The 72,089-nt window shown below is 33.5% G+C and overlaps 2 pseudogenes; both read right to left on the bottom strand.

Annotated features, from left to right (window-relative positions):
- Positions 1-35,850: 35,850 nt before the first annotated feature.
- On the bottom strand, positions 35,851-63,442 carry LOC149532475 (2-succinylbenzoate--CoA ligase, chloroplastic/peroxisomal-like; annotated as a pseudogene).
- Positions 63,443-65,791: 2,349 nt separating this feature from the next.
- On the bottom strand, positions 65,792-66,739 carry LOC149532474 (coatomer subunit beta-1 pseudogene; annotated as a pseudogene).
- Positions 66,740-72,089: the final 5,350 nt, after the last annotated feature.

The following is a 72,089-nucleotide window of genomic DNA, read 5'->3' as shown; positions in this document are numbered from 1 at the left end:
AGCATGCTTGATCTGGGGGCAATTTGTTTGCCTCAAATTTCAACTGTGTCCAAATTGGACAAATTTTATATGGAAATAGGGGTTTTTGGGTGCTACGAATCCAATAGTGAGGTCCGTTTGGGCTCAAAATGCACTAAAAAAAAATGACTTCTAGATTCAATAGAATTTATTTTTTGAAAACTAAAACTCTTTGAACAAAAAGGAAAAATCTGAAAGCCAAGACAAACTTCTCATAAATAGAATAGGGGCATGAAGATTTGAAGCTCTAATACCATGTCAAAGTTGACGAAATCTTACCTCACAGCTCCCAATAATCACCTACATGCAAACACTTGTCACAAAAAGAGAGAAGTGAAAGCTATGGAGGCTAGAATTCCCAGATCCACGAATGAGACAATCTTGTTGACCAAAAAAAAGAGATTGCTATTATCAAAAGTGAATGAATAAATTACAAAGAGACCAATCCTTATAAAAGGAGATCAAAACCCTAATAGGTAACTAACCTAGGTTGTATGATAATAATTAATAAAATAATTAATTATTATACCCCCAAAGTTTAGCTTAAGTAAACTAGAGATAATAAGTTACTTAATAATTAAATCAATATGATTTAATTAATAAGAAAATACTTTATTACTCTAACATATATATTGTAATTATTCTATCCCTAATTTTGTAAGCAACAAAATACTTATATAAAATGGCTTAGATTTAAGGATTTTAGATGTGATGGTGATTTAGTAGCTTCTTGGAACATTATTGAGATGTAAGGGATTGTACATTGTAGTCAGGTTGTAATCACTAGATAATAAGAATATTGGACTCACTATTTGGTGGATGTAACCCAAGGATTGGGTGAATCACGTTAAATCTTTGTGTTCAGTGTTTTGTTTATTGTGCTTTATTTATTTTTGATATTGGACATATTTGCATATAATTGTTATTTATGTCTCACTAATCCTAACACTACCCCCTCTCAATATTCCCTATTTCTTAAAAATTCAATTTATTACTTCTCTAAATTTAATAATATTTGTCTCATCTTAAAAAATCTCCATCCTCTGGATTCTTTCATTGTCTCAAAGTTTCTCCAACCTCATCTTTTGTTTGGGACATGTGAAATTTTCTCTCTTTTACTTTACCTCCACCTTATTTTATTTGTGAATATTCAAATGCTTTATGCTCAATTTCTCCACATTAGCAACATGCACCAATTAAATCTCTTTGTCTTCCTCTTCCAAAAATTTGATGTCATCTGAAGGACTCTCCTTTTTTTTTTGGAATTTCTTTCAGCTCTTATTTCATGAGTGTATAAAATCACCTAAGAGTTTCATCTTGTGTGGTAGAATATCCTCTTTCACCACTCTTTTTGACCTCTACCATGTGTATTTTTTCCTCTTCCTCTATATATTTTTGTTTTCTATTCAATTTCTCTACACCTTTCAAAGTGTATTGGAAGGCCTCTTTAATAATATAGAGTTTTAATAAACTTACCTCATCTTGTATTAACATACATACACCATAAATACCTTAAAACTTACTCTACATCTTATTCAACATGACTAGCTCATATTCTCATTAATACAATTCTTATTTGTACTTGTTGACACTTTTTCTCTTTATTTCAGATTCTACAATTTTTAAAACACACTCATATGGTAGTCTTTTGGCCTAAATTTTTCTTTGAACTTTGTTACCATTCCATCCCATTATTTTATATTTTGTTTTCTTATTTGAAGTTTACCGGTTTGCAAATGACCACTAAAATGATGTATGACCTTTCATCTTCATACATGCAAACTTCATCTTTTTATCTTCTTCTATACTTTTAAATCCAAATATTCCTCCATTTTGTACCCAATCCAATAATTCATTTGGATTAAAATTACCATTATATCTTGGAGGGTTCTAATAGGGTCTGGATATTACTTTGTTTATGGCTCAAACAAATCTTTTCCTCTCATTTGTCAAGCCCAAGTTCAATTTCTTCTTTTGCCACCTCAACCTGTTCATCTTTGTTGTCATTAACATCTTTCACATGAATACCTCTACACTATGATATTTCAAGGGCTTCCAACCTAGTTTTTATTCTTCTCAACACCTCCATTATGAAAGGATCTACATCTCTTTGTGCTCCTCTTCCCCTACCACGTCCTCCTTGTGTCATTTCACAAAATTTCTTTGTAATTGTAGGTATGCTCTTTTCCTCTTATTATCCATAATGAAAATTACTTTAGAAATTTCTGTTTAATACCTTCAACTCTCCTCAAATATACTTTGATACCATTTGGAGCAGTCATCTATAGGTATATGCTAGACACACAACAACAAAAATACTAAAAACTCGCAAATGAATTACAAAAACTAATTAAATTTCAGCAACACATAAGTTAGAATTATAGCCTATGAAACATGAAGAGATAATTTGTCTCAAAAAAGACCTCAATGTTTTGCCTCCAAAAATTTAAAAAAATCATTATAAATTATTCTCCAAAGCACCATTAAGAAGAAGCCCCTCTCAAATGAGTTCAAAGATATATATATATATATATATATATACATACATACATGGGGAAAAAAATGAAAAGTTAGGGGGTTTTAAGCTTAAATTAAAGAGTTAAAAATAAATTCAACAACCATAAAGAATACACACACACACACACATAATATTTAAAATATATGTATACATACATACATACATACATACATATATACATACAATTTCCTAATTTTAATACATTAGCTATGCTCCTTCTCTCTAGCATGTGATATGGATAATCAACACCAGATTATATACATGATAATTGTGCACTCAACAACTCCTAATTGGGCTATGTCACTCTCGATGACTCCTAAAGGCTTTAGATTAAGCGATAACTAAAAAATCTAAACTATAACTAGCATGGGAACTCTTGATAGATCTTGATTATTCGTGATTAGTCCTAACAAAGGATTTTATAGAAATAAAAAAAAAATTGCATGATGAGGATTGCACATAGACCTAGATAGTCACATAACACATTGTTTCTCAAATACTATCAATTGCATGGAAGGATAAAGCTACTTGCATTAAGTATCAAAGAGTGACATTCATACTAGAAGAAGAATAAGAAGAAATGAGCCAAACTTCATAACCTCTTCATGGAGATGCGGCTTAATGAAACCAAGAATCTTGCACCTAGAGTTGGTTAAGTTTTTCCTTGTTCAATAATGTGAGTAATTTAATAATAATAGTAACATAGTTTTTTCCTCTAAAAATTATCTTTTTGTTTCAAATCATTTTCTTGTTTTGTAGCAATTTCTTTCAAAGACGATTATAAAAAGAATGATTTTGAAATGCATGTATACATGTTTTTTGAGAAATAAATGGGAGATACAAAAAGGAGAAGAGGATGCTTTTTTTACTAATTTTTTTTTATGGGGTGCAAGAATATTTTATAAAGGGAAATTTTAGATGATTTTTTTAATGAATTAATTAAAAGAATAAATTAACACATTTCTTTGAAAAATTGATCTACATGAAAGAATCGTAAATTTTTTGTTTTCAATTTTTTCTAGTAGAAATAGAATGAATATATGGAACTTTTTGTTTATGGACAATTTTTGGTGCTTTTTCATTTTCTTATTTTAATTGCACTTCTAACCATACTAATTCCTCATGCATATTTGTAGTGCATGTGGTTATTGTTAGTGTAGTTTTTTATTTTTCCTATTTTGCTAGGTTTTTCCTACACTTTTAATAATCTCGCTTAGGTTAATAAAGCATGTCTTATTAGGTGAATGGTTGTGAGGTGTCACCTTCCTACATGTGAGCATCCATTAGCTATCTTGGGAAGATACTTTGCTATCTTTAGTCCGATAGATGGTTGCTCCTCATTGGTTGGTGTTGCCACCTCCTCCCTCTTCCTAGCCTATATAAGCATGCTACCTGACTTGTATTTGCATCTCTTGTTTTTGCACCCTCTTAATGTTATTTTGCTTCCAGCATTTGCATTACTCTCTTGGAGACTAACTCTATGATGCTATTTTGATTTTGTATCATTTGCATTCATAGTTTAGATAATTACTCTTTGCACTAGTTTTCTGGGTTATTAGTCTTATCAAATTCTAACATGGTATCAGAGCTTTTCTATGTGCAAGAGTAGATTTTAGTTTCGTTATTTGAGAGATTCGGGGGGGGGGGGGGGGGGGGGGTGGGGGGGAATAAAGTATGCTCTTCTCTTGCATCTTTGGATGATCCTGAGAATCAGAAAAGTTTTGACAAAAATGATTTTTCTCTGGGGTTTCAATCTCAAATCTGACAACCAACTTGCATATTTGGAGTTTTCAATCAGTATTGCAGGTTTCAGCATACCATTGATGGACTTAGGAAGCTGATCCAGCATTTGCATGTCATATTTTGGTTGCTGGGGTCGTTTTTAATTTTTTGGAGCCATTTTTTACTGTTAAAGGCATCCAATTTACACTACAACAACATCTTTTGTACATCAAAAAGAAAAATGCTTTCTGGGTTTTGTTCGCAGTCTTGAAAAACCATCTGGGTATCTTTTAGATTTTGCATGCAAGCTGTATATTTTGCAGAATCGAGCATGCAAAGCTATAGCCATACCCCTCTCCGTTGGTAGTCGCAAATTTGAACGCGGTTTTCAAATGTCTCATTCTTGCTCATACGGACTCCGATTTTGATGATTCTTGTTATGAACTTGGCTATTTTTTTGTGCTGTATCCATTAGTGGAGTTGTTTTTTGATTTTCATGCATGAATTCTTCAAAAATTGCAGATTCTCAGCCGTGATTGTGCACAGTTCTCGTTTTGGAAACTTTGGAGGATCATAACTTTCTCATACGACCTCGTATCGAGGTGATTCTTTTTTTGAAAATGCATGATTTTTCAAGTAGATTGCAGTGGTGCTATTTGTTTCCTTGATTATTGTGCCCAAGTTTCACTTTTAGCATATGCTCTTCATGAGGAGGCCCTGTCGGTTTTTCTTCCATAACTTGAGCATACAGACATATTTTTTTCGATCCGAAAAATGCATCGGAAAGCTAGTTCTGAGACGGAGATGATGGTACAGGTTTTTTTAAATTTTTGCTACAGTTTAGTTGCCTGTTTTGGCAGTCAAAGCCAGATGTTCTATTTTGCCTTCCGGGAGCCATATCTCGCTCATTCGGACTCTTTTCTGGGCTCGCCAGATATCGTTAGAAAGCTGGTTCTATGAGTTATTCAGTTGCAGAGGTATTTTATCCAGATTCTGCTCCAGGTTCTTTCTCCTTTGAGTTTTTCACTTTCGCACTCTAGCGGATTACTTGGATTCTATAGGTCCTGGAATCTCTTCTTCTGTTCTTTTGGCTCACTCTTCTTTCTGACTTCTGAGCATTGTATGCTTCTATTCTGTTGCATTCCTTTTTTTGTAAACGCACTGAGATAAAGTGCCTGCTTTTGCATATCTGGGATCTTGTACACCTTGTGTTTGTTTGTACTCGCACTCAGTTATAAAGTGCCATGGGGGGTCATGATGTTTTGCCATTTTGTGCTCATCCACCTTTGTCAAGTGAATTTTTCTTCCACGACATTAGCCCATGCAGTGTGTCGGTGACACTAACCTTTATCCTGTGCTTGTACTTCTATTGCACTATTGGTGTTCCTGATTCTTCTTCTTGCAGATGTTTTTGGCATTGCATTTTAGTGTTCCTGTCACCCCTCTCCCTGTTCAGCATTATGGGGGGGTTCACTTGTTGTTCTATGCTTCCTTGGTTGATGGTTCATGCCTTCTATTTCATGGAGGTTCTACAGATCAACATTTTGACAGAGTTTGCAGCTTCATGCTTCGGAGATGCTTCATGCTCTTTTTTTTGTTCCTCTCTTTGGGACATTTCCTAGATTGGAGGCTTAGTTTCCTTCATCTAGTTCTTTTTCTTGTATTGGGTACCTGATCAGGCCTTGTTGCCGGGACCCATTTTCCTGCTTTCATAGCTTTGCTAGGTTAGCATCCACCTAAGCTTCGCTTATGGGGGGGTGTTAGTGTAGTTTTTTATTTTTTCTATTTTGCTAGGTTTTTCCTACACTTTTAATAATCTCGCTTAGGTTAATAAAGCATGTCTTATTAGGTGAATGGTTGTGAGGTGTCACCTTCCTACATGTGAGCATCCATTAGCTATCTTGGGAAGATACTTTGCTATCTTTAGTCCGATAGATGGTTGCTCCTCATTGGTTGGTGTTGCCACCTCCTCCCTCTTCCTAGCCTATATAAGCATGCTACCTGACTTGTATTTGCATCTCTTGTTTTTGCACCCTCTTAATGTTATTTTGCTTCCAGCATTTGCATTACTCTCTTGGAGACTAACTCTATGATGCTATTTTGATTTTGTATCATTTGCATTCATAGTTTAGATAATTACTCTTTGCACTAGTTTTCTGGGTTATTAGTCTTATCAAATTCTAACAGTTATGTTATGGACTTAGAGGAACATGTAACCACCCCACTTTATAAGGTTGCTTTAGCAATTTAATTTCCCTATTAGGGATATTGAAGAAGGTGAACTTTGTGTATCTCTTTTTCTTGGAGTTTATAAATTCATGATCCTCATTTATATCATGCTTGTACCAAGATGTTTACTAACCTTTTATCCTTTTCTTGTTATATGAAAACCCCCAAAATCCCAATATTACATCATAAGAGGGAGTTTTAATTCCAAAAGTAAGAGGAAGATTGTCTATTAAAGGGATATCTCTCCAACTATTCATTAATAATTCATCTTTAGGTTTGGGTAAAGAGAGTCAATTTTAATCATTATTCTTAAAAGAAAAATTAGTCAAGTAAAATAATTTTTGTAGCTCCATTAGGAAGATGTAAAGGCTAATTCTTTCTTTCTACACATATGTATGGCCAACCTTAACCATCACACACTAAACTTTGATTGATTAGTGGGTCCTAGCTATGAGCCATCTACTTTTCATTTTTCATTACCAAGTCTGTTGGTGGATGTATCTTAAAATGGATGATGTTATACATATGTTGGAAGACATGCATTTCATATTGTACTATATTTGCACCATTTTTTAGGCTCTCTTCAATAGATTCACACTTAAAAGGTTAAAGTGTTTTTTATTTTTTCTCCTCCTGTCTACTTATTCAAACACATGACTGAATCAAAGTGGGGAAATTTGAAAGTAGACTTGCCAAGCACAAGTCTACTATAGAATTACAATTTGTATGACACTAACAATTTTTTTCTTCTGTATATGTTTGACCAAGACCTCTATGAAATAATAAGAAGATGCTGATGTAATCAATTTTCAACAAAGTAATGAACTTGGTAAATCACATCTATCAATAGTTGAGTAAGAGATATGAGTGGGGAAAGGATCTACCAAAATGATTTTTGGTTTTGAGGGCTACCAACTCCCAAATGCATCCTCCTTGCACTATTTTAAAATGGTCCATATATGATAAAAGATAATTACATTGTATGTGAAACTTACAAGTATTTCTTACAAATTAATGATAGCATATGGTATTTTTCTCTTAGAAATGTAGTATTAGATCCATTTTGAAAGGTTGTAAAATATCTAGCATTTTCATTAATATATGCTACAAGTTATTACTTTTAGTTTTATTTCCCTATTTTTACTTAGATCCACTAAAAGGAATAAAAAAATTAAAGTTAAATAAATTGTGGGATGTTTTCCCCTTATTAAGAGCTCAACTATTCTAAGTTAGCTTTTCCTTTGCGATGGATACCAATGTTAGGATGAAAACAAGCAACATGCTTGTAATTTTGGGGTTGAATCTTTGATTGATGACTCATGCTCATGTTAAATGATCCTCATAGCTTGGTTATTAAAGTAGTAATGAAGATTGTAGGGCAAGAATTTTTACTCCTTCAAGATAGGTCAATGTCTAATACTGAAATTATAGCTATGTTTGTTGCCATAATTTTTCATGTTGAAGGGGACAAGTGATCTATCTTAGAGCTATGCCAGAATCCTTTTAAACCATTATTGGTGGTCAAACTTGGGGAAATTTTGAAGAACATAGATAACAATATATGCATCCCCAAATGAAGAAAATTTGGGGTTACTAAGAGGCCAATGGAAGTGCTCCCCATTCTTATAATTAAGAATGTTGTCACTCTTAATGAATGGATACCTTGTATCTATCTTAATTGATGGTTTCTTCTCTCTGTTATGAAAATTTGCCAACCTCCTAAATGACATGACATATATTGGTTTCTCTCAGAGGATCATGTGGGGAGAAGTGACTATGAAGTCAAATCTTCCTCTGAAGAAGACTAGTTAGCTATTTTCATTTCTTTTTAAGCTTAAAACTGTTTAAAATTTTATCTTTTGATGAACCATGTCAATATTTGAATCCTTTTTAGAAATGATTTGGTAAACTTGGTTTTGTATATTTATCTATACAAAATTTGAATATCTTTGGAGTCTTCTTAAATTTATGATTTTGTATTTCGATTTACTTTGATAATGAGTTGCAAATTTTGAAATTTCCTTCCTGAATTGTGGTTCATAGAAGGACTCCTAGTTGATTGTTTGGCTATACCATTATGGAAATTAAGGGTTTCATAACTTGCTTTGTAGGGAGCTTTTAATATGTGCAGATTTATTTTCGTTGATAAATTTGGATGTTTATATTATTTAGCTTAATAAATATCTATTCTGTAATGATATGAAGCATGGTTGGTTTAACCATCTTTATGTGCATAAAAATCTTTGTTGATATGAAGTAACCTATTTCAAGTGATCAATCCTTTAGTTTTTCATTGATGAGAGCTTCATTATATGTGGGTTTATCATAATAATGGTTTTAATTTAGGAATACACTTCTCAAAGCATAATTTGTGTGGTTTAAAGATTGTCTATTAGTCTTCCCAAGTGAGATGTTGTGTTCTATTTATTTTAAAGTTTCAACTCTTCTATGAATAAGGGTCTTTGTTCCCCTTCTCCCTTCTCCATACCCATCCCTCCCTAAATTCTTCAACTCTAGAATCCATAGAACTAGTGCCCAGTGAAAATTTTAACTACCAGTTTATAAATGATAGACTGTGCTTGTTTACTTATTGGGCTATGGGCTCATTACATGGCTAAATTTGTGAATTTGTTTATCTATGTTGTCTTATCACCTAGTTCTCTCAGGAAACCTCATTTCCCCTTTTAGTGGTGACAACTATGTGAATATTAGCATGGGGCCCTTCCTCTTTTTTGTACCCTAGCCTTATGCTTATTTGGCTTAATGGAGATGTTAATTTCATATACATGTTTAAAAATTTCTTTAAATATTTATTGTTAGTTTTCCTAGTTCTTATTGATGAGTTTTAGTACAAAAATATAGAGCCCGTGTCTCCTTTTTTATGATCTCAATTGCACATGTTTATAATCCTTGGGCAATGTTGATTAGTGGTATATGGGTAATTTATATTTAGTCTAATATTAAAGCCTTAATTTTATTATTGTTACTAATTATTAGTATTCAAATTTGACATATGTATGATGAAGTCATCTCATGCTAGTTTTCATCTTGGTTTTCCATTCCAACTCATAATCTCTCATCTCTCATCTTAAGGTTTCTTTTACTTCCAATTTTCTTACGAGATGGGTGAAAAGGTACACTCGATTGGATTATGAAAAACCCAATAAGGGTCTTGAGTTTATAAGATTCTTAGTTGTAGATAATTTTACTATGTAAGCACAAAGGAATTGATTGCCTGTAGTAGGAGTATGCTTCTTAGACAATGTCTACTCATCTTTCTCAACTTGTTATTTTAAGTTTGAAGCCAATACCTCTCTAGTCTAGTGCTCAATTTTGGCTTTGTCATACTATGCTCACTTTGGTTTCCTTAGCTTCACAATACCATGCTCAATTTTGTTTTTTTGGAAAGTATATAGGTATGTGGGTCTCCTATTATCAGTTTTAGGAGCTCACACTAGTACATTTAGGCAAATATGTGGATAAAGTTTTTAGTCATGCTACTAAAAATATTTGTCACATGACTAAAATTGATCACATTCCACTATTTCTTTGCAATTCATAGTTATATGTGACTAAATAAGTGACTAATTTGGTCACAAAGTAAAATCACAAGATCAACCAAATGAAAATGAGTAAATAAACTACCAAATAAATGACTAAGTGATTGGATAATTAGTCACCTAAACACATGTGACTAAATAAACTACCAAATAAATAACTAGATGATTAGTCACTAATAATTAACATTTGTACTTTCTCTCTTCACTTTCTCTAAGGTTTATTTATAAATGGATTAGGCCAATTAATCACAAGATCAACCAAATGAAAATGAGTAAATAAACTACCAAATAAATGACTAAGTGACTAGATAATTAGTCACCTAAACAAATGTGACTAAATAAACTACCAAATAAATAATTAAATAAGTGACTAGATGATTAGTCACTAATAATTAACATTTGTACTTTCTCTCTTCAATTTCTCTAAGGTTTATTTATAAATGGATTAGGCCAATTGTATTTTTCATAACTCATTTACAACCCTTAAACCTTCTCTTTCTCATATTAATAAAGGTTTCACTTTGCATCTTCTTAGATATAAGATGATGTGTTAAATGGCTTGGGAGATTTTATTCACCATTTTGGTCTCTTCAATGAATATTGCAAATTGATTCAACTTTTCTTTAGGAGGGATATCAATAAATGGGTGGATTAATAATTTTTTCCTTTGTTAAATTCTCTTCTATTTCTATTACTATTTTTTATTCTCAATTATTTATTCTAGTATTCAAAATTAAAAGAATTATTAATTTGTAAATAATAGTTATAAACATAGTAAAAAAATAGGTAAAATTTATTACTAATAAAAAATATATTTAATAACATGAAAATGCTATTTCTTTATAAAATATGAAAAAGGTAGGTATGCATTTTCATTTGGACGAAATTTTAGACAATTGATTTTTGGTGTGAGAAAGGTTGGTGAAATTTATTCATATGTATGAATAAGTAAATGAAAGATAAGCCAAAATAGTCTATGAAACATACAAATAACGCACACTTTACAATGAGGATGGGGTGGATAGCTCTCCTTAGAATGATCTTTCTTTGGCTGAGGATTCTGCTACTATCTTTGATGATACAAATGTTGTCCCTAAGGTGGCTTTGATTCAAAATGTTATTTTCATCCCCTCTTTTACTACTCACTCTATCTAGAACACTATTACTAGTGTTGACTCAACTATTTTATCTCCTATTACTATGGGTATAGAGGCCCATTTTTCTTCTACGGGGGTTTTGAGGGTTAGTAGTGGGGCAACCCCTTTCCCCCCTAAGGATATTCTTGAAGTTTTCCATGGTTCTTTGGATTGGAAGATGGCTTCTAAGAAGGTGGACGATGGATGGACATCAACTAAAGAGAAAAAAAGGAAAATTCTCCAAACCTTCGTTTGATATGTCTTTACATTCTCAAAAGATTGGACCAATATGTAAATTTTGGTGGTCTTTGGCTTTCTAGGTTGTTTGCCCTCTTATTGGGAACTTTGGTGTGTCCCTCTAATTTTTCGGGTGGTCTTCCACAATTGTATCAAGATCCTTCATTTTTATTTCTTGTACCTTTGTACTAGGTTTTGGGTCCTTTCAAAACCTATTTTTACTTAATCAAAAGACAAACTTTATAATAGAACATCAAAAATTTAAACAATTTGTAACTTCCTTTTTCCATCAAATCAAATATGTGATTTAGAGGGTGCTAATATCGGTACCTAAAAGGTCATAGAATAATAGCACAAAGCAACATGAATTAATCCAAGATCAAATTTTCATTGATAACAATACCAAGAAAACATGCTATAGGATATCCCTCTTGATAAGCTTGATTGAAAATAATTCAACTTAATGTGAATGATATAACTTCCACTCCAAATCCTATTAACAATCTTTCTAATTAGAGTAATAAACCATTCTGTAACCACAATAGATGTCTCAAAGATGAGTGAATTATTTATTAAAAAGTAAACACCAAGAGGTCATGAGTGGCATTGAATTTTATTTGTTAATTTTTTATTAAATGAAATGGAGAAAATTATTTTGAGTCTTATTTGTGGTCATTTAGTTTCAATGGAAAAAATTAAAATTTACATTATTCCCTTTAAAATTAAAATATTTTTCCTATATTCTAATCGGTCAAAAAGATGTTATTGTAGCGGTTGATTCCATGCCTTTTATTTATTCTTTAAAAAGATGGCTTTTTGGTAAGGAAATTTTATTATTGAAATATTCACAAAAGGGGGCAATTCCTATTATGTGACATTAAAGAGTGAAATTTTTTTAAATAAGCTTTAATTTAGATAAAATAGTTTAAAAGTAAAAAATCAAAGGAAGGCCATTACTATTTTTTAATTGTTTTATTGTATTTAAGGATTACAAGGCACTATTTCCTTTCTTATTCATTTGGAGGGAACTATTAACTCAAAACTCCATTTAGTTGAGTTTAATTGGGTATGAGTTAAAGGGTGCCCTACTATACAGGGAAAGACCACACGAAAACTATAGGGGTGATTGATAGTGAGTATGTTTTTCAGCAAGGAATTCAATCATTATGAGGGACTTCTACAGATAATAATTTGAGTTCTCCTACAATTGCACCTTCACAATGCTCAAACCTAAGGCAAAAAATTGGAGAAATTCACCCCTAGATATGAGACATGAAAGTAGTCTTTAGCTAAACTAGAAAAAACATTTGCAATGTTGGGATCAAGCTGTAAAGAAGACAGGAATTGGGTGGATCCATTTGAGCATTTGAAGAAATGAAACAAACCTTTTAAGAAACCCTTTCTTTTGTAGAGGAAACACAAATAATGTCATGACTAATGATTGTTGAAACCAATAATTTTCATGGCAATACCATATTTTTCAATTTACATTCCTAACCTTGTGATGTTGCTCTAATTCTCAACTTTTGAATGTTTTGCCTCTCTACATGGAATTGAGTTAGTGGGTATATTGTCTCATAATAATTTCAGCTCCAAAATTTTCCATTGATGAAAATTATCTCATAAGGTTAGGTGAATTTTTTATTATTCATTTGGTCTTATCTGACTACCTTGTCTACGATCCATTGTATTTGGCTAGCTTTCGTAAATTCAATTGAAATTGTTAGTTTCTTCCCTTTTTGGCAGTTTTTAATGTGACTTAAGTGAATTGGTTGTACAACTTCATTGATACTCTTCAAGTAATAGGGTTTTGATATGTGTATATTGTTTGTTTGGTTCACACTTAAAATCACCATTCTCATGGTTTCCATAGTTGTCAAATTAAGATGATTATTATGCCAAGCAATATAAAAAAAGGTTGCAGTTATAATATAAATTTGTTGTCATTTACAATTTACATATGAAAATGACTTATGCACTAGATTTTTATTTCCAATCATGATGATTTATATCATTAAATAATATCCCAAAGAAAGATTCATTCTTATTTGAACCAAAAATTAATAGATCTTAGTAGTCTTCACTGTCTTCTATTTCTAGTGCAAGTGTCTTTGGAGTTTCTGCAAAGTCAATGCAATGTCCCTCCAATTCAAAGGGGAACAATGTATCCATAATTCTTTTGCTTATATTGCAGAGGTTGTATATTCAAGGAGGCTTAAAGGTTTAAACTTGTAGCTGTAAAATTTATGTGCCTTAATCTTGGATCTAATAATACATAATAACATCGATATTATTTTTGCCATGTTGAATAGTTATGTTTTTAAATTTCTTGGTGATCACATCATAGGCATAAGATATTTTCATAATAAATGCAAAGAATAAATGATGCAGGAGCATCCAGAGGTATAAGGGCAATCCTGTGTCACCCAAAAAATTAGACTTAGTTTCTGTTTCATGTGTTTTCATTTTTGGACACCCATTTGGGTCAAATAAAGGTTCCAACTCTCACAGTTCCACTATCAGTGTGCTAGAAAATCCTAAAAAAATAGGAGCATGTAATTGGGCCATCATTTTGGTAAACTAGAAGGTGTGAATTGGCCAGATGAATGTAATTGTGATTTAGAACATTCCAGAAAAAGAATCAGGTCAAAAGGCCCCACGTTTTGAAAGTTATTACAGTTTTTCGAGTTTTGGAGACCTCCTAAGAATGCTTCAAAGTCAAGTTAGGGGCATTAAATGACCTCAAAAAGGGCCAAAAAATGGGGGACGAGTGAATTTGGTCCACAAGGCTATAGAGCGCTTTGAGAGCTTTCCAAAAATGTAAACGGTTTGTCAATCGGAGCTACGGTTCAAAAGTTATGCCTCCCGGAAGTTTGGTTACCGTTTCTGGATTCTTCTAGATTTGCGCCGACTTCTAACGTAGCTTCTGGAGCCTTTTATTTGGTTGGTGGATGCCTACTAGCACCTTCTAGAATGTATTCCTAGTCCTTAACCCTTCAGGGTCTATTTAAGGAGATTCCTGGCATTGTAAAGGGCAGTTCAGAGTGGAGTTTGAGAGGAGGTACTGAAAGAAGAAATTATCTCCACATTTATGCTATTGTAATCCCTTAGGGCATGTTTTGAAGTTTATTTTCTCTATACTAAATGTACTAGCTTATTTTTTAGTTAATACAATTTTCCTTTTCTGTTGTGTCCATTCTATTCTTGGGTTGTGTCTCCATCAAGTGGTATCAGAGTTGGTTTTCCTGAGTGTGTAGACAGAGCACCGACTGTGAGGCAATTTGCACTAGGACTGTGTGGTTGTGGGTTTGAGTTAAGAAGATGCCTCCATGAAGAGAGCGTGGTAGAAGGGCCAAAGCTATTAATCCTGAGGAGGTTAGAGCCCTCCAAAAGCAGGTACAAGCATTGCAGGAGGAGCTCCATAGAGGAGTAACTGTGGCCGCAGGTGATGAAAGTGAAGATGACAACGAAGAAGATGAAATTGGACCAGAAGGGGAATTTGATGGGGAAGTTCTGAATCATGTAGAGGAAAGGCTTTTTAGGGCCATTACTAAGTTTGGGAAAAGAACTACAATTGAAGTGGGTGTATTTTCAGGAAGTCTGAAACCAGATGAGTTGATCGATTGGATCAATGAACTGGAAGAATACTTTGAGTATGAGGATATCAGGGACCCAAATAGGGTTAAGTTTGCAAAGGCCAAACTGAAAGGCCATGCCAAAATCTGGTGGCAAGAAGTCCAATTGGAAAGAAACAGAAGAGGAAAGGAGAAGATCACAAGATGAGATCGCATGGTGGACAAATTGAAGAAGCAGTTCATTCTTGTGGACTACGAGCTTGATTTGTTTAAGAAGATGCATGGGTTAAAGCAAGCAGGAAGATCAGTCCAAGAATATACAAAGGAATTTTATCGACTCTTGATTAGAGCAGGGCATGCAGAAGCAAATAAGGAGAAGGTTGCTAGTTATATCAGTGGGTTGCGACCTAGCATCCAGGAGGAATTAAGTCTAGTAAGAATGACCAGCGTTGAAGAGGCATACCAGTTTGCCCTATGAGTTGAAGAGAAGCTGAATAAAAGGTTTGAAGGAAGACAAAGAGGGTGTGGTCAAGGAGGAAGGGGAAGTGGTAGATCATCTGGAGGCCGCAATGAAACCCAAAAGAAAAATGAAGATGTGGGTACTAGCAGGAACTAGAGGAATGAGGGTTTCAACCGCTCCCATGATCAAGACTTTGTAAATTAGAGAGGAAGAGGTAGAGGACGTGGAAAAGGAAGAGGAGGCTTTCGTGTTACCTATTTCCATTGCAATGAAGAAGGTCATCGTGCCTTTGAATGCCTTCAATGACAAGGAAGGATAGATAGGAGAGCTGAGGGCCACGCTAGGGTTACTCATGTGGATGAAGATGCACAATCATCACATTCAAAGGATGTAGAAAGAGGAGAGACCTTGGTAAATGAAAGAGTCCTACTTAGTGGTGAGATTGAACCAGGACAATAGAGGAGTTTTTTTTGTACTAGATGCAAGTGTGAGGATAAATGTTGTGATGTGATCATTGATGGTGGTAGCACTGATAACTTGGTATCAGAAGAGATGGTCTCTAAGATGAAGCTCAAGAGGGAGAAACATCCCCAACCCTATCAGATTGCTTGGGTAAAAGATGATCATAAGGTCCTGGTAAGTGAACAATGTTTAGTAAAATTCAAAATTGGGAGTTACCATGATGAAGTTCTCTATGATGTTATTCCGATGGATGTTTTCCATCTATTGTTGGGTAGACCATGGCAATTTGATAGACATGCAATACATGATGGACATGCAAACACATACTCTCTGACAAAGGATGGAGTTCGCCACAAATTGAAGCCCATGAAAAAGGAAGGTGAAAAGGTATGTAGCAGTGCTAGGATTTGTCTTGTTGATGAAAGGAAGTTTTTAGATGGCATGAAACATCAGCATATGTGCTATGCTTTGATTCCTAGGAAAGATAAAGAAGGTAGTAGAGAAATACCACTTGAAGTTTTAGATTTACTAGGGGAGTTTGGAGATATTATCTCTGATAATGTTCTAGATGGATTGCCACTAGTAAGGCAAATTAGTCATTAGATAGATCTGATTCTAGGAGCTAGTTTTCCTAACAGGGCTTCTCATAGGATGACTCCTACTAAAACAGAAGAGCTAAATAGATAGGTTCAGGAGCTGTTGAGGAAGGGCTTGATTCGAGAGAGCCTGAGTCCATGTGCAGTACCTGCAGTACTCACACCAAAGAAGGATGCAGAGTGGAGGATGTGTACAGATTCTCGAGCTATAAATAGGATAAGCATCAAGTACCGATTTCCTTTGCCAAGGATGGATGATCTTATGGACTGCTTGAGTGGAGCTCAGTACTTCACAAAGATAGATATTAAGAGTGGCTATCATTAGATACAGATTCATGAAGGAGATGAGTGGAAAATAGCCTTCAAGACCAAGGAGGGTCTTTATGAGTGGTTAGTCATGCCCTTTGGATTGAAAAATGCCCCAAGTACCTTCATGCGGCTCATGAATGAGGTACTTAAGAAGTTCTTGGGAAAATTTGTTATTGTCTATTTGGATGATATTTTAATTTTCAGCAAGACTTTGGAAGAACATTTACTACATATTCATAGTGTCCTTGAAAGGCTAAGGGAAGAGAAACTGTTAATTAATATGAAGAAGTGTATCTTTTCAAAAAGGGAGTTAGTCTATTTGGGGTTTGTTATATCACTCGAAGGTCTCAAAATGGATCCAGAGAAGGTAAAAGCCATCTTGGAATGGCCTACTCCAAGGTCTGCTACTAAGGTAAGATCATTTCATGGTCTTGTTAGTTTTTACAGGAAGTTTATTAAGAATTTCAATGGCATATGTGCACCCCTAACTGATACAATAAGAGGGGATAGAAAAGAGTTCAAATGGACTGCAACAGCTATGAGAAGTTTTGAATTGCTGAAGAAGAAGGTAACATAACAACCCGTGTTGGCACTTCTAGATTTTAGAAAGGTTTTCTAGGTGGATTGTGATGCCAATGGCAGCACTATTGGGGCTGTATTAAGCCAAGAAGGTAAGCCTATTGCATATTTTAGTGAAAAATTGAATGATGCAAAGAAGAAGTATTCTGTTTATGATCAAGAGTTCTATGCAATAGTGCAGGCCTTAAAGAAATGGAGGCATTATTTATTGCCAAAAGAATTTGTTTTGTATACTGATCATCAGGCATTACAGTACCTAAATAGCCAAGGTAAATTGAATCAGAGGCATATGAAGTGGGTAGAATTCTTGCAGAGCTATACATTTGTGTTGAAGCATGGAAGTGGAAAATCTAACAGGGTTACAGATGCACTAAGTAGGAGACAGTTGTTGCTTACAATAATGTAGGTTGAAGTAGTTTGGTTTGATGAACTCAAGAATTTGTACCCCGAGGATCCTAATTTTGCTGAAGCATGGAAAGCTTGTAAAGAACCTGTTGCTGTAGATAGAACCAAGTGGTTAGACTATTTGATTCAGGATGGCATGTTGTTCAAAGGTAGTCAATTGTGCATTCCAAGGAGTTCCATGAGGGAAAATCTGATTAAGGTGAAACACAGTGGAGGGATGGTAGGACATTTTGGTCGAGATAAGACCATTTCCATTCTTAGAGAACATTATTTTTGGCCTCAAATTTCATAGGATGTGAAGAAGTTTGTACAGAGTTGCCAGGTTTGTCAAGTTGCCAAGGGGTTTAGTCACAATACTGGCCTATATCAGCCATTGCCTGTTCCATCAAGGCCATGGGAGGACATAAGTATGGATTTTGTTCTTGAATTTCCAAGGACACAAAGGGGTAATGACTCAATATTCATGGTGGTTGATAGGTTCTCCAAAATGGCACATTTCATTCCATGCCACAAAACTCATGATGCTGTCCATATTGCAGACTTGTTTTTCAAAGAGGTGGTAAGACTACATGGTCTTCCAAGGAGCATAGTTTTTGAGAGAGATACTAAATTTGAGGGGTATTTCTGGAGGACATTATGGAAAAAGTTGAGAATAGACTTGAAATTTAGTTCCACGCATCACCCACAAACTGATGGCCAAACAGAAGTAGTAAATAGGGCAATTTGCTGAGATGTTTAGTTGGGGATAAGCCCAAGGGATGGGATTTGATTCTACCACAAGTAGAGTTTTCTTATAATAACTCTATAAATAGGAGTACTAGAAAATCACTATTCCAAATTGTATATGGGAATAGCCCAAGGACTGCACCAGAATTAAGGAAGATCGAGCAAGGGGAGAGGACAAGTGTTGAAGCAGAAGAATTTGCTGAACATATCAAGCATCTACATGAGGAGGTTCAGGCACACATTACCAAGATGAATCAAGAGTATAAAGCTAGGGCGGGTCAAAGGAGAAGACATAAGGAATTCCAAGTAGGGGATCTAGTCATGGTGCACTTACGAAAAGAAAGATTTCCAGCCGGTACTTACAACAAGCTGAAAATGAAGAAATTTGGCCCCTGCAAAGTTCTGAAGAAACATGACTTAGGAAATGCATATGAGGTGGAGCTGCCAGATGGTATTCACATTTCTCCCATTTTCAACATTACAGATTTAATAGAGTATCATGATGATGGTGCAGATGAGGAGCTGGTGCTAGAGCCATGTCCGATTCTTGCTTCTAAGAAGGAGGAGATAGAAGACATTCTAGATCGTCGTGTGGGTAGGAGTATCAGAAACAGGCAGTATGAAGAGTATTTGGTCAAATGGAAAGGACGACTGATCGAGGACTCAACTTGGATTTCAGCAGCTGAGGTTTCCCATTTGGGATTTCCTCTACCATTCATAAAGTGACAGGGTCACTTTTCAATCTACCCTGGGTGTCTGATGCAAGAGCATCCAGAGGTATAAGGGCAATCCTGTGTCACCCAAAAAATGTACTTAAACTTAGTTTCTATTTCATGTGTTTTCATTTTTGGACACCCATTTGGGTCAAATAAAGGTTCCAACTCTCACAGTTCCACTATCAGTGTGCTAAAAAATCCTTAAAAAATAGGAGCATGTAATTGGGCCATCATTTTGGTAAACTAGAAGGTGTGAATTGGCCAGATGAATGTAATTGTGATTTAGAACATTCCAGAAAAAGAATCAGGTCAAAAGGCCCCACGGTTTGAAAGTTATTGCAATTTTTGGGGTTTTGGAGACCTCCTAAGAATGCTTCAAAGTCAAGTTAGGGGCATTAAATGACCTCGAAAAGGGCGAAAAATGGGGGACGAGTGAAGCTAGTCCATAGGGCTATAGATCACTTTGAGAGCTTTTCAAAAATGTAAACGATTCATCAATCAGAGCTACGGTTCAAAAGTTATGCCTCCCAAAAGTTCGGTTACCATTTTTAGATTCTTCTAGATTTGTGCCGACTTCTAACACAGCTTCTGGAGCCTTCTATTTGGTCGGTGGATGCCTACTAGCACCTTCTAGAATGTATTCCTAGTCCTTAACCCTCCGGGGTCTGTTTAAGGAGATTCCTAGCATTGTAAAGGGCAGTTCAGAGTGGAGTTTGAGAGGAGGTACTGAAAGGAGAAATTATCTCCACATTTATGCTATTGTAAGCCCTTAGGGCATGTTTTGAAGTTTATTTTCTCTATACTGAATGTACTAGCTTATTTTTTAGTTAATACAATTTCCCTTTTCTGTTGTGTCCATTCTGTTCTTGGGTTGTGTCTCCATCAATAAACAAGAGGAGCATGTGAGAAACCAATTAAACAAAGGGATTATGCCACATGATATTTATCTTCATTTCTTAGAAGGTTTGATAAAGGTATGCCTATCTCATTTTAGATTTAGTGGACTCTATACTTTGTGTAATTGATTGCTTTAAATAATTTTATTTAAAAATGAAGTCTATAGTTCACTAAAAGGTACTAATTTTTCACTTACCTACAATGTGTAATATAAGGAGTATTGTACAATAGAAAATGAAACATCTTTTTAATAAATTATGCATGAGAACTCCATGTAGCTAATGCATGATCACCACCACCTAATTTATGAACTCAATATAGTGGATATTATTGATTGAAATTCCTTTAGCAATTCCTCATTATTTTTTAACTCTATAATTTCTAACCCTAAATTAATTGTACTTGAGTGCCTTGTTCTAAAATATTTTCAGTGTTGCATCAAAATACCCTAACTAAACTCATATTTGTTCTTAGGAATAGTGTTCAAGCAACAAACAAGTTGTATGGATAGTGGATAAATGTATGTGTATAGTTCTCATATGGTTCATATATATTTATGAAGCTCAGGTAGGAACTAAGTGGGATGCAATATTGTAGAACACATATGAAAAATATGCCATGTAACATATAAACTAAAAACTAACATTGAAAAATAAATTAAGTCTTTTTACTTTAAAATTAATCAAAATAACAAAAATTGAGTTTTAATGATCAACACATCTTCATTAAAGTTTGTGTTTGCATTGTTTATATGCTAAAGCTATCTCCAACTTTCATATTTTCCATACCGCTAAGAACATATATTTGTTCTTAACTATTTAGTGAGGATAGTTCTTGATAAATAGATATACCTTTAGTATACACCTTCAAATTCATGTATTTTCCATTGACTTTTTGTATACAATTGGATATAAAGCATCATGAAATGACTACTAGAGATTAGATGGTAGTGTATAATGCATATAATTAAGCATCCTAGTAAATGGAAATGTCCATAAACATACAAGCCATCTATATCTTTCATATTGAAATCCTTCCTTTGAGCCTTTAAGACAATCCTAGACTTTCTTTCCAGCATGTAGTTATCAATTCTGGTTTTGATACTAATGTAGGTGCAGGGTGTTGATGTGTGGATTTTCTTTTTTGGGGATTTTGGATGCATTTGGGTGTGGTCTATACATAAATAAATAAATAAATATATATATATATATATATATATATATATATATATATATATACATATACATATATATATACATATACATATTTATATATACATATACATTTACATATATATATATATATGTATATACATATGTATATATACATATATACGTATATATATACATATGTATATGTATATATATATATATATGTATATATATATATATACATATATATACATATACATATATATGTATATATACATATGTATATATACATATGTATATATATATGTATATATATACATATCTATATATATATATATATGTATATGTATATATATACATATATATATACATATGTATATATATATATGTATATACATATATACATATATATTTATGTAAAGTTGTCAACTGTAATTTATGACAATGTATGCAAGGAAATATAAGAAATATCAAAACAAAAAAAAAAACCATTCATTAAATCATTATCATAACCAAATTGAAATAACAATAATCAAAACATTAAGATTCCAATGCAATTTGAATTACAAAATCAAAACATAGTTCATGGTTCAATGTTGAACAATCAAGAGTCAAGGCTCAAGATTCACAAATCACATTTAGTCATTCAGAATCATAAGGATTCTCAAAAAAATCCACATTCTCATCGTTTCCTCCTACTACAACAATTGAAAATTCATTTGAACCATGCATGGTTCCAATTGTGCTAGATGCACATGCTATGATGTTATCAACACCATCACTTATCATCACAGTAAGATCCTGAAGTGTTGCATCCAAGTCTGCAAATTTAGGGGCTACATCCCAAAGATTGGTTGATCCTTCCTTGTATACATCCTCCTTACATGAAAAAAGATGCAAGTTGGTATGTATATAAACCAAGTCCTCAGCTTTCTTTGAGTCCAACTGGTTGCACTTCACTGAATGGATATAGGAGTATGTACTCCAATTATGCTCAATAGAAGAACTTGCAACTTGAATAGTGTTCATAAAATTTTGAAATTTTAAAACTAAACATACAAATGAAAAGAAAATTAGAGAATTAAGTGTAGAATATAATTGCTAAATAAATAAATAAATGAAAACTTACTTGTGGGAGGATCTTGAGTCTAAGAGGTTGTAGTTTCTTGAATAGTTGACCATACATGTACCACCATGTGATAACTCTCATGTCATTTTGGTCATTTATTGCATATGGAGTAAGTTTTGATCTTGAACAAATAATCCAAATTCTTGCCTCACCTTTTTGTGTATTTCATCATTTGGGAAGAGCCTTGCAAATTTAGTGTAGCACCCATAACAACTTCTTCATCCGTATATGGTTCAATTCTATTTGAAATAGAAAATATTTCTTGGCTATAGTACCTTGGAGACAAGGCATATGCAAGGAGGCACAATGAGGTAGTCATCCTCTCCCAATGACGATGAATCATATCCTCCACCTTTTTGCACAAGGTTTCAGATTCTGTGGGGTTAGTCTCATGTGCTTGTATGGAAAGCTTTACTTTTTCTACCATGGTGTCCATGCCATTGTACACATCCCCCAAGTAAGGTGCATTTGTATTGGAAAAGCATAACATAGTCATGATAGTCTCAGTGAAATCTAATAAAAATTACACATGATCCCACCAATCCTCATCCAAGATCATACCCTTGATCTTCAAGGCTCTCTCTAAATTTGAAGCCTTCCATATAGCCCATTGGTTACAAATAACCATTTGTCCCAATGCTGATTTCACCTTGAGGAGTTGTTTCATAACAACAATATGAGATGGAAATCTAGTCTTAGCGAATTATAAGCAAGTTGACAATATGACATCAAACATGAAATGAAGTTATAAACAAGAAATTTGATATTAAGCATGAATATAAAAATTATTCAAAATAAATAAATAAATGAAACTAAATAATTACAATTTTAAATTTACCTTCAACAACTCCAACTTGGAGAATGATCTAAATATAGATTATGACATTTGGTGGTTTGTCACAAACATTTCTATCTCCTCTCCCTCTTGGTATAGGTGCTTCACCCAATCTATTTGGGCTCCAATTTTTTGCATGACCAACTTGAGAGAGTGTATGGTACATGGTGTCCAAAAAATATGGTTGTATTGAGACTCAACCAAAGCACCTACATGCCTACAATTCATGGCATTATCTGTGACCACTTGGACCGCATTATTTGTGACCACTTTGACCACATTCTCACTACCCACCATCCCTAGTGCCTTAATGAGAATTCTAGAAATGAATTGTGAATCCTTAACTTATCCTTCACAATCAATAGCCCTCAAAAAAATTGCCTCTTTGGGGGACATTGCAATCACATTTATTAATAGTCAGTTTCTTGTGTCTTTCCATCCATTAGATATAATAGTTATGCCAAAAAATTTCCAAGATGTCCTAATTGGTTGAAGAGATTTTTCTATAGAAATATTTTCTATTTGCAAAAGAGTAGTATGCACCCTTTCATACCTAGGGCTAATGTAATAAGTTGGTGCTCTAAGGATGGCTGCAACCATTTCCCTCCAATATGGAAATCTTACCAAATTGAAAGGAAGACCATTGGCATAAAGGCAATGTGCAATTGCTTCGTCAACAATCTCGCTTGCCTCCATTTTGAATGCTTGATCCAACAGACCTCTTTTGCAAGTAATAACTTCTACTTCATCCTCCTCCTCTCCCACTTCCAAGAATGAATGTTTGGAGGATGTAACATGATCAGTGGGCACATTCACTTTTCTCTTTGTAGATGAAGGTTTTTACAAACTTGTTTTTTATTTTCTCACTAAATGATCAACAACCTCTTGTTCTTTTATGAATCCAACTAACTATGCATCAATCAACCTTTTTCCATCTGTACTTCCCTTGCCCAATTCTAGTCCTTTACCAGTAGGGCTCATAAAATGAGCTTTGACTTGATAATACAAACTATTGAATGGTTTACTATGACATATATTGTATCTTCAAATGTATGACCCACCTTCGAAAACCTGTGATGATCTTCTTGTTGAAATCATATTGAAAAGAACATTATTGAGGGAGATTGTTAAAGTTTAGTTCAAAGAAGGATATTTTTAAAGAAGACTATGTGTTTCAATCATTGTTTTGTCACTAATGTCAAACCTACTATTTTCTAGTAAGATAATTGCTTATATGATTTAAGTACTATCACTTATTTGATTGATGAAGATGATTTGATCAAAAGATGTAACAATAGAACCTAGAGGAAAGGTTGAGTTATGATTATGTAATGAAGTACAAGGATTAGTTAAGACAATGATGACATGATGCATTGATAATATACTTAAGGTTACAAAAAATAGTTACTGTAAGAAAATTTAGAAGAACAAGTTACACAAAGATTGTCTGCCAAGCTTGACCGAGTGGATAGAAGGTGCTGAGAAAAGTTAGTGCAAGTTGAGCAGAAAGTCAGTTGAAGCCAAACAAAAGTTCATTCTAGTGTATGCTGAGAAAAATTGTGGATGCCGAGTAAAGTTTAGTTGATGCTGAGCACCAATAAAATTTAGTTAGTATTGAGTAATTTCATAATAGATGTCGAGAAATGCAGTATGTGCCAAGCATTAGAAGGTTGATAATGTCGAGCTATTGCATGATTTAAAAGATTATGAATTTGATGAATTTGAGCCAACAAGTTTTTTTTCTTGGATTGTGTGAAGTAGGTGGAAGATAAGGATGATGAGCTAGAGACACAAAATTCAAGGAAAACCATTTTTAGGAAAATTCAAAGAGGATTCTAGGAGAAGTTTCTAGAAGAGAGATGGATTGTGGGATGAATACATTGTATCCTACCTAATCCATTTTAACCCTAAATTGAATGATGGAAAATGAATGGAAAAATATCTTAATTTACTATTTATAGGAATGACAAGTCATGAAGTAGAGAGATTCATGTGTGAGAACTTAAGGAAGATAAGGAGTCAAGGGCTTTGCTTCATCAAGTGACCTAAAAGGAGACTGCATTGACATGATAAGAAAAAAGGCTTAAGTATATGAATTCTTGAATGGTGAACAAGCTATCAAAATTGTAAAGTATAAAGGCCAAGCATAATAGAGGACTAAATAGAGATCTGTAATCTACAAATGAAGTTGTAAGTTATATTAGATCAATCCTTACAGTTAGTCTCTAATAATTGTATTAGTCTAGGGTAAATCCTTTGGATTAAGGTTGACCTAACATTCAATTGTAAGTCCTTTAACTAGGTGACATTCCAAATGAATGGTCTAAAGTCCTCTAACAAGGCTCACTTCTAACAGGGTGATTGAAATCCTTTAATAGGGTCACATTTAACAGTGTGTATTATAACCTTTAACAAGGTTGGCCTTTCACACGACATCACTTTAGAAGAGTGAAAAAGGAGTAGCATGTTACTGGAAGCTTTTTCCAAATTGGGTTTCCATGTAAATTATTGTGTCAAGTGTGTTGATGAATCTATTATCTTTCATGCTTTACATTTCTGCAAATTGATTGATAGTAACCTACAAGTTTTAGGTGATTGCATAATCTTATGGACACATACATGAATATGAACGTTTTATGGGTTCACTAAGCTGAGAAATTTTTTTGTTTTACATCTAGACCTTGGATAATTGATTCACAACCCCTAGTTATTCTAAAAGTATTCCAAAAATTGGTATTAGAGCCATTTGCTTTAGAAAGACTAGTTTGAAGGTACTAGAAGCACAAAGATAGAGATGTCAAAAAGAGAAATACCAAATCTCAGTAGAGATAACTTTCTTGCATGGAAAAGTTTGATGAAGCTACACCTTAGAGGACTTGGAGATCATGCACAATCTACCATTACCATTGATCATGTTGACCCAGCTAGAGCTCCAACTATTGAGGATATGAGAAAGAAAAAGGAACACAACCATGCAATGTTGGAGATTGCTTCTGCCCTGAGTTATGCCAAATTTGATGATATTAAAGGTCTTGACAATGCAAAGAAAATGTGAGATGCCATAGCTACTAACTATGGAGGTGTTTCAAATGTTCTAAGAGCAAAAGCTAAAAGTCTCAGAGGTAAGTTTGATGAAATGATAATGGAAGAAGGTGAAAATATTGCTTTATATGTTACAAGGATAAAAGAAATAGTTAATGCAATAAGAGGAGCTAATGGAAAATTAGATGATGATACTATGTTAATTAAAGTTTTAAGAACACTACTACCTATTTATGCTATTAGAGTCTCTATAATTCAAGAACTAAGATGTATACTAGGGAATGATCTTTCACTTGAAGGAGTAGTTGGTAGACTTACTGCTTTTGAGCTATCTAAATTTGATAATTACAAACCTGAGAGTATTGAATTTTCTTTCAAAGCCAAAGTGCCATTGAAGGAACCTGATGATAAAATGATAAAGAAGAAGAAGAAGTATGTGTCCAATGATAGTGATATAGATGAGGAAGATGTTGAACAACTTGAAGCACTGTTGGCAAGAAGATTCCACAAAGATAAAGGCAAGTTTAAAGGTAAGTTACCTATCATTTGTTTCAATTGCAATGAGGTTGGTCATATTGATGCTAGATGTCCAAAGAAGAAGAACTATAGAGGTGGTGACAAATACAAGAAAAAAAGAGATAAAGACAACAAGAATTACAAAGACAAAGGCAAGAAGTAATGCTACATTGCTGAAGAGGAAACATCTGATGAACATGATGATGTAGTATATATTGCAATGAAGGATGAATCTGATGAAGATGAGGCAACTGCACTTGTAACTTGTGTAAACAAGAATGATAGATGGATCATTAATAATGGATGTTCACATCACATGACTGGAGACAAAAGTAAGTTCATTACCTTAAACTATTATGATGGGAATAGTGTAAGATTTGATAATACCACCATGCTTGATAAAAGGAAAAGGTTCTATCAAACTCAAAGATAAGATTTTATGTGACAATATTTACTATGTTGAAGGACTTAACTATAAATTTTTGAGTGTGTCACAACTAAATAATCTAGGATGTAAGGTTGAGTTTGAAAATAAGGTTGTTAAGATAGATGACACAAATGGAAGACTGATCGGAAAAGGTGACTAGACTAGAAGTAATCTATTCTATCTTGATATAGAGGATGCTACTTGTCTTGTTATAAAATTTGATAATGTATGGCTATGGCACAAGAGATTATGTCATGTTAATTTTGATAACTTGGTTAGCATCAATAACATGAAGAAAGTTAGAGGTTTTCCTAAGTAGAAGAAACCTGACAGTACAATGTGCAAACAATGTTTGTTAGGCAAAATGACAAAGTCAAGTTTTAAGAGCAAAACTTACACCTCCAAAGAAATACTAGAAATTGTTCATACTGACTTGCATGGACCAATTAATGTGCAAAGCTACAAAGGAGATAAGTACATTATGTTGTTTGTTGATGATTATTCTAGGATGATGATAGTTATGATTCTAAAATATAAATCTAAAGCTTTTCAAATGTTTAAGTGGTACTTGGAAAGAGTTGAAAAGGAAATAGGTAAAGGTCTAAAGTGTTTGAGATCAAATAGAGGAGGAGAATTCAGATCAAATGAATTTGAAAGGTTTTGCAATGAAAAAGAAATCAAAAGATAGACATCTACACCTAGAACCCCTCCACAAAATGAAATTGTTGAAAGAAGAAATAGGTCTATGATGGACTATGCTAGAACACTCATGATGGAGAAGAATGTTTCTTTGAAATACTAGAGAGAAGCTATAAGTACAACTATCTATACCTTGAACCATGTATAAATCAAGAAAGGTACTCATTCAAAAAAATTTGAATTATGGTATGGATACTCACCCAATGTGAAATATTTTAAGGTATTTGAAAGTAAATGTTACATTCTTAAAGATTTCAGGAAAGGAAAACTTGATACAAAAAGTGAAGAAGGTATATTCCTAGGCTATTCCACAAGAAGTAAAGCTTATAAGTGTTTGAATACTAACACTAAAAAAGTTTTGGAATATGCAAATGTAAATTTTGATGAATATATAGAAGTGTGTGAGGCTGAACCTATGAAAGAACCAGAAGAATACAAATCATTTGTATACTTTTATGAATTTATGCCTGCTAAAGAAGATGTTACAAATCAAGCTACAAACCAACAACAAGTTTTAGTAACTGCGAAGTCACACTTGATCAATGTTGAGTTGCATTCAGGAATTGAGCAATATTTGAGCCACATTTAGCTGCCAAGTTGTAGAATAAAGTCAATGTACATTCTAATTCTGAGATTAGTGTACATGAAAAGGATGTTGAACTACCTAATAGAGATGCACACAGTGATTTTGATGCTAAAAGACAAAATAAAGAAACAAAAGCTAAGCCAAGATTGTCTAAATATGTCAAATGAAATCATCCTGTAGCTCAAATCATTGGAGATAAAGATGCTAGACCAATGACAAGAAATAGATTGAGAAATGATACATTTTTACTGAGTATGAAGGAACCTAAATTAGTGAAAGATGCATTAGAAGATATAGACTGGAGTAAAGCCATGGAAGAAGAGATTGAACAAATTGAGAAAAACAAAACATAGAGTCGAGTTCCTAGACCAGAAGGCAAAAATGTGATTGACACCAAGTGGGTATTTAGAAATAAACTAGATGAAAATGGTTAAGTCACAAGAAAAAAAGAAAGACTGGTCTACAAGGGATATGCAAAAGAAGAAGGAATCGACTATGGAGAGACATTTTCCTCTATTACTAGATTGGAAGAAGTAAGAACTCTACTTGCTTATTTTGCATACAAATGATTCAAAGTCTATCAAATAGATGTTAAATTTGCATTTTTAAATGACATATTAGAGGAAGAAGTTTACATAGAACAACCAAAAGGATTTTTTGTATTAACAATAATAACATGGTATGTAGACTACAAAAATCTCTATATGGTCTGAAACAAGCACCAAGAGCATGGTATGAGAGACCTTATAAGTATTTTGTGAAGATTGGATTTGAAAGAACTAATGATAATAGTAATCTATACATAAAGATAGAGAAAGGAAAAGGTAATTTGTTATCTAAAATATTTGTTGATGATATCATATTTGGAGGACAAAATGCTTTATGTAAAGATTTTACAAATTAGATGAAGTTAGAATTTGAAATGTATATGTTTGGAGAGATCAAGTTCTTTGTGGGTTTGAGAGTATATCAAATAAAAATATGGTATATATATCACAAAGTCAAAATGTTTGAAGGAAATATTGAAAACTTTTGGATTGGAGGATTCTAGACCAATAAGTACACCTATGGTGACAGGACTCAAATTGTCAAAGAATGATGATTCAACTGAGGTGAATCAAACATTATACAGGTCTATGATTGGCAAGTTGTAATATATAGTACATAGTAGACCTGATATTGCATTATCTATAGGGATAGTTGCAAGATTCTCTACAAATCCTAGGGATAATCATTTAATGACTCTAAAAAGAATAATAAGATATCTAAAAGGAACAGAAGGGTTTGTCTATACTACAAGAAGAACGAAAAATTTGAATCGAGAGCCTACACTAATGCTAATTGGGCTAAAAACATTGATGACAAAAAAAGCATCAGTGGAGGAGCATTTTTCTTAGGCAAAAAGACCAGTTAGATGGACTAGCAAGAAACAAAATTGTACCTCACAATCTACTGCTCAAGAAGAATATGTTGCTGCTGCTATAAATTGCACAAACATTGTATGGATCAAATAGCTACTCAAAGAAATGAAGGAAGAAATCATAGAACTACAAATAATTTATTATGATAATACAAGTGCTATCAAAATATCAAAGAATCTAGTGATGCACACAATAAGCACATTCCAATCAAGTATCATTACTTGAGAGAATTAGTTCAAGATGAAGAGGTGAAGATGGAATATGTCAACACAAAAGAACAAATTGTTGATATGTTCACAAAAGCATTACCTAAGGATGCTCATGAGTATCTAAGAGGTAAACTAGGGGTCATACCCCTATTGAAAGTTATCTAAGTAATAGAAGGGGTGCCCTGCATCAAAAAAGTTGATTTCCATATGCTACAAATTGATGTAGAGGATAATCAAAGAGCTTAAATTTCAAAATAGTCACAAGCAAGGTGATAGAGGGAGAAATTGAAGCAACTAAAAAAACCTATCTCTGCATGTTTAAGATGACAAGTTTTTGACATGTCTTTGGCATTGTTATCAAAGAGGGAGAAAGAGTTCAACTGATCATCATCACAAGGAGAAAGAGTATTAATCTAATCATTATCAGTGGGAGATATCAAGAGATTGTTGTCAAAGAGATGGAGAGTGTTAATAATCTTAGAGGGAGATAATGTTGATATATGATTGAAAAGATAACTTGAGTAAGAAAATTGTTGAAAGAAGACTATGTGTTTTGAATCATTGTTTTGTCACTGATGTCAAACCTCCCCCATGCTAGTAAGAAAATTTCTTATATGTTTCAAGCACTAGCACTTAGTCGATTGATGAGGAGGATTTGATCAACAAGATGTAACAAAAGTACCTAGAGGAAAGGTTGAGTTATGATTATGTATTGAAGTGCAAGAATTAATTAAGATAGTGATAACATTATGTATTTAATATCTACTTGAAGTTACAAAATGATTGGTGACACTTAGAAAGTTTAGAAGAAAAAGATTGGACAAAGTTCATTTGCTAAGCTTGACCAAGTTGATAGAAGGTGCCGAGCAAAGTTAGTGCAAGCTGAGAAAAAAGTTAGTTGAAGCCGAATGAAAGCAATTTCTAGTGGATGTTGAGCAAGTTAGTAGGTGCCAAGCAAGGTAGTAGATGTCAAGTGATTTTCAATAGATGCCAAGCACCAGTAAAATACAGTTGATACCGAGCGATTTTACAGTAGATGTTGAGTAACATAGTGTGTGCCGAGCATCAATAAATTGATAATGCCAAGCTATTGCATTATGAAAAAGATCAAAGATTTTCCAAATAAAATTCAACTAGTTTGTTTTCTTGGAACTTGTAAATTAGGAGGACGATAAGATTGATGAGCTGGAGGCACAAAATCTTATGTAAACCATTTTGAAGGTCAATTCAAATGGATTCTAGGAGAAGTTTCTAGAAAAGACAAGATATGGGGTAGATACATTGTATCCTACCTAATCCATCGAAAACCCTAATTTTTGAGATAGATAATGAGTGGTAAAAGAGTTATAATTTCCTATATGTAGGGATGTCTAGTCATGAAGCAAAGTTGGATAGAGGTTAGAGACTTTTAGATACAAAAATCTAACAAGGAGAAGGAAGAGGGTTTGCTTCATTAAGTGACCCAAGAGAAGAAGTTTGTAATGGTGAACTAAGAAAGAAGGCTTAATGAGGATGAATGCTTTAAGGGTGAAAAAGCTATCAAAACTAAAAATATTGGAAGCTAAGTAGAGATGAGGACTTAATAATGATCTTAATCTGCAAGTAAGGTTATAAGTTGTATCAAATCAAAACTCTATTGTTACTTTCTAAAAATTGTATCATATTAAGGTAAATCCTTTGGAGAAAGGTTAACTTAACAGTCATTGAAAAATCCTTTAATAGGGTGGCATTCCAAGCGAATGGCCTAAAGTCCTCTAACAAAATTCACTTTTAATAGGGTGATTGAAACCCCTTAACTGGGTCACATTTAATAGTGTGTGTTGTAACCTTTAATAGGGTTGGCCTTTAACAAGGCATCACTTCAAAAGAGTGAAAAAGGAGTAGCATGTTACTAGTGGTTTTTTCCAAATTGGGTTTCCACATTAAATCATTGTGTCAAGTGTACTAGTGGATATGTTGTGTCTTATGCTTTACATTTTTGCATGTTAGTTTAATAGTAACATATCAATTTTGGTTTTCACACAATGAATGCATGCATGGTTAAGAAAGTTTGAGGGGTTCATTCAATTGTGAAAAGTTTTATTTTGTACATTTGGACCTTGAATAATTAATTCACCACCCCCTTTCAGTTATTCTAAAAAATTCTAATAGATAATTGTTGGTACTACTGAATAGAGGAGAACACAAGTATGATGAAAGAAATAGAGGAGAATATAAGAAATAATCTACCTAGTAAGAGGGAGTTATAGATGCATAGATGCATCATAATCAGAGGGAGTTATAAGAAATAATATAACCTATTTAGAAGATGGAAGCTGTTGATAGAGGAAGAGATTTTAATACAAGGAATCATTTTATTTTTGACATTGTCTTACTATTTTAACCTAGTCAATTTGGTTGAATTAGGTGTTTACCATTTATGTGACTTGGTTGAACAATTTGGTTTTCCATCAATGCCAAAGAGGGAGATTGTTGAAATCAGATTGAAAAGAACATTGTTGATGAAGATTGTTAAAGTTTAGTTCAAAGAAGGAGATTGTTGAAGAAGATTATGTGTTTCAATCATTATTTTTTCACTATGTCAAACTTGCTATTTGTTGATAAGACAAATTCTTATATAATTTAAGTACTACCACTTATTTGATTGATAAATAGGATTTGATCAAAAGATGTAATGATAGCACCTAGAGGAATGGTTGAGTTATGATTATGTAATGAAGTACAAGGATCAGTTAAGATAGTGATGACATGATGTATTGATAATATACTTAAGGTTACAAGGACTAGTTACACTAAAAAGTTTAGAAGGACAAGTTACACAAAGATTGTCTGCCAAGCTTGACCAAATGGATAGTAGGTGCCCAGAAAAGTCAGTGCAAGCCAACTAGAAAGTTAGTTGAAGTTGAGCAAAAGTTTATTCTAGTGTATGCTGAGAAAAACAATGGATGCTGAGTAAAGTTTAGTTGATGCCAAGCACTAGTAAAAATTAGTTAGTGTCGAGTAATTTCATAATGGATGCTGAGCAATGTAGTATGTGTCAAGCATTATAAGGTTGATAATGCCAAGCTTTTGCATTATTTAAAAGATTGTAGATTCAATGAATTTGAGTTAACAAATTTGTTTTCTTGGATTGTGTGAACCAAGTGGAAGATAAGGATAATGAGCTAGAGGCACAAAATTCAAGGTAAACCATTTTAAGGAAAATTCAAAGAGGATTCTCAGAGAAGTTTCTAGAAGAGAGATAGAATGTGGGATAGATACATCATATCCTACTTAATCCATTTTGACCCTAAATTGGATGATGGAAAATGAGTGAAAAAATATCTAAATTTCTTATTTATAGGAATGGCTAGTCATGAAGTAGAGAGAGTCATCTACGAGAACTTAAGACAAGGAGTCAAGGGCTCTACTTCATCAAGTGACCTAACGAGGGGCTGCATTGACATACTAAGCAAAAAGGCTTAAGGATATGAATGATTGAGTTAGTGTCGAGTAATTTCATAATGGATGCTGAGCAATGTAGTATGTGTCAAGCATTATAAGGTTGATAATGCCAAGTTGTTGCATTATTTAAAAGATCATAGATTCAATGAATCTGAGTTAACAAATTTGTTTTCTTGGATTGTGTGAACCAAGTGGAAGATAAGGATAATGAGCTAGAGGCACAAAATTCAAGGTAAACCATTTTTAGGAAAATTCAAAGAGGATTCTAGGAGAAGTTTCTAGAAGAGAGATAGAATGTGGGATAGATACATCATATCCTACTTAATCCATTTTGACCCTAAATTGGATGATGGAAAATGAGTGAAAAATATCTAAATTTCCTATTTATAGGAATGGCTAGTCATGAAGTAGAGAGAGTCATGTGCGAGAACTTAAGACAAGGAGTGAAGGGCTCTACTTCATCAAGTGACCTAATGAGGGGCTGCATTGACATACTAAGAAAAAAGGCTTAAGGATATGAATGATTGAAGGGTGAACAAGTTATCAGAATTGTAAAGTATAAAGGCCAAGTAGAATGGAGGACTAAACAATGATGTTTAATCTACAAATTAAGTTGTAAGTTGTATCAAATCAAGTCTTACTATTACTCTCTAACAATTGTATCAGTCTAGGGTAAATCCTTTGGCATAAGATTGACCTAAAAATCATTTGTAAATCCTTTAATTTGTGTGACATTCCAATTTAATGGTCTAAAGTCCTCTAACAAGGCTCACTTCTAACAGAGTGATTGAAATCCTTTAATAGGGTCACATTCAATAGTGTGTATTGTAACTTTTAATAGGGTTGGCCTTTCACACAACATCACTTCAAAAGAGTGAAAAAGGAGTAGCATGTTACTGGTGGTTATTCTCAAATTGGGTTTCCACATAAATAATTGTGTCAAGTGTGTTGATGAATATGGTATGTTTCATTGTTTTCATTTCTGCAAATTGATTTGATAGTAACCTACAAGTTTTAGGTGATTGCATAATCTTATGGATGCATGCATGAATATGACTATTTTATGGGTTCACTAAGCTGAGAAAAGTTTTAGTTTTACATCTAGACCTTGGATAATAGATTCACCCCCTAGTTATTCTAAAAGTATTCCAACACTTGTGGTGTGTCTCCACACTGGTACATTTGACCCCATTTTTAGACCAAATTTTTTGACCATCTATTAAAATGGAGTCAAATTGGTCAAAATATGCAAGGAAAAATATCTTTTTAAAAAAATCCATGCCCATGTTGGTCAAAATTTTGGCCACCACTAAGTGATGGTCAAAATTTTGACCAACACAAGCTTAACATGTTAAAGTGAAAAAGGGTTTTGACTTATTTCATTATTATTTTTAACATGAAGCACACACAGGAGCTACACAAGCACAAGAATTGGTGAATGATCAAAACATAGAGTGTGCACAGGATGTAGAGGGCATCTAGGTTCTTGTCAATCTAGAGCATCTGACTGTAGATTAGGCAGTCCCTGGTTCAAATTCGGGTATGGTTTTGGTGCCTCTAGTGAACCTGATATTGACAATAAGCTTGAGGGACAAGTTTACCAAGCTACTAATACTGGTCCCTGAGTAAGTGGAGTTTGTCAAACTTATATGTGTTATTCTTTACTAGAGTTGGGTATGTGGCAGTTACATCTCTCATGTCTTGATCCCAGAGATAGATTTATGCTATGTGGCATGGTAGATGGCTTCAATTTTGTGGTTGAGTGAAATAAGAGAATAATTTCTATGATCGTTGGATGATGTGGGTAAGCTTCAAGGAGATGTAACCCATGCCATGATTTTCATGATGAATATATGCTTTGTTCCAGTGATCCTATGATTGACTTCTACAAAAAATGATATTACTTATTCTATGTGCTTTTGTAGCCTATATCATATTATTCTCTTGCTCAAGCATACTAAGCTTTTAACCTAATTTTTTTGACCTACTAGCCCCTATTCTTTGTAGTTAGTCAAATCAACTATATCCAACTTGAAACACTCCAATTAGGATGATTTTCTAAAAACATATATTATATAAGCTTCCCTAGTTTGAATCCATGTGGGCCCTAAATCATCTCAGATTTTGTTGTTCAATTAGCAAAGTTGACTGTCTAATTTATTTTGGAATTTTGTCTTCTATTTTATTCATAACACACAAAAATAAACAAATGAGAGTTTGTCAAAAATTAAGAGCAATATTGTATTCTACAAGCTGCTTCTAGTTGCTGTCATTTTCGAACAGGGTTGAAGTCTCAAAATAATTTCTCTCTTTAGTGCATCTCTCTTCACTTTTCCTATTTTGGTTCTTGGAAATGACTCTTTTTATGGGAAGAACATCCTTGGCAAATTAAACATGTTTATACAAAGCACAAACCATTTCTTTCCATTTTTAAGGTGTGGGAAGAAAACCCAATAATAAATTCTTGAAAATGATCTGAAATATTAATTACAAAACATAGACAGTTGATTATAGATACAATCTTGTCAATTGTGTCTCCATTGAAGATTTTCCAACATATAAGGCTATGTTATAAAGAATATAGCCACATAATCTACAATTTTTAAATAGGCTAATAGGAGAGGCATATGCAGTAAGTCCTTGCTGTTTATAAAACAATTGTAGCAGCATTGGGGACAATTTTTTGTGTTGTGCTCATTCATAGCTACACTATTCAGTATTGCAAAATTATGATGTTCCCAGTGCCAACCATCCCTTAGTTAGATGAATGCAGTAACAATTTCAATAAACCTTAGATCTGGGATTCCGAGAATGACAGCTGCCAAAATCCCTGGATGCTGTAATAGGATCTTCTCCACTTGTGATGGTAGAAAATTATTTACTAGCATATATGAAATAGATGAGTATCATCTTGATCATCAATGAAAATTATGCTCAGCAACTAAAATTGAAGTGCTTTCATTTGAAACAACTTAAGTTTTTGTAGATGGAAGACTTTAAAAAGAACTAAAAAGTGCCAAAAGTAATTGAGTAGAGGTGAACATATCAAGATCAATAAAAAAATAAACTACCACAATAGAGCAAGATGGTTTTATGGGTGCAATTTTACAATAGATGATGTTATTATAAGTTGGCATTGAGCTAGAAGAGAAACACTCACCTTAGAAGGATAAACATTTTCTCCACCAATTTTAATCACATCTTTAGATTGGCCAAGAAGCCATAATTTTCCCTCTTCATCAATCCATCCAAGATCCCCTATATTTAGACATCCATTTTCACTCAATGCTATTGTGGTTGAATCATTTTGGCCCCAATACTTTAGTATTACATGTGGGCCTCTTGTCATTATAGTCCCCACATTGTATAAATTATTAACTTCAAGACATTCATCACTATGTTCTATCTATATTTCCACATGAGGAGTAGGCTTTCCCACAAAAACTCCTATTTGGTGATCTTGAATATTATTCTAATTAGCTGGATCCATGGAATAATCTTGTATTTTGGTAAAATTGGCTTGTTGAATGATTGGATCGTGGGAAAGAGTGAAAGTCATTGAGGAACAAGCCTTTGTCATACCTTTTTAAAAATAATAACAAACAAGAGTTTAGAAAAAGAAGTAGAATTAGGTCTCCTTAGGAAGTAATATGAAATAGGTAAATGAATGCAACCACATGAAAGAAAATCACATGACATAAAGGTTAATATAAATCATCAAATGGGAGAGTTTTTAATGATTCTGTCATCTCCATTTCCTATTATTAAAGCAAACTGTAAACTACATAAGCTGAAAAGATCTGAGCTCTTGGAAAAATTTCAGTGACTTTCTTGATAAGTTGTGGTGATAGGCTTCCAGCTCCATTAAATATCTTCTCAAGACTTGAAAAGCATAGTGTTGATTCTCCTTTCTTTCTTCTATTGTAGAAGCATGAGGGATAGACAATTAGCAGCGTCCAAATTAAATTTATTACTGCAAGTTCATTTTTAGCCTTTACAAACATTATAGTTTTACAAAAGCAACAAACATACAAAGCAATTTTTCAAGAACGAACATTATAGTGATATATGTTGTTAGTATTTGATCTTCCTATTGACAATATAGCTGAGATTTCTGTTCCATGTAAAATCTTTGCTCGGCAAATGTTCCTTCTGCTCAACACTTGGGTTTGGTTCTAATTTATGTGCAGCCATATTTTCCAAAAGATTACTAGTGAGTACGTCTCCTTCTTACTATGACTTTACTACATATTGATAAAACCTCTTATTTCTACTAGGTTTTGACAAACAAAAGAAACCATGTTTTGCCGAGAGAGTTTGAACTTTGGAATGGTCTGAATAAAACATTTTAATTTTTATGTTTTTAGTAAGAGAATTCAGTTATGCAAGTAAAAGTAATTATTAGCGTACCTTGAATTGATGTAAAATGTAACTATATCAGCAAGCATAGTTGGTACAGTGATCATCCCTAATACAAAGTATCTTTGTATTGCAAATAGAGCAGAAGCTACTTCAAACTTGGGTATAAAGATATAACATCCTCCTGCTAATATAATGGTCAATGCCAAAGAGATTCTGCCAATGTGGCATAGTGGAGAAGTGTGAAGATAAACCTATCAAATGTGATATGAGGAAGAAAAAATGAGAATTTTCTAGATTCTATAATTTGGAGCCATCTTGAAAATAATTCTTACATTATTTTCTGTAGTTGATGGCTTAAACATCACACATTAAGGCTTGATTCCTAGGCTAAAGTGTTAAATAGTCAAAGCTGACTTACTTTTTCCAAGCCTAATGTTTCCTTAGTATGTGAAGTTTAAGGGTGGTTGTACTCTTTGTACTATTTTTTAAATTGACAAATTTTTTATTTGCTAAACTAGGACATGTGTTGTGAGAAGCATAATAACTGCAAAGTGCAAAGCTCTAACACATAATTCATAAGTTAACCATAAAATAATCGAAAACTACACAGTTAAATCCTGATAGCAATATCATAACAAAAATTATAAGTTAAGTATAAATATTTGAGAGATTGATTACTTCATTATGATTGTAGCCTATAATGGCAATTTTTGCTTTTGACTAAACAATGAGTGCATCATGGCTGATTACTACTCCCTTTAGGTTGGTTGTTGTACCTACAAAATAAAAATTACAAAGCATTAACATTCTAAGCACATGGAGGAAAGTGTCTCTAAAAGAGTATAGAACACCTAATGTAAAGAATATGAGAGCTACTAAATCTGGTGCCCAGCGAAAGTCAAGGTTGTGGAAGCCTCCTACATATACTCCAATAGACTTTGCACTAATCACTATCAAAACTCCAGTTGAGTTCAGCATTTCTATCTGAACAAAATCAATCAAAAGTTAGAATAATTCCGCATGCATAAACTAGTAGCACTAAAAAGTAGGGTCTATTTACTCATCTACCAAAGAAATTGATTAAAAAACTATTAGCACTAACAAGATGTTTGAATTGAACTTTGTCTTTGTGTTGCTAAGATTCAGAGTTCAAACACATTCCTCTACATTTAATGCTCTCTTTTTTGTGCTCTTTGATTGTAATATCTTTTGAATTTGAATAAGCTTTATCCCTCTTTTAATAAAAAAATAAATGTTCAAGTTGTTTTGCATGAAAAGCTGCATACTATAGCTCGGATTGGTAAAAGTGCTTGCAACACTATTTTGATGGACAATCAAAGATCATCAATGCTCAAATGGTACACAACTAAGTCACTCGTGTGTTGGAATATTCAAATAGGAATAATACTTATGAGAAGGGGGGGGGGGGAGCGGGGGGGGGGGGGGTGTGGGTGAATAAGAAATATCACATTTTAACCAATAAAACTTTTATGTGGAAGTAAATTGCATGCATGTAAATTCATCAAGTAAACATGAAACTAAGACATGCATCAACAACACATAACACTGAAATTTGGTAACCCAGAAACCCTCCAGGAATAAGAAGGTAAAACTAGGGTGGGAATTATACCCACAAAAATTACTGCAGCAATATTGTTCAACCACTTCTGATGGTCTGCCCTGTTAAAGGCTTTACACTGTGTCAATAGTGACCTAATTAGAGGATTTACAAACACTTTACATGAAGTGTCACCCTGTTAAAGGATTTAATCACCTATTTAAAGGATCTACAAAATATCTATTAAGCTAACCTATCACCATAGGATTTTCATTCTAATACAATTGCTAGAAAGTATTAGGTACAATGAACCTGATAGATTACAATCCTTGATTGTTGAATGCAGGCACTTGTTCTGCTCTCTCTGATCTTGATCCTTTGTGATTTGATAACCCTTGTTCTGAAAGTAGATTTCCTTATACACCCTTGTATATCTGCTTGTATGTTTTACAATGAAATTTTGTGTTCCTTATAAAGACATTTGAGGATTTAGGGTTAGGTATGGATATATGATCCATATTCAATCTCTATTTGCCGCTCATTGTTTGCACTTCTTCCATTGCTTGCATGCCTTCATCATTTTTCTTATTGGCTGCATGTAGATTGCATAGGAAAGATAAAAGATTTTATCTTATCATTTAATCTTTCGAGATTTACCTTATGTCGGCTACAAAAACTGTTTGCATCATAGTTTGTGCAATTACAAACTTTTATGCTGATATTCTGAGTTACTCAGCTCCTGAAGCATTACTTGATGCTTGGCACATGCTGTTTCCTTGGCAACAAAACTAGCTTACTCAGCACTTGTTTTATTTCTGTATTACTCGGCATCATCTATGACTCGACACTTGAATATCACTCGACACTTTATTCTGCTTGGCACTTAAAGTCATTCAGCACTTGAACTTTACTCTGCACTTGATCTTCACACGGCATCTGAAAACTACTCAGCACATGAAGATCACTCGGCACCTGAAGTCTTTCCTAACTCAGCTCATGTTGTGGCTCGACATTCATGGTGTACTCGGCTCCAATATAGAAAGTAGGTAAGTGTATTGGCACTCAATTGTCAAAAACCATTATGAAGTTAACATCGTGTTGATATTGCATTTGTGTTTAACATATGAGTAAGATAATCATTATGTTATTTTTCTCAACAATTGTATGGTTACCAAAGTAACAACATCATCAATGCAGAAGTAGGTCTCAACACCTCCATTGTTTGGCTGCCTCTTTTTCATAGAGATCACATGCTAAATTTGTATTAATCTAGCTTTAATTTGGAGCAAATGCACTAGTTTTCTAAAATTTTGGGGGTAAGAACTTTTATTACACTTGAATTGGTGATGTTATGTATGGGGGATCTCACCCTAACCTGAATACTTAGTAATAGCATTCTAATATGAATTTGAATGACAATTCTACAATTTAACCATCAAATTATTGACAAATATGTGCAGAAAAGATGCTAGATAGAAAAAAGTTTAAAGAAATAGATTACATTAAGCGTTACAATTTTATGAGAAAATATTTATAGGTTCTTGTGCGTTGGATTCCCTTTTCTTATTATCAAGATATGGGACAAAAACAAGCAGCAGAGTGGTAGTACACAAGAACTAAAACCTTTCTCTTGCTATACCCAATTACAGTAGTTTTATTAGCATTAATTTCGTTATGAAATCTGTTCAACTAATTTGCATTAATTTCGTAAAATTATTATTTTTCTTGCTTTATGATTGCCATGAAATCTCTTCAACTGATTTGCATTAATTCCATAAAATTATTGTTTTTCTTGCTTTATGATTGACGTAATTTTTAATAAAAATTGTATTCTCCATTTCTGTTAATTACTACATCATTTAAGGATATGGCCATTGAATGAATGACTCCACAGTGATTATTTTTGTCCCTATGCATGGCTGATTATAATGCAAATTTGATATAGCATTTTATCTTGTGAGTGCTAGATATTCTTGTACCCATAAGCCATTGTCTTGCATAGGGTTTCAAATATTATTCTAACTAACATGAAGTATCTATAATTCTCACTTCTTGATTCTTGAATATCCAAACAAACTAAACAAGACTGTTGATTGCTTCCAACTATAAAAAGCCATGGTTAGCTTAAATTTTGATTTATCTCCTAGTTGAGGCACTACTATTTTTGCAAATGAAATGTATTCAAATAATCAGTTGTATTGTTACCATTCTCCACAAATATTAACCTTTTCACCATTTTTATCAATAACATTAAGTTTAGCTTTCAAATTATAATATTTCTTGCTTATGAATATTTTAAGAAATTCATGAAGGTTTTTGTTTGTTTCCAAATGTACGAAGTTCTGGCAAGTTCCACCAGTTTTTTGTTTGACAATCCTAACCCGAGTTGGGCTGTTGTTATATTTGCAAAAGAAGTACCAAGTAAAATTGTGTACCATTCTTTATGACCACCAATTGACTCCATTAGAACACTCTTTTGTAGGATTATCTAGCTATAATCATTTTTCTTTTGAATTCATTCAGTTATATGTTCTTTCTTTTGAACTCACTTACCACCTAACAGTATGATGATTTAATCTTTTAGGAAAGGTAAAGTACATGCATATGCAACCAATGTGAGCAGACTAGTTGGGGGTACATTTTATCTTGACTATCCAAGTGTTGGTGCTACAAAAACTCTAATGATGGCTGCTTCATTGGCAGATGGAGAAACGACACTGTCAAATGTTGCCCAGGTTAGTAATATCAACTTTTTTATTTAATATTGGAACTAGTACACAAATATAGCTTTAATGAATTTTGAAAGCTTACATAGAACTGATCAACTTATAATCACAAAAAATTGGCACCAAAACACTAGAACAAATTATCCCTACCCTACAAGAAGTCAACCATCAAACAACACTTAAATCAGTTTTTGAAATAGCAACCTTCAACACTTTTTACTTTTGACCTAGGGATAGATGCTAGAGATCTTACCACCAACTAATCATAGAGACAAAACACTTGATAGAATTTAGGGAAGATGCATTATAACACTGAAATGAGTAGCTCAACTAGATCAAATCTATACCCTTTGTAGTGACTCCCAGCCATGTCCAAGATAGATCCAAAGAAGCAATATCAAACAACAGTCTTTATGGTCACATCCCACTAAAAATTGAGAAAGGAATCATTTGTTTGAACCATCTATATAAGCAATCAAAAGTAAACATTAGCATAACTACCATCCAAAATAATAGGAGTAAAGCCAAATCAACAAATACCACATCAATCATTTTTCCTTTTTCCCTTTTTTCCTTCTTGTTGATCAACAAAACCTTCAACTTTCTTCTTTAGAGATTGGTACCTAAAATCCACACATTCTTAAAGCCAATAGTTTAGATAGTGCCTCACAGGTGCACCAGGTTAAAGAGAATGAACACCATTACCATTTATTGTTAGAAGAGTTCTCATTAGAACATACATCATCAAGCACTGAAACAACAACACCACATTCTTCACTTATTTTGTAGCAACAATTGAGACATGAGAACTTGGCTCTAATACAATAGGCATATGACTACTTGGCACTGCATCAACATTCATCTGATGACCAAGAGAGACACTATTTGGCTCAACATCTAAATTCGTAGGAACCTTGTCAGGGACAAAACAATTTCAATAATCATCTATGTCATCTTAGTTACTTAACATTATCCTAGAGGGCTAAATGCATGTCTGGCCCCATCTCCAAGCTTTTAGACTCCAAAATAGGAGTCCCATCTAGACAAAACTTCTTACCATCATCTTTACCTTTATGAACCTACATTGCCACATTATTCACAACAACAGATAATGTGACATCTAGATAGACTTAGAAGAGTTATCCCCTACAACCAATTTATTAAGCAACAAAACTATCTAAAAAAATGATTTTTTAGGTAGATAATTAGACCAAATTCTTGTCTCTTAGCCCAAACACTCCTAGAATCATGAAGACCTCACAAGAGGTTCAATCAATTGCACCAATCAGCAGAGGGTAGTCAAGCATACATGTAATCAGGAGTAACTTGAAAGAGATTCTTACCACCAACCCATTTAATATTCTTCTACAAGCCAAAATTACAATGTATAACTTCAAGGCTTCATTTCAAATTGGCATTTTCTGATTTTGACTTTTATGAATATTGAAATTAATTTGCAGTCAATCAAACAAACAAACAATCAACATAACTGATCTCCTATTAGCAAAGTAATTCCTTGAAGCAATTAGAGAACATTTTCCCCTAAGAGCTACTTTGAGGACCTAAAGCCACTGACTTTTTTTAGAGAAAACCTCACCCTTAGTTTTGGAAAGTTACCATTTAGTGATATTTTGTGTACTCTTGTTTTCCTGGCTACATGGATTGAATGAAACATGAAAAGATACAGTGGCTGCTGAAAGGATGCTTCAATTCACTAGTCGGGATCCTAGCTAAGCTATTTTTGCTAGATTTTGTTTCAATGACTCAAGCTCATCTAATCCATGGAAGGAAAATTAATTCATGGAAAAGGCATCAGAGTTATCAACTGGAGGTTAACTGAGTGATTTTGGATTTTTGACCAATTATTGCCGACACATTCTATTCTTCTCAGCAATATCATATCTTGATTCTTTGATCATTGTAATGTGCTTACTAGATTATTTTGATTGCTTAGAGGATGGTGTAAAATAAATTTGAGGGATATTAGCTTTGTAAGCATCCCATGGGCCATTACAATATGATCTCATTTACAAAGATTTCTATCCAAGTTCATTATAACTATTCTAGATTTGTTTTGGTAGATAAAAGCTAAATGTCTTTTTTATATGATATGTTATATTTGTTCATTTTTGTGATGGGTAATTCATGTTGTAATTGTTTATTCAAAGGATTTTAAAGAATTAGATATCATCCCTATCATAGTAAGGATGTACCATGGTAATTATGTGGTAGCATGCAACAAGCATTAAGTTTTGGTGTTATAAAACTAAGGAGAAGTGATGTTTTCTGCCTTTTGATCCTTTCTTAGGATGAGAGGGCTGAGAAAAATTTTGGGAAAGGATCATATGAATGATAACTCCACAAGAGATTTTGATGGATAGAGAATTCAACATGGCCACTGCCAATTGGCTAAAGCATGTTGTCTTCAACATATCCTCTTCTTGGATCATAACTATGAGATTTCTATTGGTGAATGAAGCATGTGCAAGTATGATTCATTCTATGGTTGTTATGCTTGGTTCAAGTTATTTTATGTCCAGTTATTTTTGGTTTCATGATACTGGATGTTTTCGATAAAATGTATAGTGTATTCAATGGGTAGAGTAGTATTCGAACGGGCACATGACACTTGAGTCACCCCTTCCACTGATTTGAAAAAATGGTGGTTTGTGGAGGGGCTATGGCCAGCTCCAAAAAAGAAGATGAAGATTGTACCACCTACATCATACACCAATGCATATACTCATGCAATTGATTTAGAAAGTGAACAAAAGACAAGTAAGAAGAAAAAGCATAAATCCTCTGATTCAGATGATTCATCCTTGAAAAGTAGCAGTAGTGATGAGAAGTCAAACAAGAATGTTCTCAAAGAATTGGAGACCATGAGAACAACCTATGAGAGTTGAATTATGAGTCATAAAACCAAAAATTATAAAACATCAATGAAGTCATTTTCACACTAATCTCCTTTTGCCATAAGGTTCAAGGATATGGAATAGATAATGTTACAAAAAGATATGCTTCAGATGATGAAAGAATTCAAGAATTTGAAAAAGAATCTAGACACAGTGAAGGGAGAACTGTGGTGCATAGATTGTAAAGAAGATGGCCATATGAAGGGCTCATGCCCAAAGAAACAATTTTGTCCCATCTACCAAGTGGTAGGACATTCCCTGAAATAGTGCCCGTTTAATGCGAAAGCAAAAGGACACCAGCAGGTGTTACTAATGCAGGAAGCATCCAACATCAATAACAATAACATAAGCAATGATGCAACTTTGAGTGGATATCATAATAATAATAGACACAAAAGGGGTGACTCAAGTGTCACGTGTCCATTTAGATACTAATCTATCCATCAGCTACACTATACATTTTACCGACAACACTAGAAACCTTTTTTCTATTAAGCTATAGTGAATTCATTCACAACAAAAATGGGTGACTAGGTTTTTGTTGTTAGGTCCACTACCTCTTCTTGTTACCTCAATACTTTAGGGGCTACATATAGATAAATTTTTGAGAATAATTCTTGTAGAATAGCTATTTTATTTGATTCACAACTTTGGCATTCTCATTTGTAGGTTCGGAAAGGAGATACAATAGCCGAATTTCTACGATTTCTTCAACAACAACTTGCATTTGAGTTTAGAGAGATCCAAACTACCTCAGTAGAAAACTTACTATATGTGAAGCAGGATCTAATTCTACCTCACGTATGCTTGCTTGTCCTTTACCATTAATAGGGTTCCACTGAATCAAATTGTCACTTTGGTATTGAGTATTAATCAACTAGAGCATAATGTCACCTGTGAAACCCTCACAAAACTTGCAGAGTGTTAAATCTTCTGCAAGGCTTCTATTGGTGATATATGCTCTGTTGATTACAAATAGAAATTTTGGCTCTTAAATTTTAGTTTCTTTGATGTACCACTGATGGTAAGTGACTATAGCATTTGTTTAACTTTAGAATTAGTTTTATTTTGCTAATATATTTATATTGTGGAATACAGCAGCACAACTTTTATGAACTAATAATTAATAAAGCAAGAGGCAAAAGTGGAATGGTAATTTTCCTATTGTAATTTTCTTATTTTCTTATAGTAGTTGATGATTTGCATTGTGTGCTATGCTCTCATGATGCCCTGCTTTATTTGTTTGTATTCTAAAATTGTTTGACTAAGATATGCGAATTAGACTAAGATATGGGAGAGCAAAAAATTGAATTTTCTCTAAAGCTCACATGGATATATGTAAATAATAAGTACCTAGTTCAGCATTTTGTTCTTGTGTTGGAGAAAGAAAGGGATGAGAGTTTTTGAGAACACTGATCACAACCATAGGGGTGAAATCTATATAAGTATTTCTTATCTGCGACTCAAGCTTTAAAAGATCCCCTGCATCCACCAAAGCTTTGAAAAGCCTATATAGCCATGAAAAAGAAAAGTTAACCCTCTTCTCCTTACTCTCTACAAAGTGAGCAATTAATTCAGTTTGGAAGTACTTACTTGTAAAGCCTATGAGAGTCCATTTGTGAGAGACATAGAACACAACCACCAAAAATGAAGTTAACTACTTCATGGAGCTTATTTCTTTCAACACGGACATGGTGATAACACACCTTTTCTGAAGTTTATCAACAAGACAAGCATTAGATTAAGTGGATGTTGTGTATATGTGTGTGCTCTAAATCACATTGAATATATCAAACCTTGGGTATGTTTTTGTATTGGATGATCTTGAGAGAATAGGATTACAGTACTACATTCTAGTCATTTAATATCAATGGTTTTAAACCATTTACTTGTCATCAAAGTTTTTATGTCTTTTGTAAATTTAGTGTGGTGAACCTTATTACCTTATTGGCAAAGCACTGAGTCCAGAGGTTGGCGTAAGCATAGGCTTATGTTTCTTCCTTGGAAATGCAATCATGGGTGCACTATAAGCAATTTATATCCATTTATTTCCTTTCTTCTAATAGCAATAATTATAAATGTCTATTTAATTCAAGTAACCCCACTGGACTAATCTAAATTTGATGCATAAAATTTGTTCCATGTTATAGTTGAAGGGTAAGCTTACCTCATAGTATCAACAATCATTGATAGAAGGGTAAGCTTACTTCTCAGTTCTCATTACTAGGCACAAGAAAGAAAGCACACATTCCAATGCAACAACATAATTTAGATATCCAAGTAGAAATCCAACACATTTCTGGCCCAAATTGTATATATATATATATATATATATATATATATATATATATATATATATATATATATATATATATATATATATATATATATATATATATATATATATGTATGTATAGAACACAAAATAATTATTCAAGGTCTTACTTTGCAAGAATGAATTTTCCAATCAAAGTGAAAGCACTGCAAAGATGATACATATTTGAACCATCAAAGGGCATAACCACAGGCACAATGCCAAGTCTACATCAAGAGTTATGCAAGAGCTCTTTTTTTGGCATAGGCATCAATAATCCTGGCAAAGGTTGTGTGATTTAAGTTTATACCTATCAATTGCATTTGATTGAATTTAAACACGCATGTTATATATGTGTTTAAACATATACATATATGTACATATCTACATATATATATGTATGTATGTGTGTATGTTGTCCACACATTATGAAGTCCACATTTAATTGGAGCCTAACAACAATAGCTAATTTGATGATAGTGTCTAGTTTCTTGATTGGATTAATGTTGAGCCTTGAGCCTTTGGCTCTAATTTTTATGGCTTATGTTGCAAGTAATGGAATCTTCCTCTTCTTATATATTAGAGGGGTCCTTTATCTTCCATCATTATGTAATCTCCACCCACAACAACAGGGTATTCCCTATTTTCTAAGGGATGGATATAATTGCAATTTTCAAGATTTGAACCACAAAATGTTCCCAACACATCAAGCTCAAGTACCCCCCACTTTAATTTTAGAGTACTAACTAAATCTTTTGCAACAACAATATGTTGGCTACTTTCAAAAATAGGCTTTTTAACATCTTCTATAGCGGTATGTACATATGATTTTGTTCTTACCTAGACCACTGCATAAAAAAGTTGACCATTGACTATAATAGCAACATTTGTAGGAATTGTCCATGGTATTGTAGTCCAGATAGTCAAACCAAATTGGGTAGAAGTCCTTTGAGAAAATTAGGAGCTATGTCTGCTATGTTAACCACTTTGAAAATAACATAAACACTTCTTGATATGTGTCCCTCTAGATACTCCAACTTAGCCTCAGCCAAAGCCATGCTAGATGAGGGACTCCAATTTGCCCAAATACTTCAATCTATGGTGCAAGTTAATCAGTGAGGAGGAGGAGTTCTTAATCCATTTTTTCTGTATCTTGCAATCATGGCTTGCAAAGAAACCACATTTCTTTGAGGCATTCTATAAAAAAAGTCACATGCCTTACCTATGATTTGGCATTTTGCATGCATCATGCACTCTCTCATCTTGATGATGAATTACAGAGAGTGATATGAAATGATGTTGCTAAAAAACACACAATCAAATCCAAAACAAACTTGCATTACAAATGGATTGTGGAAATCTGATATTGTTAATTTTGCATGCATGTCTACTGGGACAATCACAACTTAAACATATGTATAATCTCATCAAATCTATTATATATATAATAGATTTGATGAGATTATACATATGTTTAAGATGTGTCCTAGTATACATGCATGAAAAATTAACAATATCAGATTTTTGTAAGAGTTGATGAAATCCAACTCCACAGCTCACCAAGATCACCTGCATGCAAATAGCTTGCTGAAGAGAAACTGAAGGAACAAGAGCTTGAAGAAAATAAAGCAAGAGAAAATATTTCACAATAGGAAAAATGAAATTGCTATGTGAATGGATGAATTTACAATGAGAGAGAGACCACTTATAAAGGCCTCAAGGAAGCTTGTAGAACAAGCTTGGAAGGTGGTATAAGATAAGTTTGACAACTAAGCACACTTTTCAAAAAAGGTGGAACATGCTAGAAGGGAACAAACTCTCATGTTGTCAACAACTAATCACTACAACTATTAACTATTAAATATTAAATAAATGCATTAACCTAAGTAAGCTTAACCATGTACAATGCAAAGAAATGCAACCTCTATAAATGGGGAAAGAGAGAAAAACCCTCCCCCAAAAAGAGGTAAGTACAAATATGCTAAAAAATAAAGGAAGGAAGGAAGGAAGGCCTCAACAAGATCCTCCAAGGACAACTTCCACTAAAAATGTTTCAAGAGACTCTCTCAAAACCATGAGTACAACTAGCCCCCCCAGAATGATTGAGCTCCTATTGAAATGATCGAACCAATAAAACTCCAATGTGGAAGGAACAAAGGCACATAACAAGGAAACCCCTGAATGAGATGGGGAACTAGAAGGCCTAGTTGATGCCCAAAAGAAAAAGGATGAGGATCTTGAAATGGAATCCCCAAGGTAGGTGTGATGACACTATCATGAATGTCCACTATAGTATCTGCAACAAGTGTACCTAGAGTCTCAATAAATGAAGCTGGAGGATCAGGTGGAGCAAAAGAAGAATCCTGCAAAGGAGAAAAGCCCTCAAGTGGATGTGGTGTAGTAGCCAAAATAGGGATCTCAGGAATAATACAAAGGTTCAAGTATCCAAACTGCACCACATGATGCTCTTGTGAAAGAGAAGAGTCATGCTCCAACAATGGAGATGGTGGACCAAAGTGTGAGATGGTGTAGAGATGAGTGGAAGGATCAACTACCCCTATAGCAATAAGAACTACTATTACACTATCTTGAATGAAGACTGAATCAGTAGTGAACTCAACTATCTTCCCTGATCCATTGCATGTAATCTGAGAAATTGAGAGAAGGTTGGTAGATAAAGATGGAACATATAATACATCATTGAATATACCATCTTGGATGTGAACTGAACCTTTCCCATAGAATGGTAGGGTAGTGTTATTCCCCATGAGAATATAAGGAATAGGAGAAGCCTCAAGAGTAGAGAAGACACCTTGAGAAGATGTCATATGGTAAGAAGCACCTGAATCCAATATCCAAGGAACCTGTGAAGGAGATGCAATGGAAGCCTGTAATGCATGAGCCTTTCCAAGATCCAGTGTAGATTTTGAAGATGTGGAAGAAGATTGAAAGGTAGACCCGTGTGAGGTAGAAGAGGATGGAGAAGAAACAATGTTCTTTTGAAAAAGAGCTTGCAAATTTGCAATTTGTTTCTCATAGCCATCAAATCTCTTCTGAAAACAATGTGCCTCATCATGAGATCCTTTCTAAAAATAGGAATAGGTAGGAGTCCCAGTCTTCTTTTTCTCCTTCTTCTTAGAAGATGATGAACTAGTAGAAGAGGGATCTGATATCTACTTTGACTTTTGCTCCTGTGTATCCTTGACAAGCAATGCCTGTGACTATGAACTTGAAAGTGAATCCATCTAATTGATCTTGGACTATTCACATGTTAACCAATCACAAAATATCTCAAATGAAGGCATCCTATGTCTATCACCCAAGGCATCCATAGTGGAGTAGAAAGTAGAAGAGAAGATCTGATACTGTCCCCTCAACTTTGAGAGTATCAAAAAGATACACTCATCATCTGTCTTGGTTTTCCCACATCCTTGCAAAAGTGTATACAAAAATTTGAATTTCATCAAGAAGTCCTCAATGGTGGGAAAGTTGTTAGGTGATAAAGAAGTCAACTCTGCATCAAGTTGAAGTGCCTAGAACTCATTCAATATGCCAAAAAAAGTCTGAAATTTGAGCCAATAAGTCCATGGAGTGGTCAAACCATCCAAGTGAAATAGTAGACTATCTAAAATATTCAGTGCAATCAATCCCATGGCCTCATCCATTTTAATATTCTTGTGTTGAAGAACCTCAAAAGGGCATGTAAGAACATGTTGATTCTCATCCAGACATGACCATAAGCCCCTTGACATGAGAAGCCTAGTCATTTGTGCCTTCTAGGTGTGATAGTTGTGTGGTGTGAGATAGGTTACAGATGGATCCGCCATTGAGAGAGAAGAAGACTGAAGTAGAAGGGTCTATCCTAAAGTAAATTACATAAAAGAAAATGCTCCCCCCCCACAATGTATAAATTGGGCACTCTTTACTTAGTGCAATTACAATAGCCAATTCAGGACCTATTTTTGAAAGTAGTATTTCTATCTACAAAACTTATAATCTAATTATAGATCTAGAAAGTAGACAAAAAAATACACACTTTCAAAAAAAAAGAACCTGATTATGTGTCTAGATGAGACCGTACTAAGCATTTGAAGTGGCAAAAATTGAGATTTGTGAGTTGCAAAAAAATTCAGGAATAGAGATCTCAAACCACCTGCACTATTGTGTAGATCACAAAATTTTACCCCAAAACAAAAAAAAATTGCTCAAAAAAATGAGTCTGTATGAGGGAGATATCGTTGTTTGAAAATCACCTTTGTAGTTTTTTTTTTTGAATCGCCACCATCACACCTCCAAAAAATTTTTAAAAAGCCCCAAAAAATATCAAATCTATTATGTGAAACCCTCTTTCTCCTTTTTCTCCACATACTGAAAAAATGCTCTTCCTCTTGATTGAAGAAACAATCACAAATAAACTAGGGTTTGTGTCTCTGAATCATGGCTTAAAAAAATCCTTCAAACAAGAAGTAGTAGGGAGGCTCTGATACCATGTAGGAGTTGATAAAATCCAACTCCATAGCTCACCAAGATCACCTGCATGCAAAATAGCTTGCTGAAGAGAAACTGAAGCTCAGCTTGAAGAAAATAAAGCAAGAGAAAATATTTCACAATAGGAAAAATGAAATTGCTATGTGAATGGATAAATTTACAATGAGAGAGAGACCTCTTATAAAGGCCTCAAGGAAGCTTGTAGAACAAACTTGGAAGGTGGTAGAAGATAACGTTGACAACTAAGCACACTTTCCACAAAAAGGTGGAACATGCTAGAAGGGAAAAAACTCTCGTGTTGTCAACAACTCATCACTACAACTATTAACTATTAAATATTAAATAAATGCATTAACCTAAGTAAGCTTAAGTAAATAGAATAAATAATTAATAATTAATTAATTATTTACTCTAACAATTTCCACAATCCATTTTTAATGCAAGTTCATTTTGGATTTGATTGTTTGTTTTTTAGCATCATCATTTCATATCACTCTCTATAATCCATCATCAGGATGAGAGTGTAGGATACATGAAAAATGCCAAATCATAGGGAAGGCATGTGAACTATTTTATAGAATGCCTCAAAAAAAAATTTGACCAAGCACTAATAGAAATTTTGACCAATGCTTGGAAGTTTTCGACCAAGCATTGGTGGAAATTTTGACCAATGCCTGGAAGTTTTCGACCAAGCGTTGGTGAAAATTTCTACCAATGCATGGAAGTTTTTGACCAAGCATTGGTGGCAATTTTGACCTATGCTTGGAATTTTTCTACCAAGCATTGGTCAAAATTTCCACCAGTGCATGAAATTTTTCTACCAAGCATTGGTCAAAATTTCAACTAATGCCTAATAGTTTTCGACCAAGCATTGGTCAAAATTTTGACCAATGCCTGGTAGAAATTGCACCAAGGCTCTGGAAAGTTTTTGACCAATGGATTGGTTGAAATTTTGACCAACTAGTAAGTTGGTCAAAATTTCAATGAGAAAAACTTTGACCAATTGGTTGGTCCAAATTTTGAGCAACTTGGGTTGAAATTTTGACAAATATTGGTTGAAAAATGAGGTCAAATGTACTAGTGCCATAATGGAGATGCCACATCAATATTGAAGTTATCACTTCATTCTTGCCTTGCTACTAAACTTTGACTATTAGTAGTGACCATTCTTGCACAATAAAAACTACGAATCTAATAAGAAAATTTAAAAAATTAACTTAGAAATGTTTAAAAAAACTTAGTCCTTCATTTCTTTACAATATATATATATATCTTAAATATTTTTTTCTAAAACTTGAAAAATTCATGAAGAACTAAAAAAAATCACTAAAAAAACTCATTGAATGGATAGAATTCTTACCTTAGATGCTTAATCATCCTTTGTGGAAGCTCAATAGACACCCTACGAATGATCCTCTTCAAAACTAATGACCTTGCTTTCAAAATTCCACAATGGAGACCAGATGAGAAAAGAGCCCAACTGAAGACAAAATGGGAAGAATGGGCAATAAATGGTTTTTTTTAGGGCCATTTTATTTTTGTGAGGAAAATAGAAGGAAAACCAAAAAAAATCATTTAGAGCACATGTTTTTTAAGTCACTTAATTGACTAGGCGGTGGAAACAATTAGATGCTTACAGGATGTACTCGAATGCTCTCTAGATGATCTTTGGATGCTCTCCAAAGCACCTCGCACACATCTATAGGAGACAACGGAGATTCCTGGTAACATCCACCACTCCTCCTCCTGCATCCATGCACTAGTCCACATTTGCATCCACACCTCCCTCCTGGGATGATGCATTGGTAACTTACGTTGGAGTTTGTATTCTATATTTGATTAATAAGTAAGTAAAGAAAAACTATTTGCCTCACAAAAAAAATAAGAAAAAAAATGTTATAAACATCATATTGTAATGTCAGTCAAATTCTTGAAGACATATTTTATCAAATTTTTTGAAAGAAAATCAATATCCTATCAACCCAACATGATAACACTATCTTGTTGTAATACACATGAATTTTTGGTATATTCAAGTCTATGCTTGAAGCTATAAATATAATGGTGAATTTTGAAAGATATCAAGCAAAAAAGATATTTCAAAAATAAGGAAGATATCAAAATCTATCAGATTTAAAGCATTAGGGAGTTGTTTAAACATCAAAATTTATTTAAATCACTTTTAACAATAACAAAATTAGTTAGGGATGTCAGACTCATAGGCAAGTCCATATTATAGTACCTTCAATGTAAAACATGTGAGCGAAAATAGAAATTTATCATCCTCTGCTAGACCGATGTGACTAGACTATCCAAAAGATCACCTTGAAGAGAAGAAAAATATTGAAGAATAAAGAATATATTTCTTTGTCTCTACAACCATAGACCATCTTTGTCTACATCAAATGATGCATGCAAGATATAAGTATCCAAATTCATTCTAGAAGACTAAAAGTCATACTAAAGAAATAAATTAATCACCAAGATAAAGCCACCATCCTACCAAACAAAGGTTGTTGCAAATAAACCAACTTCTCTACTTCAAACAACTGTTGATTATTGGTATATATTTTTCATAGCCTGCAAGTTTTTTTGATAAGCTTTTGGAAAAATTGTATGTGCCTTTGTTTTAATCAACATTTTGAATCACTCTCATCATCAAGAAGAAGTAAAATGATTAAAAAGGGCATGCACAATTTTTTTCCAGAAGCTTATCAAATGGTTTTATCGGTTGTTACATTCAACATTGTTGACATAAAGAATAAAAATTTGTATCTTCTTGAATGATAGGTTCTACCAAATGAATTTCCTGTTTTAGGAAGTTTTTTCCCCTTCCAACATCCTCTATTAGCTATATCTTTCTTGGTAGAGAAATACCTTTGGAATTTTGCATTTTGGTTACTGTTGCCTGATAATTTGATTGATCAAACCACAAGAGAAATCATAGAATTAGACCAAAGAAGAAAGCTGATTTGAGCTCTTCAATTTATTTCTTATAAGTAACAAGACAAGCCAACATACTAATTTAGTGTATGAAAATTCCTTTCTGCAAACCCCCAGATGTGACTTGCTTTCCTTCTTTATTTCACACAATGTTTAACTTGCATAACACTTAAGTTTTTATATCATGGTAAAGGTTGGGAATAATAAGTCCTTGTCAATCCACTTATAACAAGAGTACTAATATTCACTCATGAAAAGTCTATTATGCAATGCTAGATATCCAAAAATTGTTTGTAAAGGCAATATGAAGAGGTATGACTCCCTTTTAATTGAAAATGTATGAAACAAAAGATAAAAGGTTTTAAAACCCAATCAGAAAAAGTCAATCCTAGTTAGCAGAGTGTGAGGAAACATCCAATTAGTAACGTATGTGATACAATCAAAAAAAGTTCAATAGAAAAATACTATACAGGGAATAATACATTCATCATCGGTCAAGGAGAATATTACAGGAAGGTCAAAGGTGAGGTAGATAAAGAGTTTGTAATATTATTTTGAGGAGAGAGTATGAATGCTTAATTATGGTCATATAATGAATCAAATGATAGAAGACATTACAACAAATTGGGAATGAATTTACTAGCACACATTACAAAAGATTGGGAATGAAGAAGGTGAGGGAAAGGATGTTTGTGACAACATGACTCCTTCATTTATAGTTATTATAATATATTCCCATACACACATTAATTCAATGTAAGAATTTTAATAGAATGCCAAACTTGAATTAGCTATTGGTTGCAAATGACGGATAGAGACTGGTGATTTTGTGCCAATTGCTCTAGTAGTTGTTAAGGAGAAGACAAGCAGCCTATGAGACAAAGAAGAACAAGAAGAAGTAAACGAGTCTTGGGTGGATGAAGATAATTCTGCTCTAGTAAGATTTTTTTACTCTCTATAATTAAATCTATTCATATTTTGTTGTAATATTGAATTCATCACTTTTATTGTCTAATAAATTATAATCTATTTTAAGAAATAATCTAGTAGAGCATGCTTTGTCTAGTCTAAGTAAGATTTCTTGATCTTCATTTGAAAATTTTGACAAAAGGTATTTTAGTCATCTTACTTTTGTTAGATTTCAAAGAAGAAAGAATAATTGAAAGAAATTAGATGGATTGTTTACAAATGTGAGCAAAAACAATTGCTAGTTAGGACTATTAAATTGAAAAACAATGAGATAGCATAATAGTGTGGAAGAAGTTCACATGTTTGGTTTATTTTTATTTTCTCTTTATTTTTAATTGATATTTTGATGTAGTAGCATCTTGCATCACAAAAAAGGGGGTGTGATCAAATTTATATATAAAAAATACAACTAGAGGAGAGAGAAAATGACAAAAATTAGAGGAAAAATAATAAAAAATAAAAAATAAAAAAAAGGAGAAAAGAGGAATTTCTATTTTTAGCGTGCATAGGTGGCGTAAATAGAAAAATAAGAAAATAGTTATCATTCCATTTATCGAGGTGTGTAGGTGGCATCTTAGAAGTTTGTGAAAAGTTCCTTAAATCATGCATTTAATATTTGTTGTAATCTACAAAGGAAATGTAATTTTCTAATTGGGCCAAATGGTGGCACTTAGTTGTATTTGGGTGGGAATTTAATATTTATTTTAAGGTAGTTGTATTTACCTTTTATCCCACATTGGTTGTGTTTGTAACATATTTGATGGGAAGTGCCTATTTAAGCAAGGCTTATGATCATTTGTAATGAAGCTCTTGAAGTGTAAGCTCTTGTAGAGAAGCTCTCATGGTGTAATCTCTTGTAAAAAAACTTGGAGGTTAAAGATCTTTGTGTGGAAGATCTTGATTGGGAAGTTCTTCTTGGTGAATCCCTTTGGGTTTAAGCTCTTTTGTTGTGAGCTCTTCTTGTAGAAGCTCTTTGTGTGCAAACTAGTTGGAAGCTCTTAGTGTGGAAGCTTTCTTATATTGTAAGAATTTGAAGTTCTCTCATTTAGAGAATATTGTAAGAATTTTCAAGTATAATAAAAGTATTCTTTGCAAAGCATTTTCTCATCTCTTTGTCTGCATATTATTGTGATTTTGGTTGTGAGTTGGTAAGGGTGGTGTGACCCTTTGTCAAATGGTATCAGTGCAGGAGTTCTTGAGCATGTGGACAGATCATCAAACGTGAGGCAGTTTGCACTGGGACCTTGGGTTGGGTGAAGTTTTTTAGGAAGGAATTCTTGAGTGTGTAGACAAATGCCAACTGAGGTAGTTTACACAAAGATTGTGATTTCAGTAAAGTGTGTAGATAGATCACCAATTGTGAGGCAGTTGGCATGAGGTTCTTGTGTTACAAGAAGTTTGTCTTATATAGACTTAAGCATAGAGAAGAGAAAGAAGATGATTTTTGTGATTGGATAGATTCTAAGGATTCCTAGACTTGAGAAAATTAGAGCAATAAATTAAGAGGCATTGTGAGTTGCATCCTTTGATTTGCAGAAGCAAGTGAATGAATTAAAAGCTGAGTTGTAGAAGAGAAGAGCACATCACTAGAAAGACATGCTAATAATTCTTTAGATGTAGAAAAGAAAGAAGATCCAGCGGAGTATCATACATGTGATACAAAGGAAGATAAAGACGATGAAGATTAAATTATTTGTGAACTTGAAGTTGAAGAAGACAAAAGAGAAGAGGAAAAGCATCAAGATGACAAGATTTGTGAGCCCAAAATAGATCAAGATAATTTGAAGACTGCAACAATAGAGGAAGAGTATAGTGCCTTAGTTGGAGATCAGGAAAGTGAAGCAGTTGCATGCATTGTTGACAACATGAAAGAAGCAAGAGAAGATGAATATGTGAAAGAGGTAAATGTTTATTAACCATGAGATGTTGAATTTGAAATGAGTTTGAAAGATATTGATGATGGTTTACACGAGGATCTTGCTAGTGATGTTTTGGTATGCAAAGGAAGATTGGTATGACATTGTTGAGTTTATTACAGGTGTATTTAATTCAATAAGATTGGAGGAGGATGAGAGTTATACTTGGACAGAGTTCATTGTAGAGGAGTATTTTCAGTAGCATGCACTTATTCTAGCTAGGTGTTGGAAAAGAAGAAAGAAGGAAATATACCAGCAGTAGATACTTGTTCCAGCTATGTGTTGGAAGAAGAAGACAAATAAATATCGATACTGGCTACTTCATTTTGTGAATTCATATTCACAAAATTTTTCCTACTATAGATGTCTGATGCAGGAGCATCTTGCATCACGAAAAAGAGGGTGTGATCAAAATTATTAATGAAAAAAGAGAAAAATGTTTTTGGAGGAGAGATAAAGTGATGAAAATTAGAGGAAAATAATTTCAAAATAAAAAAATAGGAAAAAAGGAAAAAGAGGAATTTTTATTTTCAAGGTGCTTAGATGGCATAAATAGAAAAAATAGTTGTCATTATATTTATCGAGGTGTGTAGGTGGCATTTTAGAAGTTTGTGGAAAGTTTCTTAAATCATGCATTTAATATTTGTTATGATCCACAAAGAAAATATAATTTTCTAATTGGTCCACATGGTGATGCTTAGTTGTATTTGGGTGGGAATTAAATATTTGTTTTAAGGTAGTTGTATTTACCTTTTATCCCACATTGGTTGTGTTTGTAATGTCTTGGGTTGGAAGTGTCTATTTAAGCAAGGCTTATGATTATTTGTAATCAAGCTCTTCAAGTGTAAGCTCTTGTAAGAAAACTTGGAGGTGAAAGTTCTCTTGATGGAAGTTCTTGGTGAAGCTCTTGGTGTGAAGACTCTTCTTATGGAAGCTCTTATTTGGGAGTTCTCTTATGTTGAAGCATTTGCAAACTTCTTTTGGAAGAAGTCATATCTATGTTGTCATATTGTTGATGTTGTAAGAATTTTCAATTATAATAAAAACATGTTTTGCGAAGCATTTTATCTTCTCTTTGTCTCCATGTTGCTATGTTTTTGGTTGTGAGTTGGTAAGGGTGGTGTCAAAAGAGGAGGTTAATCGTCTTGGTTTTCCTCTAAACACCTAAAATGTGATGAGGTCACTTCTCAAGTTACCTTGAGTGTTTGATGCAAGAGCATCCTAGGTGTAAGAGCAATCTTGCATCACCTCAAAAATATTTTCTTTTTAGTCTTTTCTATTTTAATAAGGACTAGTAGATAGGGTGGTTACTATTTATGGGAGCTTGCTATTTTTAGTAAGTTTTTCATACAAGCTTGAAATGTTCACACTTTCCATATGAAGGTTCATTTTATAATTATAAGCCTACCATAAAAATCTCATTGCTCCAGCTTAAGTATCAAAGAAGTTATTGCAAATTTTTGGTGGAAAATTTACAGAAAAAATTTTAGGCTCATTGTTGGAGGCCTTAGAGTGCCTGAATGAAGTCCGAAAACTCGACAAAAGGGTGGTTATGGGGTATTAAGCCTGTAAATTAGGAGCTGACATTTCTGAAAAGTGGTTATAATAGCCAATCAGAGGACTAGTTTAGGAGTTGTGGCCTTTTGAATTTGGGCTACCTAAAATATCTAAAATAATTGTCAAAGATGTATTTGACCGACTCTATATGTATTGTTAGGGTCTATCAGCCTTAGGTATTAAGTTTCATTATCAAGAACCTTTCCAGTTGGCATAAAATTGCCTATTTAAAAAAGGCCCAAACATTGTCTAGAACAGTTGTGGGTGGTAGTTCGAAGCTTGTCTTGCATATTATTGTAATTAAGGATAGGTGGGTTAGCATATTGTACTTGTGAATTTTGTAGTTCTACATTTTCGACATAGATAAGAAGTCCATATTTTGTTTTCACATTTGTGATTTTTTTTGTTTTCTATTATGGTTTATGGTATTAAGGGGAGCACCCTTCATCAAGTGGTATCAGAGCGGGAGTTCTTGAGCATGTGGCTAGATCACCAAACGTGAGGCAGTTTGCACTAGGACCTTAGGTTGGGCGAAGTTTTTCAAAAAGTTCTTGAGTGTGTAGACAAATTACTGACTATGAGGCAGTTTGCATAAAGATCATGATTTCAGCTAAGTGTATAGATAGATCGCTGATTGTGAGGCAGTTTGCACGAGGTTCTTGTGTTGCAAGAAGTTTGTCTTATATAGACTTAAGCATGGAGAAGAGAAAGAAGAAGATGACTTTTGTGATTGTATGGATTTTGAGGATTCCTAGACTTCAGAAAATTAGAGCAATAAATCAAGAGGCATTATGAGTTGTATTCTTTGATTTGCAAAAGCAAGTGAATAAATTAGAAGTAGAGTTTTGAAACAGAAGAGCACGTCACCATAAGAGAGATGTTGACAATTCTTTGGATGTGAAAAAGAAACAAGATCGAGAGGAGTATCACACATGTGATAAAAAAGAAGAGCAAGAGGATGGATATGAAGATGAAAATATTTGTGAACTTGAAGTTGAAGAATATGAAAGAGATGAGGAAGAGCATCAAAATGACAATATTTGTGAGCTTGAAGTAAATCAAGAGGATTTGAAGATTGCAGCAATGGAGGAAGAGTATAATGCCTTAGTTGGAGATCAAGCAAGTGAAGCAGTTACTTGCCTTATTGAAGACATGGAAGAAGAAATCAAAGCTGAAGATGTGAAGAGGTAAATTTCTATGAATTATGGGATGCTGAATTTGAAAGATATTGATGATGGTTTACATAAGGATCTTGTTAGTGATGTTTGGTATGCAAATGAAGATTGGTATGGTGTTGTTTAGTTTATTACAAGTGTGATTAATTCAACTAGATTGGATGAGGATGAGAGTTATACTTGGACAAAGTTCATTGTGGAGGAGTATTTTCAACAAAAGACACTTGTTCCAGCTAGGTGTTGGAAAAGAAGAAAGAAGGAAATATATCGATATCAGATACTTTTTCTAGTGAGGTGTTGGAAGAGAAGGAAAAATATATATCTCAATAGTGACTACTTGATTTTGTGAATCCATATTCACAAAAAATTTCCTACCATGGGTGTCTAATGCAGGAGCATCTTGCATCATGAAAAAGGGGGGTTTTTTAAAATAAAAAAAAATTGGAGGAGAAAGAAAGTGAAGAAAATTAGAGGAAAAATAATTTTAAAAAAGAAAAAAAGAAAAAAGGAGAAATGAAGAATTTCTATTTTCAAGGTGCATAGGTGGTGTAAATAGAAAAAAAAAAAAAATAGTTGTCATTCCATTTATCGAGGTGTGTAAGTGGCATCTTAGAAGTTTGTGAAAAGTTCCTTAAATCATGCATTTAATATTTGTTGTGATCTACAAGGGAAATGTAATTTTCTAACTGGGCCACATAGTGGTGTTTAGTTGTATTTGGGTGGGAATTTTATATTTATTTTAAGGTAGTTGTATTTACCTTTTATCCCACATTGGTTGTATTTGTAACATCTTTGATGGTAAGTGCATATTTAAGCAAGGTTTATGATCATTTGTAATCAAGCTCTTGAAGTGTAAGCTCTTGTAGTGAAGCTCTCATGGTGTAATCTTTTGTAGGCAAGCTTGGAGGTTGAAGATCTTAGTGTGGAAGATCTTGGTTGGGAAGTTCTTTTTGGTGAATCCCTTTGGGTTTTAGCTCTTTTGTTGTAAGCTCTTCTTGTAGAAGCTCTTGGTGTGCGAGCTAGTTGGAAGCTCTCTTATATTGTAAGAGTTTGGAGTTCTCTCATTTAGAGAATATTGTAAAGATTTTAAAGTATAATAAAAGCATTCTTTGCGAAGCATTATGTCATCTCTTTGTCTCCATATTGTTGTGATTTTGGTTATGAGTTGGTAAGGGTGGTGTGACCCTTCGTCAAAGTTCATGCTCATTTTATGTTAAAAGTACGTGCCCTTAAGCTTTAGTGAATTATGAGTATTTCATAAATACACATTATTGCTACTTTTCTTGTCAAACAATAGTTTTTTTAATGGAGAAACACAATAGAGGTGCACAACATCAATAAAAAGAATGCAAACATGTCTGCAATGATCATCTCTATTTCCTAGGTTGAAGTTGTGGTAGCTTTTTCCCCAAATACCATGCTTCAAGGGAAAAATATTACATGTGCATCATTTATATAGGTCTTTGGAAAATCCTAGAATGAAAGACAATCTTGCAAGATAGTAAAATTACATGTGCAAAATATGATGGCCAGCACTTGGAAACATGTAGATTTTGGTGGAAAGTTTATTGGTGAGAAACTTCTATTATAAATGTATAGTTTGACCACTGCATATAGTCGGTGGAAGAAATTAATAAATGCCAACAAACTGCCATAGATATGCCCTATGAAAAACTTTTTTTATTCACAAATGATTTCTCTTTCCAGACCACATTCAACTTCATACTCTACTCTTAAATCTCTAGTCTTCATGTATTTACTAGTAGTAGCTTTAAATTTATTGTTAGTGATAATTTTGGTTGTGAGTTGCCCATCCTTTGCATGATTTGTGTTAAACTATTTGTGGAGGCCATGGATGGTTTACAAAGCTCTTAGAAAAAAGGCTTCAAATGTCCTCCTCCTCACATCATGATTGACAATATTGTTGAAATCACGAACTTGTTACATCAGCTCAGGCTTACTAATATGCCTTCCATAAACCATGACATTGGAGAAAGAATTTCTCCTTACATAACCAAGTGGTCACAGATTGTGGTCTATTTCTCACAGATGCTTATTTTGTCTCTTAAAATATTTACATTGTATCTTATTATCTTTGACCTGCTTACCAACAATCATCCATTTTCTTGTTATAAGAGATACTGGTTGTAGAGATCATATATATGTTTTTCTGATAAGCCAATTATTGCATAAAGTTTTGATTAGGAAAACTACAACTAATTGCTACATCTCAAGGTTGTTTATCAACAAGAGTTTTAGGATGCATTTTAGTATTTAAGAATACAATTGCTCCAATGAATGATATATCCATTGTTTGCAAAAGAAAATAGCTTTCATTATAGGAAAACTTACAGTCAAATATAGATTTTAACTAGTTTCTAAGAAATCAACTTCTGTCTTGATTTATGTGCACATCAAGGTGAATCTCAATATTCTGGGACATGGGTTTTGTGCAGAATGCCGCTAATTGAGTAACACCACGGACGATTTTCTAAATTTCAAAACATTTTAGCATACGTAGTTGCATCTTTCAATATAACTTACTAAAAGATAAGTAAGACCACAGTCATTGATCTATTACAACCATTCCACATCAAACTCCAAAAATAGTTATAGCTTTGTAGATAATCATTATAACATCATATCATTTCTTTTTCACTATAATATCACTAAATACAATGTAATGTGAATCTATATGGTTGTCATATGTATTCTATCATCTCCTTGATGGTGTGAAGACATTACATGCATTGCCTTGAGTTTCTTTACAATTTGTCTCATGAAATCACTAGATAATATGATATATTTAGACTAGAAAATGGAGATATTTGTTGGAAATTAACGTTGAAACTTGCTGGTTGTCCTCGAGCCCCACGCCCAGCTACCTTGTCAGGTTGGTTCCCGCAAGCACCCATGGATGGCAAGCAATTTATGTTTGGTAGGTGAGATTTTTTTTTGAATTCAGAAATGAGAGGGAAAATGCTTATTAAAGAATGACAAAAGGAATGTTTTGACATTCGTTGTTTGTGTTCAACCATATTCAGCAGATTAGTAGTTGCAGAGCAGAGAACGAAGAAGAAGAAAGTGATCAGCAGATCCAATCTCCAGTTGTACGTGTTTCCCCTATTCACTTTGTAAGTTCGTTGTAGTTGGATTTGTCCTATTGAAGTAGTGATTGCTCTAGGCACCATTGTATGCAGCCATTAGAGCTGCAAGTTTAAAGTTTATTGAAATTTTGAAGTTTTACCATTTTAGGGTTAATTTAAGATTTTCTGGTTGAAGCCGAATGCTCCCAGATTTTGTAATAGTTTAAATCTCAGTTGAATAGAAAAGCAAGCAGGCATACTTGAATCTATTGTTCTTCCTCTTCTATTCATTGCATTTGAAAAATTTGTTTGAAAGGTTAAAGCTTGGCTCTCTAGTTTTAATGGTGAAAGCATTCACGTTAGAATATTTCTAAGTTACAAATTTTTATCAGTTGGAGCAGAGCTTACTCGGCATCCATTGTTGCCAAGCATTTTCTTTGAGTGCCGAGCTAACTCGGCACCTACTACATTTTTTTCCTTTGTGTGCCAAGCTCACTCAGCACCTGTTGCCTGTCACTCGACACTTGAAAGTGCTGAGCAAAACTAGCACTTCAAAGTGCCAAGCAAAACTAGCACTTGGCACCTTAATGTGCTGAGCAGATTTTTAAGTTTAAGGTTGTGAGTTTTAAATTTAATTTATATTGCTCACAATATTGACCTACGTGGAAGGAATGAAATAATATAGAGTCTTTATAAAGTCCTTTAATTTTCTCATCTTCATCATTTCAGCTACCAGATTGTACATATTGATTTAAAATATCATATGTTATTGTTTATACAGGTCTTTATTGTCATTATTATCCAATAATTCATTATCCAATCCCATTTTCATATATGGTTAATTGAAATGTATAATGGTTTCGTATAACTAATAGTGAATGAAGTTTTCGCTATCCTTAAATATCAATCATGATCAGTAATTGTATTTGATAAGTCTGACCTTTCAATCAATAATTACATGTATGACAAATACGTGCTTCTACCATTTGAGCCTGAGGTCGGAATGTGTATTTATAATTTTATATTGGTGATAGTTGCTATTCATCTTTTTCAGAGAGACTAGGATCCCTAACTCTATGCAACTCAACAAAAAATAGGAATTGAATTACAAAAGGGTCTCTTTTATGTTCTTTGTTGCAAAATATATTATTCGGTAGTAGCTTATGTATGCTACATGATCCTCTATGTCACTGAAGACTTCAACATGAGAATATCATCATACATCTCATAATGAATACATTCCTTGTATAAAGGGAAAGTGAAGCACTTATATGGTTGACTTTGATCATAGATCACAATTTTCTATAAAAGATTTAATCGCTGATATCATTCAAATTTAGATGATCGTAGCTGATTTTTCTAGCACTAGTCTAGATCAGGTGAAACACACATTGTTTTAATGACAATACTGATAACTTAAATAATAGACACTATGTAAACTATAAAATTAATGAAAACTTTCAGGCTTCTTGCCCTAAAATTTCAACTACTAGCTGAAACCCTTGGTTCTTATTTGTCATAGATTGTGTCATTAAATAAACAATCATCTCTTTGGATTTTTTTGGATCTGTTTTACTTCTATTCTATTGGTCCCTATGTTCAATGGTATTTTTGTATACTACATATTCTACTTTGCTTCTCCCTTTGTCATGAGACATTTATTATTACTTCATTTTTCATGACACTATGTTGATTGCCTTATCAATCTGTGATCACATGTACCATTAGAAAGCATTATCTTTTACAATTTTGATAAGAAAATGAAGGAAATATTTTGAGAAAAAATATTTTCATACTCATTATCCTCAACCCTTTATATAACTATTGTTTAAAGAAGCGCACAAGTTCCACAAGTCTTTGTGGAATATATTAAACAAGTTGCAAAAACATAACTCTCATCCCAATCAGAAAACAAACTTTCTTCTAGTTTTGAAATATCAACCAATAGGCTTCAATGACCAATTATGCAATTTAAGAAGTCAGAATTCCAACTCTTAATTATCAAAAATTGTAAGCAAATAAAAATACCAATGCAAAAAAAAATCTTATAAAAAACCTAAAAGTAAAAGTTGAGCAGCCACCAATCAACACAAACTTAGTCCTTTTTTTAAGTGTGATCTTATCACCCTAACTCAATGACTTGGGTTTTATCTCTTATCCTTATATAATGTTGTCAAACTATTTCTCAACACTAACATTCATAAGAACATTCTCACCAAATAAACTTTGGAATTTGCAGCCAGAAATCCAGAGTCTCGATCAAGTGTAGATAAGGGTGTGAGACACTTCATATTTTTTTGATTGTACAATATGGTTTAGGAACTCATCACCATGAATAAGTGTGTTTGAAACCACCTTGTTTTCCCACTCAAACTCTAAAAGTTGTATCAGGCCAAGTAGCTCTAAAGATATAGTCCATAATGTCAATATGTATCTCATTCAATACACTTGTAGTCTCACAAACAATGTTACAAAATATAATACCAGTTTCAGTTGAAGACACTTTTATGTTTTATTTTATCTTCTTGCTTGACTCTAGAGCCAAAGTATGATTTTGTGACCATTAAACCAGTTTGAGATCACCCATAGAAGCTAATTCTAAACAAATTTTCTGTAGTGTTTCCGTTGTGGGATTGATTACTATAACATCAAAGAATATATCATAGTAATGAAACGTAACATATGCTTCTACATAAACAGGATCACTGAAGCCAGTAAGTTTAAAACTTGATATTTGTACTGTCACCATCTATGAATTTTTTTGCAGTGGCATGCTTCAAATTATCTTCAACTTCATCTTCTAGTTCGAGATGACTCATACCCTTTCTAATCTTCAAAAGGAGGAAATAAATCAAGAAATCTGGCCGTTCATGTGGAATCTGAGATTTTTCCTTTTTCTATTCTTTTCAACAAATCTTCAGGAGAGGTTAGAATGCATATACAAAGAATTATTCTCTGATATGAGTTATTATCTATGGGATGTCATAGAATAGTAGATAGACCAAGGTGTATCATAAAGATCATGATTAGAAGTGCTTCAACAGTTTCTTTGTTTAAATCTGCTCTAGAATACTTCACCAAATGAAGAATTAGCTTAGTTAAAGTACGGGCAACCAACACACCAAAGGATCAATATTTTCATGTATTCCCTTTTTTTCCAATCCTATGTTATGGGTCTTCACAACCTCCTTCTTTAGTGTCATGACAACCTCATGTTTGTTTTGAGGATTAATCAATTTCAAAGTGATATCAAGAGTCTTGCACTAAATATCTAAACTAGGACTTGAGAGTTCCCTCAGAAAATTCATGATCATGTCCACCATAACATCCCAGTGTGATGCCTTCATCTCTTGCAACCGCTCCACTACAATGAGCTTTATATTGTTGTCACTTTGTGACTGCAAGAGCTAATAGTAGGTATTCACTGTAGCTCTGATTGCAGTCCGACCAGGTTGGGTATTTGGACTAGCCCTTTGAGTTTGAAGATGGAAACTACTATTGTTCCTTGAGTTGTTAAAAGATTCTTGAAATTTAATTTATAAGTTCATGGAGACACTCATTTTATGTTTTCGTTAATTATGCAGCCCTTTGGTAAATAAAGAAAATCAAGGTTTTGTGTGATGCATGGGAACTTCCTTGATTTGCAATAATAATTTATTTTTTTATATATTTTGGTTAACAATATTTATTCTATAAGTAGGAGAAAATTTCTACAACAAGTCAAATTGTATTATTGCTATTAGGATTTAACTGTGTGATTTTTGAGTCAAATACTAGAGTAGTATTGGGATGGGTGACCTCCAGGGAAGTCCCGGTGCTTCACCCTTGTGAGCATCAGCTAGATCCAATGAGTGCTAAGTGTTCCATTTATTCTCATGAGAGATGGATTCATTTTGAATCACTACTCATGAAATATGGGTCAATGAGTTTGACTCAAAAATCACACAGTTAAATCCTAATAGCAATATCACAATAAACATTCTAATTAATACCATATTTTGATTTGATTAATAATATGAATTTACAAGTACCATTTAGGATTAGAGTGGTGATCTAAGACAGGGGAGATGGTGAACTTATTAGTAAAGGATTCATAGTTAATTGAGGGTAATCACAAATACTAGATGATTTAAGGAATTGATTGTGGTAGAAGTATTATTTTCTAAGATGTTGATGATTAGTATTTATCTTCTTATACTTGGTTTACACCCTAGAACAAGGTTGTGAGCATGCTCTAAGGAATTGGCAAAGATGTGAAGGTAGCACTCAAATGAATTTTTTGCAAAGGACTTTTAAAAAATAAAGCATCTCCAACTTGGTAGATAGTGTTTTAAACTCACAGATGTTGTGCTTAACAGATTGGTTGATTTGTGGTGAAGCGGGAGTTGAACTGCTAATAGCTCCTCTTTATACTAGAAGGCTTTAATTGCACCACATGTCATTTTGAACTCTTTCCAAATCTCATTTTTTGGTTTTTGTATTGCTTTAAGCTCAACATGATGTTGCCACCATATGAGGAATTTATAATGTATATGGACTTAAGAAATCATGATTTCTTATGTCTATGTCACTGTGGGTGTCTTGAAATATACTTCTAGACTATGAATTCAAAGATATTTCATATTTATTTATTATTCCATCAATGTGGGAATGTACATCTTAGTGTCCAATATAAAACTGGTTTAGTGTTTAGAATTGTTGTTGTGGTTGAAGATGAAAATCATTGTTGTTCCTTGAGTTGCTAAAATAGGCTTGACATTTTATTTATAAGTTCAAGGAGAAACTTATTTTTATGTTTTTGTTTATTGCATAGCCCTTTGGTAACTAAAGAAAGTTAGGTTTTAGTGTGATGCGTGAGAAGTGTGTTGATTTGTAATGGCAATTTATTTAGTGGAAGATATTACAGGAATAAAGTCTTGAATAAAGGAAAGAAAAAAGAAAAAAAAACTTTCATGAAGCATTTCATGGGAAATAAATTAATGTTTAAAGAAAAACATTTGCGGTTGTATGACCTTATTTGAACAACAATGTTTCACCTCACAATATTATTTCTAAGGGTGTTGAATCTCAACCAGCAAGTTAAAAGCCACTTAACTAGTGATGTATAATTGTGAAAGTTTTTTCAAGACAACAAAATCAAAAAAAGATAAATTCTATTTATGCAAGAGAGGCCAATATCTCAGCCAAAACTTGGATAATTCTCTATTAAAGTGTATATAAGAAGTAAATCTAGAAGCAACAGACATTGTCAAATGGTCACAATAGGTGAGGCAATGTGCCATAGCCATATCCAACACAAGGTTGTATAAACTAAGACTTAGGATGAATTCTATTAAACTTAAACATTTTTTTACTAGACTCAAGAAGGTTGTGATAACAAGTAATTGTTAGCCATTTTAGCTCCCCTTTTATTCCCTTGTCACCGCCACTGAATCCGTGATCAGATGTGGCCTTTACCTTAGATCTCGTGTTTAAGTAGGAGATTGTATGTCATGTTCATATTTCCTATCAAGTGTTATGATCTCACAATTGGGATCAATAGTGTCTAGTTGTAAGTCTTGGTTTTTTCCTCTCTTAATGTTATGAAGTAAAGGCTAGCAGGGGATGGTAAAGCTAAATGTTGAGTCTCTTGATATTACAATATCCCATATATAGTAGTGTCACAGGTGTGTGTTTTGAGGTTTGCGATCTTATGATCATCCCATTGTCATGTCATCGTAAATGGTTTATATTAGATGGCAAGTGATAGGATGTTACGACAAGCTGAGGATCATGTGATTGTAAAGGCTCAAAAGGGGACTCTCAACCATACAAGAGCATAAGATTGTAAGCAAGGAAGAAATGTCTTAAAGGCTTGCAATCAATCACAGTTGTTGATCTAGAAGTAGACCAATGATTGTCACTTTCTCGCTTTATAGAGATGCGCAAATGATAGCCAAAGCAAGAAAGTGAGCATTCGACACATAGACGTAGTGAGATTGGACTAAGGTGTGGGCCAAAAAAGGAAATGAGTCAGAGTGAGCTGACGTAGTGGCATGTTCTCGTTGGTCAGAGGTACTGACTATGAAAAAGGAATTTTAGTTTTAGAGTGACCATCAGATCTTGTTAGATCAATGATTATTGATTTCCCACTTTATAGAGATACATGAAGTTTAGCTAAAGTAAGAAAATGATGTAGCAATATGTGGAAATGGTGGGGCTAGGTGCATGAACATAAAGAATTGAGCACATGTCAAAAGGTTTTTCAATGTTATGAAAGGCAGTGACCATGAGATTGCAAGGAGCAAACTATGAGAATCTCCAAAGTTATGACACAGGGAATATAATAGCCAACGTGTGATTAGAAGGTAAAGGTAGAAGTTAAGAGATAGCTTCCAAAGTACTAATAAGAGGTTAGTTGACTATGATCAAGAGATTGTAAGGTAGGAAAAGGTGAAGCCTGATGTTACGCAACACTATGATCATAATATTGTAAGAAGACAGACACTTGTTGGTGATGCTACAAAGAGTTTATAAAATGTTAAGCATAAGTTCATGGCTCCAAAAGAGGTCATTGCTTCCAATGTTTTGATCTTATGATAGGTTATGGTTCGTAAGATCATAAGAAACTTAAAGGGCCTTTTTGATAATACAAACCCATGTTGTGATTGTAAGATCGCAAGATATAAAGTGCAAAAGGTTGTGGAGGGTTACGATCTTACAATAAATGGAAAATCACATAAGCATAAAAGCTCAAAAAGAGACTTGCGACCATACGAAAGGTAGTTGATCATGAGATCACAAGAGAAAATAGTAAAGGTTTCTGAAGCCACGAGCCACAACTTGTCATAAGGTTGTAAATTCCTAAGTCAAATATGAAAAAAGTGTTTTTTTCTTTTCTGAGTTGGAAAATGATGAAAAGCCCTCAACCAATGAAATTTGAGAAAGGTTCAAAGAATGCAAAGCTGGATAATTGTGTTGACGTTCCATTAAAGGTGGCATAAAGACATTAGTTTTGAATTCTAATTATGCAAAATAGAACAGGGTACATGTTAGCACTAAATAGAGCCAGAGGAATGAGCGTTTGCACAACAATGATGGGTATCCAATTTTTGGATGGAGTAAGGCAATAAGAAGTTTGTATGAAATCAGATATAATGAGCAGCCCAACAAGAGAGAAATAAATGTAGTTGGAGAGATTTTAAAAAAGGTGGTTATAGGTGATCAAAGGAGTGTTCTTGATGCCTAAATTTCATTCTACCACTGCCATGGTAATCCATCTACTGGTTAGAATAGGTATGGCCATCATTTCTATCTCTTCAGAGCCCAAGTTGCATGTGAAAGATCATTTTTTTTTAGCATTGGGATGTGCATCTAATCAAATTTTCGTTAGATTAGTAGTTATTATTCTCTACAACTTGAAGACAATAGTTGAGTTTTAGGTTTTAATGGAACTCTTCTTAGTTATGCCTAAGCTATAAAGGAAAATTTTGTAACTCTTTCAAAGGGTCAATTGGTCTCTTTTTCGATTCTATAGCAATTATATTATATACTCTGCTATTGTAATTTTCATTGCCTCTAAGTGAATATATTTCTTTGTTGTGCCTCTTTCTTCCATTAATACATGTGCAAAAACTTCTTGCCTTCTATTAATGTATTGCTTTCATTCTTGAAGTTGTATGTTGTATCTATTTTTTCTTTGAATGATATAGAGTGCAGTTCCTTCCTTATAACATTCCTTTGGTTTTTTATTTGCATGTGATTATTGAGTTGGAGCAAAGATTGAATCTATGTATATTTGATTATATTGGTGAACTATGTAGTTCTAGGTAGAGATAAGACTAAACATACTATTCGGTGTATCAACCCTCTAAATTAGATTAGGTAGTTTGATTTCATGAATTTTCTTCTCTCTTTTCCTCTCAAGAAGTAGTTAGGTCCATCCTGATAGTGAGGAAGTCGGCCTTCTCCAGAGACTCAATCTCATTGTTCATGTCTCACAACTTAAGGATTGTTTCCATGTTTCACAAAATTTAGGAAAGGGTACAAACTTTTGTGACAATAGTTTTTGGCATGCCCGATGGGATTGATATTGAAGCACTTCTTAAGTCTATTGGTTCACTGGTGTCAAGAAGGGACTTTAACTTCCATGCTGAGAAGACAATGTTGTTCTTAGTATTTCAAGTCTTCAAGAGGCTCTCATCCCAGCACTTGGAAACTCCACTTCTGCATCTTGGTTTCCAGACCAAAATTGTTGTAATTTGTGCCCAAGGCTCAAACAAGGGCATCTTCTAGAGGTACCTTTCTCTATACTAGACATTAATTTTCAAATCCTAGAAGAAAAATAAGTAGACTCTCTCTATCACTGGTTAGGAGTTCAGAATTAGCACATACACCTATAAGGTCTCTTTCTACTCCTCATGTTGGTAGATCACATCCTAGGATACCTATCAGCCAAAGGTACCCTCCTGCCAAAGGTTGAATTCAAAATATTTAA

Source organism: Cupressus sempervirens, chromosome 10 (genome assembly GCF_028749045.1).
Source record: "Cupressus sempervirens isolate cs-2001-9-10 chromosome 10, ASM2874904v1, whole genome shotgun sequence".
NCBI classification, from domain to species: domain Eukaryota; kingdom Viridiplantae; phylum Streptophyta; class Pinopsida; order Cupressales; family Cupressaceae; genus Cupressus; species Cupressus sempervirens.
The sequence above is the reverse complement of the archived record's forward strand: the minus strand, read 5'-3'. Positions and strand labels throughout refer to the sequence as shown.